Raw genomic sequence first — 60948 nt, forward strand, 5'->3', positions numbered from 1 at the left:
ATGATATCCGCAGGATAAGTATGAGGAGGGGAAAAAAAAACACTGTAGCAACTTTATATAGCTCAATGTGTTAAGACGATGTGTATAAAATCCTGAGGTTGAGGGTTTGAGTCCTGTTCTAGACTTTCCTTTGCAGGCGGACTACCAGAAGAACAACTTTAAAGGAGAACAGAAAGCTGGGTTAATCATATTGTTGACTTAGGACAGTGATCAATCACATGCTAGCCTACATAATACCATGTAGGTGTGTACTGGTTCAAATCCAGTCACCTCCACCTAGTTTGAACAAGAGTATAGACTGAAATTCGAATCGAAAGGAAAGCTATGATTTGGCAACCTGCTGATAGCTCAACATGTTGAGATGCTGAGTATAAGACCCAGAGGTTGAAGGTTTGAATCCCATTCTAAACTTTACTGTAAAGCCATCCTTTGCATGCTGAATAATACCAGAAGAACAACTTGTAATGAGAACAGAAGGCAAAGTCACAGTGAACTGTCCTGGTAAGATGGCACAATGGATACATCATGTGACATCCATAGAATTCCCTCACAGCCGGTGTGCTGGTTCAAATCCAGTCCTGAAATGGAATCAGAATTGGGTAGATAGAGACCTTTATTGATTGATAGATCAGATATATTTAAGCAAATAATTATTTTAAGATCATCCAAGACGAGATTAAATTAAGGAAAATAATCAGTTGTTGTCATTGGTGTAAAGCAAAGTAGATAATGATTTATTGTACTAATAAGTACAATTTTGATTAAATTAAGGACCAGTTGTTGATATCGGCGTAAAGCAAAGTAGATTTATTGTACTTGTCTAATAAGTAACATTTTGAGGTAATTGTACTTTACTTGAGTATTTCCATTACTCAAATATTGTACTTTTACTCCACTACAGTTATTTGTCAATTAACTTTAGTTACTGGTTACTTTGTATATTTTGATTATTAAGGCTAAGCATTCGGTTAATAATATGTCTTTTCTACAGCATTCCTCTCTGTCCACTGGGGGGCGCGCACACTCAGCGTACGGACGCCGTCCATACGACGTGGAAGTCAGACCTCTGCGTACAACCAGCAGGCACGGTCGTCCGACCAGGACGCCCATACGACGTCGCTACGACCTCGTCCCAAAAATAAGCATTTTTCGCTGCTTGGTCAGGCTCTCACCACACCAGCCTGCTGCCTTGCGACCACCGGACGAAAAATGATTTTTGGATGTCATGTCCACTTTAGATTAGAGTATTTTAAACATAGGCCTACTAAATTACGGCTAACTTATAAAAGAATGCTACGGCTAACTTATAAAAGAATGCTAACATTACTGAGAGGGGGGATAGTCTAGTGATGTGCTGTGGCCTACTGTTTCAAACTAATACATTTACTAATCAGCGATGTTGTCCGCAGACACGGAAATGTTTTGGGTATCTGATGGGTAACCGGTCTTCTCGCCAAAAATCCAACTCGCCAAATTGTCCACACTCATTGGGCAGGCTTGTCAATGCTCCTGGATTTGCCAGGATGATTGGCAATTACATCTACTATGTTAAATATTTTCTGGGGGAGGACCCCCAGATGAGAAGTCATTATTAAGGATGTCTTACTTTGCTTCAGTCATCAAATCTGTACACCTACATTTGGCAACATCATTTTTGATCGGTGCATGCATTGCTCCTAGTAGCATGCTATGTTTGTGTTAGTAGCATACACCTACCAGACGTCTCTTAGTAATGTTGAAGTGTTCTTTAATATGTTAGCTTTGAGTTGGTAAAGTTAAACACTCCAGCATTAAACCACAGGACAACCAGGATTTGAACATTTATGTAGACCAGTGGTTCCCAAACGTTTTTTTTTTCTCAGGGCACCCCTATAAATATATATTTCAATAGTCTGCACAGCATAAAGCTGCTAGGAGGAGCATCACAGTAGAGGTGAAACCACAAGCCACCCACTCACGCCGTCTAAAAGTGGTCTAATAGACGTATAGATTTGGAAATTTATTAGTGGTCTAAACTTAGACTAGACGACTAATAGACTTCTAATAGTCGTCTAAATGTAGACCGTCTACATTTAGACGACTATTAGAAGTCTATTAGTCGTCTAGTCTAAGTTTAGACCACTAATAAATTTCCAAATCTATACGTCTATTAGACCACTTTTAGACGGCGTGCTCAGTGGGCAGTAGGCTACGTTTAACCATTATGGCAATTGCAAAAAGTTGCTTTGGTGCGGTTGACCTTAGAACAGTTTTGTTGCAAGAAGTTGCATGGTGAATCGTTTGTATAAAATTCAATAAAACACAGGAAAAAATATATATCCACCTGTTTCCGCAGGAGTTTACTGGAGATTATTTGGACCTGTTTGGACCACACTTCCGGTTTAACAGCAGACATACAAGATAGATCACACTCGGCTGCGGTGCCGGATAGAGATGCAATGTATGGCTCTTTCAAGTGAGCCAGAGCCATGGATCTGGATCACTTAAAAGAGCCGTTCAAAAGACTGGCTCATTTAGCTCATTGTATATTTACATATTTTTAAGAATCATTTGTTGAAACATGAATCCACAAGGTGGCACCACATTCCTCTGCTGACAGTTGAGATCACAATTTTGTATTTACCCTTTTTATAAAACATGTGTGTGTAAATTAAGCTACCTTGACTTATGTTATTCATGCAACACCTCAAAAAACCAAGCAGGCAACAATGAAATCACTCCTCCCCTTGCTCTCTCTCTCTCTCTCTCTCTCTCTCTCTCTCTCACTGTACTAAGTCAGTGCTCAGTGGAGTAGCAAGGAGGAGCTTTTGTGTTAAACCCATAGGTTAAACCCCCCTACCCCCCCAAATGAACGGCTCCCTACTCCGCGAACCGGATCCCATCGTTCACTTCAAAGAGCCGTTCAAAAGATTCGATTCGTTTGCGAACGTTGCATCTCTGGTGCCGGAAGCTCGGTACAGCGTCTGTGCAATGCACTATGGGGCGTTGGAATGTCGTGTACTGTATATATGTGGTGGAGAGAGTCGCAGACCCAGCCTGAAGCCTCAAAATTCTATTATCTTCTCTCGTTCCATAGGGATATATATCCCTTTGGAGTAATGGTTAAGATATTGGACTTGTCTTTCACACGGGAGACCTGGGTTCGAAGCCGGGTGGGGAGGTTTGGATCACCTCCGTTACATTGGTGCCGTGACCTGGATCCGGGCTTCCCCACAGGAGGAGGTCAAAGGGTGGTGAGTGTGGCGGAGAGAGTTGCAGCCCCAGCCTGAAGCCTCAAAAGTCTAGTATCTGCCCTCATTCCATATGGATATCCCTTTGGAGTAATGGTTAAGATATTGGACTTTCACGCGGGAGACCCGGGTTCGGATCACCTCCGTTACATTGGTGCCGTGACCCGGATCCGGGCTTCCCCGCAGGAGGAGGTCAAAGGGGGGTGAGTGTGGCGGAGAGAGTGGCAGCCCCAGCCTGAAGCCTCAAAAGTCTAGTATCTGCTCTTGTTCCATAGGGATATCCCTTTGGAGTGATGGTTAAGATATTGGACTTTCACGTGGGAGACCCGGGTTCGAAGCCGGGTGGGGAGGTTCGGATCACCTCTGTTACATATACATATACATATATATGTCACCGGATATAAGAGAACCAGCACATTCGAGACGCGGAGCACTCGTGATGCGGCACGGGGCGGAGCAAGCGGTCGCCACAACAACGTATTCCAGGCGGTGCGCCGCTCTATTGTCCACGACACTGCGAGCGGCTACCGAAGCCCCCCTGTATCCACGAAGCCCAAACGAGTTACGAGGCCCCCCTGGGTCCACGAAGCCCCAAGCGGCGCGAAGGCCAGCGGACCTTGGTCCTGCTCTTCGCCCCCGAGCGCCGCAGGCGCGAGTGGCCGCGAAGAGCGGGCCAGGGCCGCGCGGCCGGCGGAGCGCCGCGCGAGTTACGAAGCCGTGGTGAATGCAATCGTTATATTTATGCCCAGGCCGTAAGGCCTGGGCAAGCGCACGTTAAACGCCCTGTCCAAGTGACTACAATGGAGCTAATGGCTAGGCTAGGCTAGGCTAGGCTAGGCTAGGCTAGGCTAGGCTAGTAAATAAAGAGTAAACACTTCCGGTCTGCGGCGAGTTCAAAGCGTGACGTAACTCTCTTATCCAGTGGCTGACGTCGCCATCTGGTGGTGATTAGTGTGTGGTGAACGTCAAAACGAGTGCTCCTTGACAACTTTTACTGGTTTCTTGAACATACTGTAACATATATATATATATATATATATATATATATATATATATTAGGATTAAGTTATTGGGGGGAGGACCCTCAGATCCCGTTTAGGGAATCTCCTCCCTAACCCCTTGAAAAAATATATATAGAAATTAGAAATAGAAATTGAAATCTTGTTGATTCTGACATTCCAATGTTGCCAACCCTGCATATGGTCTAGTGGACTGATGAGTGGTCTCTTAGTTCAGAGGTACCATGTTCAAATCTCAGTCCTGCCACACTTTTGTTTTACTTGGACCTTTTCAAGGTTCAAATACAAAATAATTACTCAAGAGCACTGAAAAGTTAGTGAGAGATGGAGTAGTGGTTTAATGATCAAACTCTCATTGCTGATGTTCCATGTACAAATCTCAGTTCTCCTACATTGCCATTTTACTTTTACATTTTCATGGGTAAAATACAAATTACTCAAAAGCACCTAATATTTTTAGGTTGGAGATGGTGTAGTGGTCAAAAGATCGGATTTTAGGTGCGGAGGTTCCGTGTTCAAATCCCACTCACCCTACTAATTGCTGCTCTATTACTTGGATCTTTTCAAGGTTAAAATACAACATAAGAACTCAAAAGCATCAGTACATACAGAGAGAGATGGCCTAATGGTCTAATGCTTGGACTCTCAGTTAAGTGGTGCCATGTTCAAATCCCACTCACCCTACAGTCTAACTCTGGAGTATGTTGACCTTTTTTTAGGCTAAAATTGTCTCAATTCTCTCAATTTCTTCCAGTGCTCTCAAGGCATGTAGGTCAAAAATGTTTACTGTAAAATTTCAGTTGGACAGAGTTCTTTCAGATATAACCCCCCACCTTTAGCTCTCAGGAAACAGGGGGAGGGACACCCCTCCACGATGGTCCTCCATGTACCTTGGGCATGGGACTTGAACCTGTCTGAAACCTGCCTGTAACAGGGACAACCGTCCAAGCGACCATACCATTGAGCCAAAGCACCTTTGGGCCCTCAGGAGGTATCTCCTGGTTCTTTTGAGTTTGCTCTTGTATTTTAGCCTTGAAAAGATCAAAGTTCACAAGCAATGAAGTGTAGGAGGACTGGGATTTGAACATGCGACTCCTGTATTGAGAGTCAGATCTTTAAACCACTACACCATCTCTAGGAGCAGGTATATTCTGGTGATTTTGACTACTTTTTTTGTATTTTAACCTTGAGAAGGTACATGTAACACAGCAATGATCTGCATGAGAACCAGGATTTGAACATAAACTCTGAACTTTAGACCACTTTAAACTCTGATCTTTAGACCACTAGACCATATCTCATTTAGAGCAAATGCTTTTGACTAATTCTTTAGTATTTTAACCTTGAAAGAAATGTTAAAGAAACACAGCAAAGTAGGAAAAGTGAGATTTGAACATGGAACCCCCACACCATGAGTCAAATCTTTAGTCCACTACACCATCACTCATTATAGATGTATTTTGGCGCTTTTGAGTAATGTATTCGTATTTTAGCCTTGGAAAGGTCCAAGTAATACAGCAACATGATTTGAACCTGGAACCTCAACACAGAGAGGCGCATCTTTATACCACTAGAGTTCAGTAGACCATCTCAGTCCTCCTATATTGCTGTATTACTTGTACCTTTCCAAGGCTAAAATACCATCATGGCGATGATTGCCGATGAATGACGAACAGGCGACGCCAAGAACAGCAGCTGCGTCTAGAAAAAAGTCTAGAACACACCACTGCCTATTATTTCATAATTATGTGAACCTGACACTGAAATCCCCTTTTAAAGGGATATCCCGTTTCCTGTCAGCCTACTGTACACCTATTAATAAAGGTGGAAAAAGCCCTCAAACACCTTGGTGTAGCCAGCGGGTTGCTCGTCTAACAGCGGTCAATAACACTTCTTCAATCCTCTGCTTGCTTTGCATAGGCCTATTATGGAGGGCATGGTGGCTCCCTGAGTTAAAACGCTATGTATGTGTACCAGAGGTTGTGTGGTCAAATCCAGCCAAGGACCTTTTCTCTGAAACATGTATAGAAGATTGCAAGAAAATCATTCAACAGTGTGATAACATGTGACAGGACTTCACTCTGTTGATATGGTCCAGTGATCCTGGTTTCTTTTGAAGACTAACGTAACGTGGTGGACATTAGTCTTCACAATTAGAATCTAGGACCTTATAGACCACACTTTTTTTTCTTCTTTTGATAATCTTGAAAATGTTATTGTCTCCACCAGCCGAAGGCTGAGGGAGAGTATGTTTTCCCCTCCGTCCGTGTGTCCGTCCGTCCGTGCGTGCGTGCGTCCGTGCGTCCTCGCAGTTTGTGAGCACCTAATCTCAGTCGCCGTTGGCCCGGACGCTGCCAAAGTGAGCACACACACTCCCTGGATGCCAATCTAGAACCTCTGCCCTAAATTTTTCAAATGGGCCTTTTCTAGCGCCACCTAGTGGCCGATGTTCGCAAAACACATTTTGGTGCACTAGTCTTACAGATTTTGGCCAAAAATCCTACAAATCGGTAGGCAGTATCTCCACAGTCATGTGATCGACACGGATCTGTCCGATTTTGCATATTCCATCCTGATTGGCTAAGATTGGCTTCCAAAGTTTGTAGGTTTGAGCCGTTTGGAACAAAATGCCTCAAATCCTAAACGCAAAGTGCAATCATCATGAAATCGCGCACACACGTTCCCACTAGGTCGAAGAAGAAATGCCACTTAAATTTTTTGAAATCAGCCTCATGGTGGCGCTATAACAGGCCGATTTGTGGTTTTACCTATAACTCCACCGATCAATTTCAAACTTTGCAAGCGCACTCCCTAGAAGCTAACGATAAACCTTTGCCCTGCATTTTTCACATAAGCCTTTTATAGCGCCACCTTTGGGCCGACTTATGTAAAACACATTTTTGGATATTACTCCTTGAGATTTTATCCAAAAATCACGCAAATCGGTACACAGTATCTCTATAGTCATGTGATCAAGTCCGATCCGTCTGATATTTCATATGCCATCCTGATTGGCTAATATTAGCTTCCAAAGTTTGCAGGATTGCACCACCAGGACGCACAGCCTGGTGGAGACCTGTGCTCGGAAGAGCACTGCTTCTAGTTTTACCTTTCTTATCGGTATTCCCTGGCACAAACTCTTTTCAGATGGGGGTCTGCAGCCAAATACATATTCATTTGTGGGTCCTTGACTCTCTTACACCTAGTATAAAGTAAATGTGAATCAGGCATAACTGTCAAAAATCTATACATTTCTGCGCTAGAAAGCCAGAGCGCAGTAACTACGAACAAAAACCTTTTTGTGTTTCAACTTGTCAGACAAATGACAGACTGTTTAGGCATATAAGTGATTTTACACACTGTACGTCTGGTTTTGAGGTAATTGTTTACCCCCCAATATCCTGAAGGCTAATCTGACCTTTGGGATACACAAATAAGTCAGTGTGTCCAAAAACAGTTACTGCACTCTGGCTTTGAAGGGCAGATTTGGCCCCGACAAGTAGGCTACACAGGTACTGCCAGTCCATTCCCCATAACATTTCAGCTAAACATACAACAGGACATAAGGTGAATAAGTCAGCAGGGCACCGCAGGGAGTTGAACCCTGTCAAGGTAAACCAGGAGTACCATACTACCAGAGCCTTATTGCTGTTTAACACCATGTCCTGAATGAGTGAATAAAGTTTTTACATCACAGAACATGCAAAAAAAAAGGTAAGGATAAATAACCTGTGTTGCAGCGGCTTGATAAAGTGTAAGTTCTCAAACAATTTTAAGGCCCGTTTTAAATTTGTATTTTTTTATGATAATACAAATAATACAGCATCAAAAGCCTAAACTCTGTCTGTATTACACAAGTTTGCAGCATAATATAAACACACAGTATCCCCAATCGTGTACACTAAAGAAGAATAAAGGCCTATAGGTTAAAGTTAGTTTCAAGGCCTGCCTTGCATCATTATTCTGAGGGGGACATTCAACAAAAATAGCAGATCTACAAGCGCGATGAATGAATTCCAAATATTAGCCAAATATTCAGCAGCACCCCGGGACTTGCATCACGGCACCCTAAGGTGCAATGGCATGCACCCACTTTGAGAAACCCTGAGCATATTGTGTCAGTCTAACCAGTGTGGTTGCCGCAACACAAGTCACACTTGCAGATGACATTATCTTAGAGTAGTGAGGTGCTGTAGTGTTGTTAGGTATATTTTACACTTATTGTATGAGATTCATATTTGACTGTTACATTTTATGAGCTGACCTACACTCTTCATGGCAAATCTTTATTTAATGTCAGAGTTTAACTATCTGAGAACTGGAGTCTAGTCTCTCTCCCTCCATCTTTGTAACAAGATGGCCTTGTTGCTCCAATCTCCTACAACAATACAAGAGTCACAGGGTGACATGGCGCTACTGAATGACATGTTTTGGATCTCTCTCTCTTAACATCAAGCACGTCAACAATCTTATCGAAGTCAAAGACAGACACCTCTCTGGATATGAACTATTTTGCCACTGATATATGGATTCACTTGTGAAGATATCAACATGCGAACATCCGTGACCTCACCTTGGCGGCTTGGTCATCTATTACTGGTCTTACGTTGTCAGATTTGTACAAACATCCTTGAGATAATACCCTTTAAAAGCTGTCTTCATTTCTGGGAATAGGAACTCAGAAGGCTTTCTTTAATGCATCTGTAGGCTAATCAACCTCTGTCCAGTTCCTAAGAATATAGTGGTCTCCATCAGAAACGGCCATCTATGTCTTATTGTCTCCACCAGCCGAAGGCTGAGGGAGAGTATGTTTTCCCCTCCGTCCGTCCGTGCGTCCGTCCGTCCGTCCGTGTGTCCTCGCAGTTTGTGTGCAGCTAATCTCAGTCGCCGTTGGCCAGATCGCTGCCAAACTGAGCACACACACTCCCTGGATGCCAATCTAGAACCTCTGCCCCACATTTTTCAAATCAGCCTCATGGTGGCGCTATAACAGGCCGATTTGTGTGGCCTGGTTGTTACCAGCTAATCTCCGGCGCCGTTGGCCCGATCGCTGCCAAACTGAGCACACACACTCCCTGGATGCTAATTCAGAACCTCTGCCCCACATTTTTTAAATCAGCCTCATGGTGGCGCTATAACAGGCCGATTTGTGTGGCCTGGTGGAGACCTGTGCTCGGAAGAGCACTGCTTCTAGTTTCTTATGGTTTCTGATCCATATTTTGTATCTATTATGTAGCCAAGGAACCAAACCTATGCCCATTTACTTGCCTCCAATGGACTGAGACTTCTTTCTTCAATTCTGTTCATCTTGAAAGTGGTATGTGTGTTGTATCCTGAAGGGTCAAAATTAACATGCAGCAATATAATTCTAGCAATAAAACAAAAGATAAATTGGTTTAGGAGAGAAAATGTCAGAGGAAATGCAAGGCACCAACCTCCTCATCGGAAGCAATTAGGGGTTCAGTGTCTTGCTCAAGGACACTTCGACACCAACTCTGGGGGAACCTGGGAACCTTTCAGTCCCTAAGCACCCTAAATGTGAAGCCCAATATTTTTACCATTGCTACAAAAATGATATGCAGTTATTTCGGGGGTTAACAAGAAGGGTAAAAGACAATTAATGTTGCGGTGTCAAGCAAGCTTGTCTTGGACATCCCTGTGTGCATGTGTGCGTGTAGGCATGCGGTTAGGATGTTGAATCCACCCAGGACAGGAAAGCTGCAGCTGTGAAAACAGAGTAGTAAGCTCTGTGCACATCTTCAGTCCCAGGTTTGGGAGACCGTTTCTGTTCATTTTCCCATAGAGGTCTATATTTGTTTGGCTCGTCCGCAGCAGATTTGCATGGGGTGTGTCCAGTTCATACCAACTTCTCTTAGGAATTCACAGAACATTTACGAAGGTATTGGTGAATGAGTCTGTCTCATAGGAGTTTCCCAGAGGAGTTGGGTTGGAACTAATTGAGGTGTTATTTGACACATTTATGAACACATTGGTGAAGAAAGCTATTGGTAAGCAACTAGTTTGCAGATGGCAAAGAAAGTTGGTACAATTGGTAGAAATGTGATTATATTGTTATGGCAGCACTTACAGTATTTGCACACCAGCATGCCACAAGTAGACTTTAAGAATAGTTTCATTATGATCCTTGAGCCTACAAATATAGGTCTAGACACCTTATTTGTTAAATAAGTGCTCTATTATTGGCTGAGATATAAAGTGAAAATACTTTAAAAAAATAATAATGCCAGCATCAATTTGCATAAGAAATGGTACATACCGTAGGACATTTTGACAACTTTTTGAGCGGTGGTTACACAGTCTCCTATTCGTGGCCGTGTGTGTATGCGTGTGTGTGTGCGTGTGTGTGTGTCTGTATGTAGCCTGCAGGCCTGCAGTACCTTTTATGACCACACATGTTAAGGGAGGGGCGCTGTTGTTCAGGCCAGGCCAGACCAGGCACACACACACGCACACACACACACACACACACACACACAGGGGGGAAGGGGGGGGGGGGGGGGGGTAAACCACCGCTCAGTTCACACGGGTGTGATTTTTTAATATAGCTTATCATTTTGTATATTTTTCTTTTTCCAATGTAGAAACACAGATTAGGAGTATATTTCCCACTCTACTACACATTTTACATGCTTAGAAAAGAAAGCATCCAGACTCACGCTATGCAACTTGGAACATTTGTGTTTTTAATTTAAAACAAATTTTAATCTTTACTTTTCTTTTTTTTATTGTACAATCAAACCATCAATTTAATCATACATAAAAATTCTTCGTAATGTACAACTATAATAACTACCCATAAATAAAAAAAGAAAAGAAAAAGAAAAGGAAAAACATCAATCAGTATGAAATACAATGTTAGGCAACACCAACGGTTAACAAAGGCGATGGCTCTCCTTTGTCAACACATAGGACAGTCACTGCATTAGAAAGAAAGAAAAACAATGAATAACGCCTCCCTCCATCGCTCTCACACGGACATTTCTGGAGTCTCGCTCACTCTGCAGGGTATAAGGTGCTACTTGTTTGTGTAACACTCAGGATTCGAACCCGGGTCTCGCACGTGGAAAGCCCAAAACATCCAAACAGCCAGCTAGACCGAAGAGTGTAGCAGGGTGGCTCACAACCTTAAAGGTTTGATGGGGAATTCCCTTTAGCCTAGGGGTTAATATATTTGTCTTTCCACACGGTAGACCTGGGTTTGAATCCCGGTCGTTACATTTGCCTCCGTTTTCCCAATCCTCCACCCCGTCCCTGAAGTCCTTTATTCCCTCTAATCCGCGCCATACGGATATACGTATGCGCTTTTGCGTCGATAGCAGATTCATGCATCATTATTATATTATATATGAATACAAACACAACAATGGCCAATACTGCGTTTCCGGGAAAATGGTGGAGAATTGTGATGCAGGGGACGTGACGTTATTGAGGGGGACAACGGAACGAGAAACGGTGGGCTGGGGGACCACTTTGACAAGTGCACAAGTAGAGTAGGCTTTGCTTCATCTCTGCTCCTGCATTGGAACGTACACAAATAACGACAGGCCCAGATGTGTTGTTAGGACACTTAGTGGACGTGGTGTGTGTAGATGGGTCTAATCAATAATAAGGTGAATGTAGGAGGAGAAAAAAATTGCGAAAAACCTCCCAAGATGGTGCCACCCGTCCACTGAACGGTTCCTCAAGCTATATACCCACTATGATTAGAAGCAATGCGATGACATGTTTATTTCACACCTTCCACTCATGAAAAGCAGAGGCAAGGGTTTGTGGACAGTACACCTACAGCAGGGGTCTTTATTTCAGGGATGCCAAGTTTGGTATGCAATAGGCCACAGACCTCCATAGCTTGTGTACAAATGGAACAAAATGGACCCTGAAAAAGGTCTGAGTTACAGATCCGTAAGGGTCCATTTGGTTCCGAACTGATCAATCATTTAGCTGGGGACCCCCTGGAATCCCATCAAGGACCCCCGGGTGTCCCCAAACCATGCCACTTTGCCACTTTGAGAACCGCTAACCTATGGTATAAATGAACCAAAGACATGGGTCAACTAGCATAAGCATACAATTGTTAGCATTTACTTTATTCTACCTCAGGTACCACAGGGCTGTGCCCGCCATCATAGGATGTGAGTGTCAGACAATACAGGGAATCCCAAATAAGCATTTCAAAATCAATTTGACTTTGCTTTCTATGTGAGTAACATCTTACTGTACCTTTGCAGTAAACCCCAAACACCCGTTACTCCAATGATGTTAAATCAAAGGGCAAGAAATATCCACAAAATACATTTTTAACCAGTCATGTGGCGGAGGAGGTGGCAGATTATTGCCTCATGTTTTGTCATATTTTAGTTTTTTCTAATGCCTTTGCCCAACCAATAAGGCAAGGCTCTTGGCTTCTGCCGGTTGTTTTTTAGCCAGAAACTTGAGTTCTCTTGAACGTTGCTTTCAGAGATTGCGACGACTCTTTGGCCGATATAGACTTCATCACGCAACCCTTTTGAGAAGCATTAGTAGAACATGTACTGTATATACTTACAGCACCAGGTCGTTCACTGAAAATAGCAGATCTACAACCTTGGAGATCTGCCATTTTCTGTGTGTGACAAACTGGTGCACAACCAGGTATAAATCTAGCTTTAGGGACTTTGCATTCATTTCTCAGGGACGCTGCCAAGGGGATGATGACATGGATATCCAATGAGAAAAAAAGTTTAAGTTACTGTTTGGAAATACAGAACATTACTTCTCAACACACCTTGATACAGCATCAGTGAGAAGAGGGGTGGAGGGAGTTTTTTTTTCTTTTTAACACGGCCACTGTGCTGCAGCATCATCATCATCATCCTCCTCACGAAATTACTGACTCCACTTTGAAAGAAAAAGTGCCAATTTCCAGTCTTGTATTTTTTTGTGTCAAGCTGTAAAAAGTTAGTTGATTATAGCAAGATCAATACTCTAAAAGTAGTAGCATAGTAATAGAAGAAAACAAAAGAAAAGTTGTTTTGTTTTGTGTGTATGCGTGTGTGGGATCCTGTAACAGAGTAACTTTACACAGAAGAACACAAACTAGTTTTTTCTTCTTCCCCCTCCCCCCTTTACAGTACGTACCCCGTCCACTTTCAATGGACAGAGCGGAGGTCGATGGGTGTCCGTCATCTAACGCACGCACGCACGCACGCACGCACACACACACACACACACACACATACATACATACAGTTCACCATGGCTCAGACATTAACTCATATTGACTTTTATGCACACTTATTCCTCCTAAAGGGGAACCTTTCTGTTCTTGAAATACAGCGTGCATCCACCTCTCTCTCTCTCTCACTCACACACACACACACACACTCACATTAAAAGCCACCTCAAATAGGCTGCCTTGCTCGTGTGGGGAGCGGGGCTGGAGTTACATCAGCAACCTGACCGGAATGTAGAGGTGCTTAGCGATACAACGCACGTTCACAAGCGCACACACACAAATAACAACACACATTTCACAGGTAAACAATGCTCTTTGAAGAAGGATGGACGGGTTTGCGCGCGTGTGTGTCTGTGTGTGTGTGTGTGTGTGTGTGTGTGTGTGTGTGTGTGTGTGTTTGAGGAGTTTAAATCTAAGGGACGGCGGCGGCCTGGCGTCATCTCAAGGTGTCCGACGGTCCCTCCTCGCCTCACCAGCGGATCATTCCGACCTCCGACCCCTGAAGCCAGGCCAGCACGCGACGCGGCGCGCCAGCAGCGTCCACTGCCAAGCCGACAGAAGCGGGACAAGCAGGCAGGGCGCGACGTGACGTGTTAGCGGCGTGCGTGCGTTTCTATATTAGGGGGCGAAGGGGATTCGTTGTGGTTGCGTCATGTTTGCACGTTCCCAGCTCTGTGTGTTTGTACTGTATGTGACTGCCAGGGGGCGTTTCAGCGGCACACCGGAAAGCATGCTTGGTTGGGGTGACATCTGTGCAAAAAGTGTGATAGCCGTGTGCATATAGCGGTCTGTAAAAGTGTGTTCCTGTGTGTGTGTGTGTGTGTGTGTATGTATGTATGTATGTATATATGTGTGTGTGTGTGTGTGTGTGTGTGTGTGTGTGTGTGTGTGTGTGTGTGTGTGTATGTGTGTGTGTATATATACTACCTATACCCCTCCTCAACCTGTGATTTCACACAGTCCTCAGCAGCCAAATGATAATAAATTGAGTCTCTTGTCTCATCGTCCTTTTTTTTATGTCCCTCTTATGGCCACCGGGGGGTGTTGGGGCGGGGCAGTCTCTCAGCAGGGGGGCCTGTGGACAGGGGTCACCTTAGTGTTTGGCGGTAGTGGATTCTATGGAGTCTGGGGGGAATCAAGGGGGCGGGGCCGTATGTCAGAGATTGGAGCCGTCCAGGAGGTGCACCACCTCCTCCTCCTCCTCGCTGTCCTCTCCTCCTCGCCCTCCTCCTATCGTCCCTCGGTCCATGAAGGAGGGGATCAGTTGAACATGATGGACTCTGGGTCTTTGTCGGCCATTTGGGCCATGTGACGCAGGATGTCTTTTTTTGTGATAATACCAAGGAGCCGCCTGCAGGGGGGGACAGAGTAGAGGCAGAGAGAGAGAGAGAGGTAGTGGTGGTGAGGGGGGGATAGAAGAGAGAGAGAGTCAGTAGGAGTAATGGCTATTTTATACTTGGTTGTGTGCACGGTGTCTTCATGGCAAATATAAAATATATAAATATAAATTGCAGATCCAAACATGTAGATAATATAGGCCGTTTTTGATTCACGACAGCTGCACACAACAAAGTATAACTCGGGCTTAAGATGGCAGCATCCCATGTCCATGTGTGGTGTTGGAAGACAGAATGACGTCATGTTTTTGTTGGCACAATGGCTCGGTTCAACAGGTGAATAAAGAGGTCTGACACATTTTTCCAGTTTTTCTTTTCTTCTTTTTTTTTTACAAAAAGGTGTTTTCTTTGCTTTTTATTTTTTAATAACATGGGAAGAGCTAAAAAAATGCTATTAGACGTGAGCAAAAAAGCAAAAACAAACAGCTTCTTTGCCACCACACTAAAACGCCAAAAGAAAACACGTTATCGGATCAAATATCATTCGCCGCATGGACCTCAAGGTAAAGAGAGACACTTTTTAATGTGTCAAACGCATCAACAGCAGCCGTGCCAACAAAAACACGAGTTCCTGAAGAACTACAGCCGGTGGAGAGAAGAGGAGGTGAGTAATACTGCAGGAGGAGTGAGTGAATGTGATGACGTTCAAAAATGGCACCCCGCCACCGACTGCATTCGTGAAGATTCGACACGCTTAAATATGTTGCGCACACTCGCATAATGCTAGTTTTTTATAAGCGCGCTCCACGCCACAGGGGGCAGCGGGGTGCCATTTGAGACGTCGCTGTCGGGAGAGCGGTTCCAGAAGCCTGGTGAGCAGCAGAGTGAACTGGATTCCTACAGGAAACAGGAAGTGGTGAACAGGAAGTAGTGTGAACACAAGAGAACCTATGGAGGAGTGGGAAAAGGAGGAGACATGATTGCTCTCGTGGCATTCAGGGTCTGAGAGGACAAGTGAGGAGACAATATTGTTAGGACCTGTTCCAACAATGCACTTTTTTCCTGTGTGCGACACCGTATCTGTTTATATTTTCCTGTCTTTGTCCCCGTTTCTGCTCACGTTCCCAGCCAGTCAGCAGGACACCCTGACTGCAAAGAGAAGGCTCAAGTGTATGGTCATCCAAATCCAAATCAAATAATTGTCTTATACATGCCAAATTTTCAGACACTCAATTTTAAAATAGACTCCTCCCTTGTCCTCTCCTTGTACAGAATACTTCTTCATTGCCAACCAAACAACAGACAATGGGTCTGACTTGGCTCAATATTCTTCTTAGCGCCTGGTCAGGCTGATTCAAGAGCAACTTACGAGTCGGCACCTTTTGATTTCTGGAATGAGGTGTCATGAAAATGGGACGCATTACATTTCATAATGTTTACAAATGACCGTAGTGAGCAGCAAGTACCAACGGTTTTAAAAAGGACCATACCGGCATCATCTAATCACAACGTTGACCACATGGCACATACCATACATAAAAACGAGAACAATTCTCCCTTCTTCTTTAGAGTGCATTATGATGTTATATTTGGTCCTTACTCGTCCCTAGTCACTGCTAATCGTGATGAAAAGCTGTGGAAAACATTCTGGATGTGCTAGGCATATGAATACAGCCTTGTGAAAACCCCTGGTTTCAGATGCGTCCTAGATTCAGCTCTCTGTTCCACACATCACTCTTGTACACTTAGGGCCCTATCTTGCGCACCGTCTTACCCCTTATCCCTAAACCTATTAGCCATATTTTACTATTTTGAAAAACATATAGTAGTAGTAGTTCAATGAGAATCGAAATCTACATCGAAATGTTGAGCTTGTAGATGAGCTATTTGAACAGTTTTTAAATGTGTTTCACTATCTATGAAATCTATTAAAAAGTTCTGAATCTATGAAATCTATTAAAAAGTTCTGAATCTGCAACATAATTGTATACAATAAGTAGTGGAGGTCCTGCTTCATCCCTCTCTCAGCTAAGAATTGGCCTGAAAAAAGTACCCTAGACGTACAATTATATATTATGGGCAAAGTTGTGAATAGTAAATGACAATGTGGTGACGCAGGTACGGTCCTTTAAGGATCAGGTGAAGAGAGACCTTGGAGAGAAACGTGTGTCTGGGCAGGAAGAGGTGGTAGTGGTCAGGAGAGGTGGTTGGCTAACCGGGAGAGAACAATGCAGACCTCGGCTCCAAATAGTTTCATCTAAACCAGGGTCACCACCAGGCAGCAGGACAGACTGGTCATTAGTACAGTGGTTTTCCACACATGTTGTCCAAGGCACACCAAAGAGCAAGTACAAATCTCAAGGCACAGCTGTATTCATATCCATGCAACACAAGACGTCACTCTTATTACTCTGTAAATGTTATTTTCGTTTTTTTATTTTTTTACTAATGTGAAATAAAGTTTAAAATCGATTTCTTATAGAATTTGCCTTTGTATTGGGTATGCACAAAGTACTGAATACTTTCTGTACAGTTCTACTGTAATTCAGTTGTGCTTAATTAATACTCATGAGGTAGAATTGATACTTGTCTGGTGCCCAGAGGAAGCCTATAACACCTTTCCACTCAACTGTATATTTGAACTATTTTTAAACAGATAAAATGCACATACAGTAAAATACAATATGAGCAGCAATTGAACCCAGGTGTGAGTTGAGACGGCCTCTGGGAGGCCATGACCTGTAGGAGTGGAGCTTTGATTTAGTACTACAGTATACAACTACAGAGCAGCAGGAGTAATGAAATACTGGCTAAGTGAAGCAAAGCAGAATCTCCCAAAGGCAAATTAGCCCTAGAGGGCCATATTTGTCTACGTATAAACTAATAAGTGACAGTAACAATAGCGCTAAAATGCATTTGGGACACCAGGCTAAGACTGGATGGAATCATAACAGAGAGGTTTGGGGGATGTTGAAGTGGGGTGAGGAGTTTAAGGGTGGGGTGACAACATGGAGGAAGTAGAGGGGATTGATTGGCTTGGTCAGAGTATTACGGCTCATTTATTCTGGGTTGCGCGGCGGTGTCGCTTACTGAAAACAGACGGTCTACAAGTTAGCAACGCAACGCGCCGTGTCGCTTGTAGAGCGGCCATTTCTGGAGTGCTGAAACCATGCGCGACCAAGAATAAACCCAGGCCTCGAACAGCTAGCTCACTAGAACCACTACTGCTACACCGTAAATCACACCACAGGTACATCATTGTACCACTACTAGTACACACCCTTCTAGTACCAGTGGAGGCTTGGAGGAAGAGGAAGAGGGGAGAGATACTGGGGGATCCAACATATCCCTCTAAACAGTGGTAGAAAGTAACTATGAACATGTACTCAAGTAGAGAACTTAAAGGAGTAGTTCACCCCCCAAAATTACTTTTTTGTCAATAGATACTTCTACTCTACACTACATTTCAGAGGCAAATATTGTACATTTTACTCCACTACAGTTATTTGAAGACTTTGGAGATTTAGGTTATTATTATAATAAAACGTACATTAACCACTTCATCCCTATTTAAACTTTGGCTATTCGAAAACAGAAGATCTACAAGCTTGTGGATCTGCTATTTTCAAAAGATGTTTTAATATTATACCTATGATAAATGGGACCTTCTGCATAATGAGTATTGTATACTTTTGTTACTTTAAGAAGTACATTTTGATACCAATAATTTTTTACGTAAATTCTGGACTTTTACTTGAAACAGAGTATTTCTACATTGCATTACTGATACTTTTACATAAGTAAAACGTGAGTACGTTTTTCCACCACTGGGGATACTTGGGGAAATGGAACATATCCCTCTAAATCTCTCCTCCCTCCCTCCTTCGTTGCCTTCCAGAAAATAATTAGGGCTGCAACTGTCCATTATTTTCTTGGTGATCGTTCAATCGCTCACTTTTTTTACTTTTTTGATCCAATAACCGATAATTGTGCTCCGTAAATATTTATTAGTTTTATCCGAACTACAAGCTCACAACGTATTGCGCCGCTACACGTTGTGATCTTGTAGATCGGCTATTTTCTCTATTTTTGAAAGATCTCCACCTAATATAATATCCTTATTTTGGACATGTCGTTCGATGACTTGCCCAAAATAGGATAATTGTTATGTTATATAATCGATTATATCGATTAGTTTCATTAAATGTTGCACCCCTAAAAATAATCGATGTCCCCCCCACATCCCTTAGAGATAAACAAACAAGGATCTGCTTCCCAAAGGCGGCTAGCTACTCGCCAAGTGGATGTTTGGGTCGCGGTGGCTACACGTCAGGGTCAGATGTCATCGATCTGTTCAGACCCGGGGGCGTGGAGCATTAGAAAGAATTTAAAAAAAGAAAGGAAAAAAAAAGTCGTTAACTGTGGTAGATAACTTTTCCCAAGAGATGGCTGTCTTATGGTGTGTGTGCGTGTGTGAGAGAGATGAGTAGGGGGGAATGGCTACTTGACTGTATGTAGTATATGATGCAATAATAATCTTTAAACATGATTCTTATAGATCACACACACAAACACACATACAAAAGATTAATTATGAAGATATTGCCTTCTAGGGGTGGGGGAATGACATGACAGCTAACTGCACATATAAAATGCTATTTCAAAGTCTTCTACAAATCCTGAAGGACCATACCAGCATCACTACATGTCAATATCCATTCATAACCTTTCCATAACTACCGGTATATGCTCAAAAACGCATGGCGATGCAAGAGCTTGTAGATGGGTTATCTTTGCTACTTTTGTGCCACTGTAGTATGACAAAGTATAGGGTATTAATTTATGAAAAGCATAGAAAGTTAAAATATGGAGCTAAGGTTTCTATGCCAGACAGCAACGATATAATTGGTCCTCATTCCTCACTAATGCTCATTAAAAGCTGGTACAATGTCCATCTGCTCACTCCGCATCTAATCTGGTGGGCTGTGGACAGTTTAGAAGCCTTACATAGATGGGGATTCCTAGGTAATTGAAACTATCGCATTTCTCTTCCTAGAAAGTTAGCATGCTGATATAGAAACCATTGATTTGCATTAAGAATAAAGAAAAAGATAATTGGTTTGAAAGCTTCTAAATTACCAGAGTCAGACCTTATCCGGACGTAACTGGTGAGCAGGTTTCTGAACTGTCTACATTCTCCTTCGGAGACAGACCGAGTGGACCGAAATGGTTCCATCTTATATTGAGCATGAGGACCAATTATACGAATATACACAATGGGTTAAGTGGTCCTTTGTCAAACAATATCTTAAACACCCCCAATCCAAATGTGATCCAGTCAGGGATTAAACCTCCATTAAAACTCATGGGCCCTGGCTATGTGAGACTAGGATTGACCATGGGACAGGTAAAAAAAATGTAAATGCTAAAACTTTAAATGTACATGTAAATCTTAAGTGCACCGTGATGTTTAGCCAACAGTGACTACATTATTCAGGTCAATTTGACAACGTTTTAATGACTAGAGAGACAAAATCTAATAAACTAAATAGGCCTTTTCTGTAAATCTATTTAGCAGAAAAGCACATGCTCAGCGTTTGACGTACGTCATATGGCCCAGGTTGTACTATAGACCAAAACATTTAGTGATGCCGCTATGGTCCTTTAACCACTTTAACCCTGGCGTCCCTCTTTTGGGCGTTATATTATCATAGCCAAAGATTAACAAAACTATAGCGAAAATACCAGAACTACAAGCTTGCAAACAGCTATTCTCCACACAATGAAGTGCTGTATATAGTAATCGTTCTCAAACTTTTAAATGTCAAGGTCTCCCCTTAACTTGTAACGGTCAATTTAGAACAGTGGTTCCCAAACCTTTTAGCTTGAGACCTAAAAGAGAATTAGACCCAAAACAGCAGATCTACAAGCTCAAAACGTGTCACTTCGTGTCATGTTGTGAGCTTGTAGATGTGTTCTAAATTATGGAATTTCTGTGATTTCTTCATGAAATTACTGAAAAAAATAATCACAGAATTTTGTTTTTAATTAATGAAATATTTCGCTTTTTTTTGTGAATGTTTTTTGAAAATGTTTCAAAAATAATAATAATTAAAAACAAAATGTAGGAAACAAAAAATAAAATGAAGGGACCCATACAAATATGTCCACAACCCACTAATAGGTCCCAACTCACTGTTTGGGAACCACTGATTTAGACCCTCCTCCACCACCAGCCCCGAAAAGGAACCCAGAGAGTTACACTTTGAGAACCAGTGGCATCTAGGGTTCTAGTGGTTAACAGGACATGCTTTGTGACACACAGCTCACACACTACAAAGCAGGAGTTACTGGAACTATAAGGTGAAGCTGAATGAGTGTGGACTGGCAAAGCTATATCATAGTCAGGGAAACTAGCAAAGTCTCTTTGTTTGTGACAGTTCCCATTAAAAAGGTCCTCCATTACAGGAATGTATAATACCAAGTTATAGGAAAAAGAACTAGCGAAGATGTATTCAAGCTAAACTGCAATGGAATAATAGCCGCTTAGTGATGACAATGGATGCCAGGAAATGATGCTCTACGCTTTTTGTTTTATTTTTTTTACAGTAGCTACGATGAACATCTACGTTAGAAGGCAGTCCACACCAAACCACCAAATCCACCAAAAGTTAAAGAGTGCTTACTAAAAGTTAAGTGACAAGAACGACGGGAGGAAGGAGAAGAAAAGAAGATGGTGGCTTCTTTATGGGAAGCACCGGGAACTGTCAGCACTACGGTATAAATATAAATATACAGCATAAACTCTCCACAGCACAAGTTTCATGCATCCCTTCCTAAGAGGCGGAGCCTAAGAGAACGGATGTGTGGGTGTGTGTGGGGGGGAGGAGGAGGGGTTTAAAAGAGGGAGGGGGCGTGGCTAGTCACCAGGGGCTCCGTGTGTTGCTTCAGTTCCTCCAGATGTGATAAAATATTCTTCTTTGTGATGATGCCCAACACAATCCTGCAACACACACCCGTTACTCGACCAACAACCCCGAACACAACAACAACAACAACAACAAGAGAGAGAGACAGAGAGGGAGAGAGAGAGAGACAAGACAGCAGCAGCACAAAAGCATACATAACAGGGATAACTTAAACACAAATGAATAACTTAAAACTTAACGCTACACAACATAAAAAAGGCAGTCAACATAATAGCAACGTAATAAAACGGTTAATAAAAAAGTGGAATTGTGAGGTACTGGAATTGGGACACTAGTGTTTGTACGAGTGGTCAGTGGAGTTGTTTCTGTGATAGAATTTAATGGAAATGAGGAATAGTTAATTGAATGTATTTGATTAGTCTTGACGTTTTTTTTTTCTCTCCTTCAGATATTGACTGAAGCGAATCGCTCACACTCATCATCACGGTATCAAAACTAAATAAAAATACAAAATAAAATAAAATTTGGGGTGATAAACAAGGATTCAAAACAAAGATTTAAAAACAAAATGAATAAAAACATGCTGCTGCTATACGAGACCTGAGACCCTGCACTACTCTTTCCTAATTCACTTCGTCACAACTGGGCATTAGATGGCTAATTAAAAGGCTGTAAACAATGTGTCCTGTAATTAATAAATCTCCCCAGCAGGTGGCTCCCTAGACAGGCTATGGTTCCTTCCCTGATTGAATCTCTGACAACCAGAGCACCTGATGGTGAAAGAACTTCAAGTGCTAACATTAACCATGAACAGTGTTATTGTTCTCCTTTATTAATCTTATGACAAATCACGCTCAATAACTTCTGAACTTTCTTCCCCAAGCCCAAATTCCCTTTCACTTCTTGTTTTTGGGAGCAGACGTACACTGGCTTCCTTAAGAAAGTTGCCTTGTGTGAGTTAATTTGCTGTAGTCGAGTCTCCACTACTGAACAAACCAGCTGGTGTTCATTCAGTAACAGGGTACAGGACAGGACAGTTAAGGATGATATATACTTTATACTTAGTTGCACGTCTGTGTCAAGCACCACACATAGCTGATCTGCAGTCTTGTTGATCTGCTATTGTTGGTGCACAAAATCGGCACGCAATCAAGTGTAACTCTGGCTAGGGTCACAGAACATGCAGGTTACAGGGACCATGCATTGCAACGGTGTGGGCGTGCGTGTGTGTGCGCGCACACGTGATTGTCTGTTCACTGTTGCCCCCTTTTAAAATGTTTTAAAAAGAGAGGAGAACTGGGGGAGGAAGAAGAATGTTGTCTGCCGTTTCCCTCAGTGCTATTTCTTCCCTGCTCCAAATCACGCAATCATCACATTGAGTTTTTGTACAAATGTGCAAGCACATATTGTACGATTTGTTTTTCTCCATTCCGTTCCAGTCTCTTATAGGGTTGGGAACCGGAACCGGAGTAACCGGATCGAACACTGAGGAACCGGAATCGGTTCCATCACATTTGGAAAACGTTTCCGGAACTGTTTTTCATCACACCGACTGAGCTGGTATGTGGTCTGCACATCTGCTGTACAAGTACATTACAATGTTTTATTTTAAGGCCCACCATAACTCTGAGAGAGTGTACAAATGGAAGCAAATGGACCTGTACGGGTCCATTCGGTTCCATTTGTACACTCTCAAGAGTTACAGTCCTGTGAGGTTTCATTTGGAACACGCTATAGGGATCGGAATCGTTAAGGAACCAGGATCTGTATTAAATCCTAAAAGGATCCCTAAGGAACCCTCGCTACTCTCTTACTCACCCGTTGTGAGTGACCAGACACTGGCGGAGGCCCATCTTCCTGAAGATGTCCACCACGATCTCCATGGGCGTGTGGTCGGTGACGGTGAAGGGGCTCATGTCCAGGATAGAGCGCAGCTTGAGGGGCCGGGGGCTGTCGGCCGGCAGGGTGGGGGCGTGCTGGGTGAAGTACACCCTGGAGGTCAGCACGATGCCCTCCTGCTTACGACGCGCGTTCTCTGTTGGGATTTACAATACAGGCATTTAGCAGACGCTCTTAATCCAGAGAAATTTACAATAGGCACGGACAAGCACAAGGTACATCCATCAATGCATCAACATCAACACTAAATACGTACGTCGTGGACAAAAGTATTGGCACCCTTGCATTTGTTTAAAAAGAAACACACAAAACACACAATCGCCTTGAGATTGTCCATGTTTGGCTGCAATCTGACCTCCTGACAATTCTCTCCTTTTTTGTTTGGTCCATGCTCAGTGTGTGACACAAAACAGCAGCATGAGGATTTACTGGGTGGATTAGTGGTTAGTATTTATGCAATTTTCTGTGTAGAATGAGTTGGATTCTGTATGTATTCCAGTTTTATGTTGTTCCTCTGCAAATGAAATAAATACATATGTTGATGCAAAATATTTTTTAATTTGCCAAGCTTCAGGAAGATTTATTTTTTTCTGTTTTACAAATGCAAGGGTGCCAATACTTTTGTCCACGACTGTAGGTAGACCTGTCTGTACATTGAAGCTATACACAGTATATATTTGATGTACGATAGGATGTAAAGTCGAAAATAGCCTGGCATCAGTCTATAAAAAAACCCTGTATGGTCATCGAGGGTAGGCCAGTGCTACAGTAAAGTGCTATGGTCCAAGGTGGAGTCTGAAGAGGGGAGTCTTCAGACCACGGCAGAAGCTAGGGAGTGAGTCTGCACTTCTAATTGCAATGGGGAGTTCATTCCCCAGTTTGGGGGCCAGGATGGATGGACGGAGTGGAGGGAGGGAGGGAGGGAGGGAAGAAAGAGAAACAGAAGGGGACAGTGCAGAGGAATTGTTCATTATACTGTATTGTTATTGTGGTTGCTTATATCTAAGCTTTATACCACTTACTTATAAAATACAGTATATTTGATAGCTTGTAAGAGCCTTGATGTCTCCACTAGGCCTGATAGCTATTGTTTTGGTACAGCCTATCTTTGTTATGGTTCCGCTTGTCCTTGAAGCAGCTACAGTATAACTAATTATGTTCTGAGCCCTGTGCTGTTGGCAGAACTATCGTACGGTACGATTCGTACCACTGACTTGAGTGTTACAGTACTTCTCCCCATGATGATATCATACATTAAAGCATAACCATCACCACCTAGAATACCGTCTCCACTCATATTGCCTCATCAAATGCTGATTGATCCAGAGATCGTGCACAATCCGTGCACCATTGTGCACGCGCCACACAATTTAAAAGGTAAGAAAATCATGGCCGATAACCCAGAGAGTCGATTTTTAATGAAAGCAATGAGTTAATGCTGAACAGAAGGGGACAGACAACGGGAAAGAGACAGAGAGATAAAAGTGAAAACGGAAAAGAAAAGAGGAAGAGAGAAATAGAGACAGAGGGAGGGCAGGAACATTAACTATTTGTTCAAGTTGCACTTTAATCCACTTAAGTCGTTTATGGGGACAAACTGAGGGCACATGCTGACACAGAGATCCCAGTCAGCAGAAAGGCTGCCATGCATAATATGGAGGAGGGGGGCAGACGTAACCTGGGATGGCCTTGGAAACAGAGCACATTCACACAATGGAGACAATAGAACTGGGGTAATATAATATAATATAGTGTTGCTGTCTCCATATTCTAACTTTGTCATAAATGAATGCCCTACTTCACACAAAAGTATCAAACGAAGCAGATCCCCGAGCTCGAAACACAGAAGAAGTAGAGACGAGTAATTTTGATAATTTTTCTAGTTTTGGACCTGGCAAAATATAGCTGAAATGTTGTCTTCCCATGGTCTCAAAGCCTTCATTACAGCAAAGTGATAATGTCCTGAACTTGTTGGACTTGACTAGACAAATGAAATAAACAGCTGCCTGTTTGGCCAGCATGTCACCATTACCAATGATCCATTCTCAGTGGGAGCGGAAAACATTTAGGTTAATGCTAATCTCACTCCTTTTAAACTGTGTTAGTAATACTATTTTCATGTTTGTGGGGGCGGGTAAGTGTAGGCTGGAATCCAGACTGATTGTGCTATGTTCAGCGTTTTCTTTTTCTCTCACTTCTCGCTTCTCAGTCTGGTAAGCCACAAAAGGAGGGGTCCAGTGTTTTGTAAAAAAAAAACTCAAGTCACTTCCTGACTTGCCTATGCAAATGATGACATTTGTAAATACGAGTCAAATACAGTAGGACCCTGAATAGCAAAGAGACAGAGAAAAAAAAGTGCTTTTAACCCATTTAGGCCTAGAATTATGGAATGCTTTAGCTATTGAAAAATAGCAGATCTACAAGCTCACAGTGTGGCACCGAGTGCTGCGCTGCAAGCTTGTAGATCTATTTTTTTTAAATCGTGAAAATGTGTGCACATTTTTCAATATATATTTTTCAAAGCAGAGTTTTGTAACTCAAATCTCTGCCTCTGGGGGGGTCCCTGGAACTAAATATTTTGAGATGGGGGTCCGTGGCCAAATACATATCATTTTGGGGGTCCTTCACATGAAAAGTTTTGAGAACCACTGACATAGTAGTCTCTCAATCACAGACTAACTGAGCTCCAGTTAAGTGAAAAGAATCTTCTCTTTGACGATGGCTGGCCAGATTGCTGACATAGAAACATAGGTTTTTCAAAAAGTCTTAGAAGGATTCAAAAGACACTTATAGAATCGGGTAAAAATTCTAATTTTCACGATTTTTCAAAAATAGCAGATCTACAAGCTCGCAGCGCGGCACTCGGTGCCGTGCTGTGAGCTTGTATATCTGCTATTTTTCAACAATTAAAGCATAAAATAACGATACACAATAATGTGTACCCGTTCTAAATGGGTTCATGTAAAAACCTCTTAGCAGCACTCACCTATAGCGATGGTGATGTCCCTGCGCAGCGCGAAGCCCACCAGCCTCTGGGACTCCTTGGACACGATGACGGGGAAGCCGTTGAAGCTGGTGTCGCTGATGATCGCCTGCAGCTCCTCCACCGTCAGGTCGTCCTGCGTCAGCACGGCAAGCGGCTGGTCGCCCCGCCGCGGCCGCATCACCTCCCGGGCCAGCGTGGTGTGCGTGAACTCCTCCTTGGCATCCAGGAAGGGGTAGCCGTTGAGGCGGATGTGCGCCTCGTAGATGCCCTCGCGGCCGAACGCGTCGCCCACCCACTTGCTGGTCATGACGGCCGCCATGAGCGGCACGATGTACTCCAGGCCGCCGGTCAGCTCGAACACGATGACCACCAGGGAGACGGTCATGCGGGTCACGCCGCCTGGGACGCACCGATGATGGGACGGGAAGGGGCAGAGGAACGATTAGAATCTTATTGACATTAAGTCAGCCACCCAAAACCACAGTTCACAGAGCCAACAACCAGTAACTACTAAGTACAGTACCTTTAAAATGTATCTGCACTTTTTCTGAGCATTTATAGATTTGGATTACTTACTTTCACTACACAATATTTCAAATACAAATATTGTACTTTTGACTTCACTTAAATGTCTATTATATGAAGGGAAAAGGTGAAATATAAAGGGATAGGTCACCCACCAAAACAAAATCTTTATTTATTTTCTATCCCACCCCATGGAGACTTGAAATCATGGATATCTTTGTTTTTTGTGCATGGGGTGAGTAATCGATAGAAGAGGTCATGTTGGGGGTGAACTATCCCTTTAAGATAGAGAAAATCTACAGTTTCCAGTCTTGCTTCCAGTATTTTTAGGAGACTGGAAGCAGGTTGGAGTCTATTAGTTGGAAGAGTGAACGTGACCAGAGCTTCTGAACGAGTCTTTAGTCCCATATGTTCACTGAACTAAATATTGGATCAGAGAGACAAATCAGGAGAAAATCCCAGTCCCAGTCCCAGCAACGTAAGTAAGTAAGTAAGTAAATTTTATTTATAAAGCACCTTTCAAAACAAAGTTACAAAGTGCTGTACAATGGACAAAGTATACACAAACAAGTTAAAATAAGGCACATAGTGGTAATAAAACAAGAATAAAAGAAACAAAAGAAACAAACAAAAGACTGCACAAGTCGGTCAGTAAAATAACTATAAGAATGAGAATAACACTTCATGAAACAAAATGCTGACGGAACAAGTGTGTTTTTAACAAGTTCTTAAAACCTTCAACTGACTCTGCATTTTTTATAGTCAGCGGTAGAGCATTCCAGAGTTTTGGGGCAACTGCCGCAAAGGCCCGGTCACCCTTAGTGACAAGATTAGTTGTAGGTACAATAAGAAGGCCTTTGTCGGAGGACCTGAGGGAGCGCGTGTTAGGCTTAGGTTGTAATAGGTCCTTGATATAAAGTGGGGCCAGCCCATTTAATGCTTTATAAGTAGTTAATAAAATTTTAAAATCAATACGGGACTTGATGGGAAGCCAATGAAGTGCGGCTAGGACCGGTGTGATATGTGCTCTACGGTGTGTGTTTGTAAGGATTCTGGCAGCGGCATTTTGAACTAACTGTAAACGGTGAATAGCGGAAAGGCTCAGGGTGGTATAGAGTCCATTACAATAATCTAACCGGGAAGAAACAAAAGCATGTATGATTTTTTCAAGATCTTGTGAGGTGATGATTGGTTTGATTTTGGCTATATTGCGCAGGTGGTAGAAGCAAGACTGGGTGACCTTCTTAACATGAAACTCAAAGTTCATGTGGTTGTCAAAGAAGACACCAAGGTTCTTTGCATTGTTAGTGACATTAGATGCCAGTGGACCAAGGGATTGACGAATCATGTTAGCGGTCCTCTCAGGGCCTATGATGAGGATTTCAGTTTTATCAGCATTAAGCTGTAGAAAGTTCTGTGCCATCCAATTCTTGATTCCCTTTAAACAGTCCTGCAACGCACCCTGTAAACATCGGACGTTCGAGAGTATCAGACGACCTACTTAGGACAAGATTTGTAGTATTTGTGTACCATTTCGCCTCTAGTGGCTCCAATTTGGATGGTGTACCTTTTAATAATTTATTGAACATCTTTGGTTGGACTCACCCAGACACGCGGCGGCCCCCACCATGGCGTAGAGGCCCGGGGTGATGCAGTCGGCGCCCACCTCGCACCACTCTTTGAACAGGAACCAGTCGTGGTGGTAGTACGCCAGCTGCTCCACCGCGATGCCCACGATGCGGCCCGCTATGGCCCCGATGGCCATGCTGGGGATGAACAGGCCCGCCGGAACCTGAGGAGAGGAACGCATTATTTTACACATTATTTTACACATTATTTTAACTATTAAAAAATAGCAGATATACAAGCTCACAGCGCTGCGAGCTTGTAGATCTTCTATTTTTTTTAAACCGTGAAAATTCTTTGAATATTTTTGACCCCATTCTATAAGTGTCTTCTAAATCCTTCTAAGGTTTTTTGAAAAACCAATGTTTTTATGTCAGTGATGCTCAAGGACCCCCAAAATGCTATGTATTTGGCCGCGGACCCCCATCTCAAAATATTTAGTTCCAGTGACCCCCCCAGAAGCAAATGTTGAGTTACAAATGTTCGCTTTTCAAAATACATGCTGTATATTCAAAGATTTGCACAAATCTTCATGACTTTTCAAAAATAGCAGATCTACAAGCTTGTATATCTGCTATTTTTCAATAGCTTAAAGGAGTAGTTCACCCCCAAAATGACTTTTTTTCTATTGATTAGTCACGCCATGGAGAGTAGAGTTCAATAATATTTTTTGTTTTTTGTCGCATTCCTAAGACAAAAATTTGATTTGAGTAAATTTACCCCCATTGATTCCGGATGGTGACCCGTTTCGAAACGGGTCACCATCCGGAATGAATGGGGGTAAATTTATTGTTATCACATTTTTGTCTTAGGAATGCGACAAAAACCAAAACATATTATTGAACTCTACTCTCCATGGCGTGACTAATCAATAGAAAAAAAGTCATTTTGGGGGTGAACTTCTCCTTTAACACATTGACCGCCATTTTAACATACCTCCGTACTCCCACCTGCCATTCGTCTCCATAGACTTCCATGTAATTGGGTGTGCACGGATCATGCACACCCATGCCTAGATAATGCACCACGTGTGTCCACATTGCTCACAGCTTTCAAACAAAAAAATCCGAATGGAAATCCGTTCAGGCATTCATGAGATAACAGCCACTATGTTTAACAAAGATGGCTGCCAAAATGGCTGCCATGCTTGAAAGATGGGGTTGCTATGGGGGTTAAACATGCAATTTCGCGATTGCTATCATGCCTACTCCATTTTTTGGGGTCCAAATTTTTTTTTGAAAAAAAATTTTTTTTGAAAAAAAAGTTTTTTTTTTTTTAAATTCTCGGGACTATCGGGCCTGGCGGGGAAAGACATTGGAATAATCTCGGGACTATCGGGCCTGGCAGGGAATGAGTTAAGTATCAAATAATTCCAGTCTTAAAGGATTAAAGATATGTTTTGGGCCTTTTATGCCTTTATTGACAGGACAGTAGGTAGACAGGAAATGGGGGGGAGAGACGGGGAGTGACACGCAGCAAAGGTCATCGGGATCGGGACTCGAACCAGCAACACGCCGTCAGGCTACCCTGAGCCTATGTGGGACCGGTAGGCCAGCGAGTGCCCCGGTACAGCAGGGTTTTGATGCCGTGGTGGTCGTCATTACACTCTCATCAAAAAGGTTTTAAAATCCAAAGCTTATTAGCCCATTAAATCTGGCTGACTTCAAAGTTTAGTTTACGGCAATTAAACATTGGATTTGAATCCCTGCATAAGGATTTAAGGATGCTATGCTTATATAACGCTTACGGGAAGAGTTTATATCTACAGTCTTTGTACTTTGTTGGAAGTGGTCTGATGGAAATAACTTTTAATGAGCTCCTGCTACGAGTGGAGAGGACGACAACAACAACGGCTATTATGCATTATGCTCATATATTATGTATGCTCATATATATTTTTATTGTGATGGTGTCCCCGCCGAATATAGACGATCTACACTACTTCCAATGTCTCCTGATGCTTGTGGATCGACTGATTTTGGCTAGCAACACCAGATGGATTCACTCGCGGGCATCACTCCCGGGTTCGTAAAGGCGTATTGAACTGTGTAGGGCGAATCATGCGGTTCGGAAAATTAAATCCCGGTCTCTTGAATTATTAATCAAATGTACTTAATAATATATAATAATAATAATAAATATCAACGCTTACCACAGTGGTGCAACCTTTACAGGCTATGACCTCCCAAAATAATCATGTTTTTTTCCAATACATTTTGTTTAACTCGGTTCCACAGATACAGTAAATATTGTGAAGGTATCAGATCTACAAGCTCACAACGCCTCACGTTGCAAGGTGTTGTGAACTTGTAGATGAGCCATTTTCTGGGGGTCCGGGGGGGATGTAGGAGTTGAGGCATTACATTTTGGACAGGGGGCTGTAAGAGTTGAGGCATTACATTTAGTTCAATCTGGGAACCCATCGTCAAAGAAGAAAGTGCGACACCTATCGGTCTGTAGCGTTCTCTGAGGCTGTCTCGAGAGATTACATTTAGTTTGACTCGGTTCCACATAACGCCTCGTGTTTTGCACGGCCTTGTGGAGCTTGTAGATTTGCTATTTTCTGGGGGTGACCTGACCCCACAGCTTGAGAACCACCGGCTTTATCACACATCCGTGCCCCTCCTGTCCTCCTCCTGTGTACCTTGAGGCCGAATGTGAATATGGTCATGATGATCTTGAAGATGAGCGCCAGACAGAGCTGCCACATGGCGGAGTAGACCCCGGGCCCGGCGGGCCGGTTGGGCATGTCTGTGAAGGCCTTGCTGCCGTTCATCTGGCTGCGGTACTGGCACAGCTGAGACGACTCCAGCGGGCCGCAGTCTGTGAAGAGCTCCTTGATCAGCTCGCTGGTGTTCTGCCGCGTGTAGGGGTTGGGGAAGGCCACCACCGCCGTGATGGTGGCCACCAGGATCACCTCCAGCACCGGCCACTTACCTGAGTGTGTGGGGGCAAAGGGAACCAGAAAGGTTAATGTCAAGATGCAGTGATGCAAGAAGTATTCACATACTCTGGATTCTAAAAAATGTCTTCTAAATTGTAACTATGCTATGATGACTACCATAAAGACAATTATATTGACAATTTTCAACACGCAACCAAGTGTAAAATCAGGCATTATGACGCCATCAAGGTCTGCCGAAATACAGATTAAAACTAGACTCGATTTTCACCAATGAATTTCTAAAACATTTCCAGAATATTTAACCCAATTTCCAGACCTATATAACAATCATTCAGCACAATAATGAGTGCAATCTGTTCTTGTTGCAACTTCCGGTACACATTAGGCTGCAATCACGCAGCCCATTTGGAGAAAATGACTTCTATGTAACATATTTTGTGTAATGTTATGTATGCTTTGGAAAATGTTTTTATAAACAAAAACAACAATGCATTTTTCCAGGACCCTTGATAAATTCTAGAATACATTTCTAAACCTTGGACTGGAAAAAGTTTTTTCTAATTTAAACAATATGATCGTGGGGACCCTGTAGTAAAAACTAAAACATTTCAGAAGACTAAACAAAATTATAATTCAAAAGACTATGACTAAATAAAAAAGTTGCTGTCAAAGTTAACACTAGCATCGGCCGGGGCTCTTAGCGAGAACTTCTCCTCACCAAAGCGGGTGGACTTGCGTCGCCTGCACCAGGCGATGTTGGCCTTGATGAAGAAGGCGCCCCACAGGCCCCCGAACACCCCCAGCAGGATGAAGGGGATGAGCTCAAACAGGTACCAGGGTGTGTGGTACTCCACATAGAACAGCACCAGGCGGCTGTTGCCGAACGGGTTGATGGAGCGCAGCACGAAGGCCGCCACCAGCGCCGCGAAGAAGGAGCGCCACAGCGTCTTCAGGGGGAAGTAGTAGCTCACCTGGACGGGAGAGACAATATTTATATGGTACCGTTTATGCAGTCAATGCATCTCAAACCTGTCATTGTTTCTCAAAGTTTCCTCAATTATAACAACAGAATACCTACAGGTTATGCAAGTTCTTGTGGGCAGCACTCAGTTGGGTTAAGCTTAAACTGAATTTCCCCCGTGGGATAATATAGATAATTATTATTATTAACAATATTAAATGCACAGAAGGTATGAACTTAAAACAATAACATAGAAAATAAGGCACCTCAGTCTCTTGTGCCAGTAAGAAACATCATCACTTAGCAGCAGACAAACCATGTATTAAATGTGTGGGAATGGAGTATATTCAGTCATGACTCATACTGTATACTGTACATAAAGTGCTAGTGTTCAAAACGTTATTTGGATACTACACTGCAAGGCATACAGTACCTCCTCCAGGCTGAAGAGCACTCCTCCTATGGGGGCTCCAAAAGCCACAGATACACCGGCTGCTGAGGCGGCCGAGAGGACCTGAGTGAGACAAAACAAACGCACCTCAGCAGAGATCAACACCAAAACACAGGTGAGGTAAAGGGGGCACGCACGCATACACATACACACACTCATGCACACACACATACACTTGGGCAGAAGTAGTTACTTGACAATTCTATTCTATTCCGATTCAGAGGGCTACGATTCGATTCTAAATCGATTACCGATGCATCGCGATGCATCTCGATTCCAATACATGATTTATTTCCCCTCCACTGTGTGACGAATAAACAAAGTGCTTTCAAACGAAAACTGATTCATTTATATTTTGATTGATAATACAAACATACTTCTCAATAATAACCATCTAAAATCTGGCTGCTGCTCTGAGCAATTAGCAATATGATAAAAAAAAAAACTGCCACCAAACAAAAACATTAAGCAACTTTCTTTTCAACATACAAAAAGATTTATGTCATTAAAAAAGTATCGATTTGTCCGATTTTTGACATTTGTGAATCGATTCATAATCGTCCATGTTCGCATCGAGATTACTCTATAAATCAATTATATGTTCCACCACTGACACACACACAGACACAACCTGGTTTTTATCTAACAATTGCTGGCTTTGCAACCAGGCTCTCACCTCTCGTTTCTTGGCCTCGTTCTTGCTGTACTTGGGGAAGAGGTAGGAGAAGATGTTTCCGCAGCAGCAGGCCACGTGCACCAGGGGGCCCTCCTTCCCCAGGCTGAGGCCCGACGCCACGGCCAGCACCAGGGTGATGGTCTTTATCATCAGGGTCCACTTCCCCAGGTAGCCCCGGATGATGAACCCGCTCAGGATGGTCTTGATCTGGGGAGGGAGGGAGGGAGGGAGGAGAAAGAGATAGAGATTTTGTAATTAAAGTTTTTATTTCTTTCAGTCTTGAGCACAAAGACATCACAAACACATATCACCTGGCACTTGATACTTACATAAACAACCAACCAACCATAAGTGAAGTCACACACAACAGAACATCTAGTCACAGAAATAACCCATAATCATCACTGTGTCCTGCTTATACTATAAGCTAAATAAAAAAAAAAGCAGTCCCATGCCCTTTTCCATTTCTCCTCTTCACTATTATTTACTCTTGCCAAGATCCATTCATAATGACACACAACCAAATCTTCAATCTACTTTTTGGGAATATTCTGTGCGGTTGTTACCATCCCTACCTTTATGACCGCAAAATCACATTTAGATACACCAGGTATTTGTGTTTGATCCCCCAAGAGACAGAGAGAGACAGAGAGAGAGAGAGAGAGAGAGAGAGAGAGAGAGAGAGAGCATGATTGAGGGTGGAAGAGGTGAAATTGGTAGAAGCACGGTTCCCACACATTTTTACCAATTAATTTCCAAAACATTTCCAGAATATTTAACCCAATTTCCAGGACTATATAACAATAATTCAGCTCAATAACGAGTCACTTACTCCTATGCACAGTGCCCAAAGACAGGTAGTGTATGGCAGTGGTTCTCAACCTTTTCAGGCCGTGACCCCCGAAATAATCATATTTGAATTGGGAGCCGATCTACATGCTCTGGGAGCCGATCTACATGCTCACAACGCCTCGCGTCGCGAGGCGTTGTGAGCACAGGATGGGAGAGGAACTGGCTGGTATCAAGCTTACCTCAGGGATCCCCGAACCGCAGGCGTACGGGGCGAACACCTTCACCAGGCAGACGGCCAGGAAGGCAAAGGACAGAGCCCAGTAGATGTACATGAAGTAGTTCATGATGTAGGAGCCTGGGCCCTATGAGGAAGAACAGGACATTGATTGAGTGATTGATTGATTGAAGACTTTATTAGAGGTTTGCATAGGAAAAGGTACAGTAACTAAAAGGATACACCCAAAAAAGCCTTTGGCTTGTTTCAATTGAGATCCTAAACTCATATAACATTGAATGACAGACAGATGCCAAAGATATCAGAAAAACTGTCGTATAACACAATTTAAGAAGACAAAGGTGTGAAAGGGTTAGCATGTGAGACAAGAAAGAAAGATGTGATTTATATTTTAACCTTTTAGTGTTTTTTCGTAAATTAACGCCATACTTGATCACACTACAGCGATCTGCAGAGATCTGCAAGCTCGAGGTGATGCATTTTGGGCTTGTAGATCTGCTACTTTTGAATTTGAACACACTCGATTTTGGACACACGTCTTCATATTATGAGGTTTCCACCTGACAGAGCCAATAATGAATGTGTGTGATAAAGTATGAATGAATATGCAAGAGAATGCAGGAAATTATATACAGAATATTTAAGCATACCACTGTTATCGGTATTAGTATAAACATGGATGCATTTCGTCACTGTTGTGTGAGAACCTTGTATGTCCATATACTGTTACTTTTCAGGGGGAAAAAAGAACCTGCGATCCAATGTATTAATGACTTACTTGTTAATGCTTTTCATTGGTTACATATGTATAGTCCACTGGTACACTTAACCACTTTGAACCTGGCTTCCTATTTTGGGCATGATGTCATTAAAGGCAGATTTAAAGACTAAATGTAAAAAAAGAAAATAACCTTAAAAACAGTAGCTCACAGTGCGCTTGCAGACCTGCTGATCTCTCTTTTGCATGACACCGTCATATGATGAGGTATGAGATAGGCCATTATGAAAAGAAAAAGAGGGTGTGTGTGTGTGTGTGTGTGTTTGTTTCTTCTATTTTCAGCTTTATGGCAAGGATTAAAAATGAAGGAAAAGAATCGTCGCATTCATAATATCACTGTCCTAAAATGTTTGTCTTCACCAGTATAGACATATTTTATTACAAACGTGTGTGTGTGTGTTTGTGTGTGTGTGTGTGTGTGTGTGTGCGTCCGTGCATGGTCCTATACCTCGGCCTGGCCCAGTATGAGCTCGGCCCAGCTCTTCCACTGGGGACACTTGTCCCTCTCCTCGAAGGTGGTCTCATTGGACGTCCAGCAGCACTGCTCGTGGTTGAACCACATGGCACTCAGACACACCCCTACCTTCAGGTCGCTCAGCCAATCGGCGGCGATGTCAATCAGGCCGGCCAAAGCACCTGATTTGGAAGGAGAAAAAAAGGGTTTGTGAAACACGCTACAAAGATTCACAGCAGATGAGGACAGGAGGAAAATGACCCACAGTTTTCAGTCATACTATAGTCTGTGTGTGTGTGTGTGTGTGTGTGTGTGTGTGTGTGTGTGTGTGTGTGTGTGTGTGTGTGTGTGTGTGTGTGTGTGTGTGTGTGTGTGTGTGTGTGTGTGTGTGTGTGTGTGTGTCAATGGGCTAAACATGACCGGCCGTTGGCATGGTTCTTTAAGATACAGAAGTGAGACAAACAAAAGATCTGTCTACAAAAGTAGGAAAAACAAATAAATGTTTGATGCAAACATATGATGCGAAGCCTTCGGAGTTAGTTTAGTCAGACAACTCAAAGGAGAGCCAATTACACATCAGCTGATGTGTAATCAGCTGATCAGTCACATGCTCACTCCATCTGATTGAGGTAGCTATTTAAACCTCCTTGCTCACAGTCACAGCTCATTCTTCTAGCTGCTGCTCTGCCATCTTGCTAGTTCTGCTACACTTCTGGGCTGCTTGTGCACAGCTCTATGACGTTTTTTGTGCTCCCACAGGTGAATCACCTGTGGGTTCTGGTTCTATGACACTTTTTTTTCAAGGTTTTCCCATTGGATGACGTAAGCGAGGACATACGGATACAACATAATCATGACGTAATGGATGACGCAAACACGTGTTTTTTCAAGGGTTTTCCCATTGGATGAAGTAAGCGAGGACACAAACAGGATACAAAATCACTGAACGCAGAACTTGCGCGTTGCACTGGCGCAAGTAAATGCCATACAACGTCGAATTCACTGAATCGCAACTGTGTATGCAAATCGGTGTTGTTAGGAATGATGTCAACGGTTTGTGTTTTGTGTGACCAGACCAGAGCTCTGGTCAGCCTGAATAAGATGTGAACCAGTTTTTAAACTGCATTTAGTCTGTGTATGACTGAACAGAGTGTACTGTGAGAGTGAGAGAGGCAGGGATAGAGACATAGACAACTAGAGGGGGAGAAGGAGATTGACAGAAAATATATTAAAACCAAATCTTTCCAGCCTGCAAGAAGAGACAAGGAACGCACAGTCCAAATAGCAGCAGCGGTGACCATGGGCCAATCTTCCAAGAAAGCAGACGTCTCCTGTTCTGACGACTTCACGTCTCAGGTCCTCCATGAAGACAAGAAGAGGTGCCACAACAACCTCTACTGTCAAATGATGACAGATGGACAGCTCCCCTCATCCACCTGTCGGACAATCTCCAGCTGTGTAACCAGCCAGAAACGAGGAGACACAGACCGACCGAGATCTTGCGAGGACTTCAACTCAGCCGGGAGAAGTAAAGACACATTTGATGACTTGCACAGGAAAGAAGAACTCATGTGTGATAAGAGTTTCAGTCGGTTGAACAAACTGACAACACGCCAGCGTATCCACACAGGAGAAACGCCCTTCCACTGTGAACAATGTAACAAGGGTTTCAGTCGGCTGGGTAACCTGATGACACACCAGCGTGTCCACACTGGAGAAAAACCCTTTGTGTGTAAACAGTGTGACAAGGGTTTCAGTGTGCTAAGTTCCCTGAAGACACACCAGCGTATCCACACGGGAGAGAAACCCTTTGTGTGTAAACAGTGTGACAAGGGTTTCAGTGACTCGAGTAACTTGAAGAAGCACCAGCATCTCCACACTGGAGAAAAAACATTTGTATGTAAAGAGTGTGAGAAGGGTTTCAGTGAGTTATGGACTCTGAAGATACACCAGCGTGTCCACAGTGGAGAAAAACCCTTTGTGTGTAAACAGTGCGAGAAGGGTTTCAGTCAGCAAGGTAACCTGATGGCACACCAGCGTATCCACAGTGGAGAAAAACCCTTCATCTGTATACAGTGTGAAAAGAGTTTCAGTGAGTTAAGTAACTTTAAGAGGCACCAGCTTGTCCACACTCCACAGTGGAGAAAAACCCTTCATCTGTAAACAGTGTGACAAGGGTTTCAGTGAGTTAGGTTCTCTGAAGAAGCACCAGCGTGTCCACAATGGAGAAAAAACATTTGTATGTAAAGAGTGTGAGAAGGGTTTCAGTGAGTTATGGACTCTGAAGATACACCAGCGTGTCCACAGTGGAGAAAAACCCTTTGTGTGTAAACAGTGTGAGAAGGGTTTCAGTCATTTGAGCAACCTGAAGAAGCACCAGCGCATCCACAGTGGAGAAAAACCCTTTGTGTGTAAACAGTAGTGGCGTTTCCATAAAGCCACTTTTTGCGCATTAACGGCTTATTCGCAAAATGTTTTTATGGAAACACTTCAAAATGCGAATAAACTTTCATTATCCGCAAAAAAAGTTATCCGCTTGGAGGAGGAGGATTTTGAGCCTTTATCGAATAAACTAAATGCGCTTAAGTGAATGGAAACGAGTCAGACAATAAATGCGAATAGATTATGACGTTCTAGGTCCATTTCCCCTGCCGCTTTGTCCATGGTATAGCGTTAGCCCACAAAACAAACCTGTTGTTTGTTACACACGGAGTGACACGGACCATGTGTAAATTCCTCCCGTTTTCACCTCAAGCCATCGGTGGCGAGCGAACCCTTCCTCATCCCACGGTGTTGTGTGCCTGAAGTGCCCAATCTACAAGCTCACAGGCACAGCAGCTCGCATCCACGTCTCCGCGCGCCGCGTTGTGAGCTTGCAGAGCGGCCACCTGACCTTCCAGAGGACGCTGAAACTTGCACTGTGCAGCGACGCGACCGCGGTTTTCCCGGTGAACCGGTAGCTTTATGTATTGAGAGGAACTCTTGCCAATTTCGTAAGAGACTCGTCGCCAATTGTAATATACTAGAGGTTCGCGGGCCTTCGGCCCGCTCACATCTAGTTAAAAAAAAAATAAAATAAAAAATAACAAAATAAAAATAAAATAAAATGGGGGGGAACTATTGTGGCGGAACTATTGTGCCGCAGCGCACGTTTCCGGTCGGACATATTTGACCGCCGGACGCACTTCCGGTGTTGTCCGCAAATCTTTCTTGTGTGGATCAGCTGCGTGGGCTGGGCGTGGCCAGCGTGGGCTGGGTGGAGCGTAACCGTGACAACAGCTGCTTGCAGGCTGGTGCAGGCTTGTTGTATGGGCTGGTGTAGGGTTACAGATCCATGGGCTGGGCGGACTTTAAGATCCCCTGGACTGGGGGACGTTATAGCCAATTGGAGTGCTGCATTTGGTCTGTTGGTGACAAATACCGCTGGCTGCAGTTTACAAATGTAATATAAGATTTAAAAGTTATTTGGGGCCATGATGATGACTGATAATCCCTTCTTCCCACTACTAGACAGCGACCGAGTCACAGCAGTCAGACGTGCAGACGGTGCAGTGGTCAGGTTTGGTCTGAAAAAAATCAGCCCGATCAACTCTTGCGAACGTCGCTAATTCGAATGACACCCGCAAATGGAAACATGCTAAATTCGCTTTGTCTTAATGCGTATTTCTGATAATTCGCTTCCCTAATTCGAATAAGTTTATGGAAACGCCACTAGTGTGACAAGGGTTTCAGTCATTTGAGCAACCTGAAGGATCACCAGCAGATAAAACCTTTCTGTTGAAAACAGATCAGTTCGACAGTCTGATGACAAACCATCGCGTCGCCCTGAGGCATCTTACTAGTAATCAATCAATCAATCAAAGTTCCACTCCCTATACTGTACAGGCACCTGACCAACTTGTACGTGTCGCTTATACAGCGACCAATCGTGTGGCCACGCGGCCAATTGTGTTCTGTGTAGCACCTTGCCAATCCGATGGGTTCACCGCAGAGGAACTGAACCCAATCCCTGAAACAAGAATATTCATATCGTCTCTGTCGGGCAGAAACCTCCCAACTCTCCCCCCCCCCCCCCCCCATAAATGAATGATCATACTACAGTGTCACACTAAAGTATCAAAAGTAGCAGATCTGCAAGCTTGAAATGTGGTGAGAGGGGCGCCCTCTGGCCTACTGGTCCGGGCGCATACCACTTAGGCATTGCCACATAGGCATGGATGCCTTGCGGCGTCACCGGTTCGATTCGCAATCCGGACGACTTTGCTGCATGTCACTCCCCGTCTCTCCCCCCATTTCCTATCAGTCTACTCTCTCTGTCAATAAAGCCCCCCAAAAAAATCTAAAAAAAAAAAAAAAAAAGGAAATGTGGTGCGAAGCAATGCGGTTTGAGCCTGTTATTATAACTAGAGATCTGCGCCCCTTCTGCCCGTCCCTGTTGACATTTTCCTCCGTGCTTCCTGAGACATGTCTGGGACATGCAGTTGACCCTTTTTCCCCAGAGGATTTCTTTGAAAATTCGGATTATGAGAGATCATTTGCTGATTTTCTTATTTTCGAAGCGGTGAAAACCGCTTCCAATGAGTGGCTTTGTGTGTCCCACGCCCATATATGGTCATTTCAGTCCAGAATGAACAGGCTTTTTCGAAAACAAAATGTCTGTCGCCTCATGTCCATATATGGTCATTTCAGTCCAGAATGAACAGGTTTTATCTGTCCCGTACGTCCAGAATATCAGTCCAGAATGAATAGGCCTTTTCAAAAAGCAAAATGTGTGTCCCATGTCCATATATGGCCATTTCAGTTCAGAATGAACAGGTTTGAACAGAATATATAAAGAATGTACAGATCACAGAGTTCATAACTCTAGAACACATAGAATAAAAGTTCACCGCTTCACTTCGAACCGAGGTTTGATTTTTTTAATATAATTCTAATACAAAATTAGGGTTGGTTTGCTGTTCTTATGTGGTAAGAAACGACAAATATAAACATAAACAGAACATGCATGTGTGATGTCAGGACGGTGCGCTGCGAGGTCCATTAGGATTAGACAGATAACAGTAGAGATAAACTGTCTACTGGCTGCATGTGTGTGTGTGTGTGTGTGTGTGTGTGTGTGTGTGTGTGTGTGTGTGTGTGTGTGTGTGTATCAGAGGAAGTGAGGCAATGTTTGTGTTACCTGAGGTCATGCCTGTGAAAATCACCGCCAGGAGAGATACGGGGTGTGTGTTTGTATGTGCAGGCACGTGCACACATAGACATCAAAGGGGGCGAAACAAACGCAAATGCCCACTTTCCATGCCATACCTGAAGGCAGCATTCAAGAGAATTGCCTTGTCTAAACTCTCCTGAACTTGAATGCAGCATCTTATGTTGAAACAATTGCCCTCTCTGTGTAGAAATCCATGCCGTTACGCCACATCTCCAGTATGGACTTGATTATGCTTCAATTCAGTGTGGCATCAAGCACCTAAAATAGCTGACCTCCAAGCTCACAACGCGCCGTGTTGTGAGCTTGGAGGTCTGCTATTTTTGATATTTCCACCAAAAGGCCCTTTTGGAAATTTCAGCCCCTGCCTCTCTAACATTCTCTGCACATCCCTGTGTGTGTGTGTGTGTGTGTGTGTGTGTGTGTGTGTGTGTGTGTGTGTGTGTGTGTGTGTGTGTGTGTGTGTGTGTGTGTGTGTGTGTGCGCGCATGCGTGTGCGTGTGTTTGCGTTACCTGAGGCCAACCCTGTGAGGGTCACGACCAGCCATCCAGACCAGGCGTCGTACAGGCTCTTGGTGAACTCCCATGCGGATTCCTTTTTCTTACTGTTGATCTACATGCACGCACACACAAACAAAAAGGAAAAACATTATAGAACAAGGGTCTTCAACAGGCGGTCCTCAGAGTTACTACAGGGGGTCCTCCAAATCTTTGTGTGGTAGAAACTTTGTTTCTTCTTTTTTTGTATTAACCACTTGAACCCTAGCGTCCTTATTCTGAGAACTTTAGCCAAAAAAATTGCTGATCTACAAGCTCACAACGCCTCGCGCTGCGAGCCGTTGTGAAGCTTGTAGATCGGCTACTTTTGGCAAAGAGCTTTGGTGCAGAGGGGAAAAAGAGCTGACTTATTACAGAGTGAAAGGTCAAGTTTATTACTTATTGACAGTTCAAGTGGATAAATATCTGAAAACAAATTGACATGGATCCAAAATACACTAGCGATTGTGCAGTCAAACAATGAAACTATATGGAATCGCTGAAAAGGTTGTGGGGGGTCCCTGCTTCCTCTCTCTCTCTCAACTAAGGGGTCCTTGAAAAATCTATAAAAAGGCTTGCAGCAGAAACTGTGTCAAACTACTTACACTTACGCTCTATTGAAAGTAGGTGAATAATATTTGTATATCCACATTGATAAGGAGGACCATAGCTCTACATATCCTAGTAGCAGTATATTCCACTCTGGCTGTTTTGTTTTGTCATTAGTTCATGAGTAATTACCGTATGTTATTGATTTGATAATAGTTGTATTTAACCTGGGTATTGCTGCTTGTGAGTTTGTGTGTTTGATTTGAATGCTGATCAGAGGGAAGATTTCACCCTGAGGGGACAGGAGGCATAACCCAGAGGATAGTGGCGTCATCAAAGAATGCCCCAGAAATTATTCCCTTTTTGGTACACAACAGGGTTTAGAGATTTGTATATTTTTGGTTCACAATTGTGAATCAGGACTCTCCGCTTGACTTGATAGTTTACCTGTATTTATTGTGAGATTAGGCTCTGTCATGCACTGGGGTCAATTAACCTTTTATTTGTCGAGCAGCATATCCGGTACCACTTAAAACCTCTCTAATTGATCAAACGGACCTGGAAATAACACTTTTTTCACTCTCTACCAAATCTCTTTGCCAAAAAATAGACGTACTACAAGCTCACAATGCGTTGCGTCGTGTTGTGAGCTTGTAGATCTGCAATTTTTGGGCAAATGTATGTAATGTATGTTGGGGATATTTTGATTATCGTGATATCATAAATCGCAATTCCTTTGGTCACAATAATCGTGACATGACATTTTCATATGGTCCCATCCCTAGTCACAAGCACGGGGGTCTGGCTCACCTTGCGGTGTCTCTCGCGGTCCTTGCATTTCTCCCGGACCCAGTCGATGGTGTGGAAGTCGTCGTAGGTTCCCACGCCCGGGATGGGCTCCTCCAGGAAGTCCAACAGGTGGGTGGAGCTGCTGGCCGCTCCGCCCCCGTTAGACATGACGTAGTTAGATGCTGATCAGGAGAGAGGGGGGAGATTGATAGGATTAACAAGAACATATGAATAAGGGATAAGTAGGTCGCGTAGAGATGTTTCGATGTGCAGTTGCTTCGAGCGGCCAGTAGTCCGAATCACGAGTGAAGCTGCCGTCACATGGGAATGCTGACCTGCCGACGCAGGTGAACGCTAACCTGCCGACGCAGGGGAATGCTAACCCAAAGCCTAAACCTTAACCCTATCCCTAACCGGAGTACTGGGAATTCAAAACAGCGGGACATTGAAATATCACGTTTTTGCCGGGTCAGAACACACACGCATACAATATATTGTTGCTTTTTGCGTTAAATAAATGCCCTACTTTTTTGTAGAGCCTTCGTCCTACTCCTCCCGCCCAACACAAACGAAAATAGCCTATCAACAAGCTCACAACATGATACTGTTTGGAGGAATGATGTACCAAATTTGGACCCTGACTTTTGTTGGGACACAGTATGGTCTAACATTAGGCTATCTTCTAGAAATCCAGACCATCAACAAATTCATTTAAATTTTGTTCATCGGACTTATTTAACTCCCCGCAGACTATGTGCTATGAGGATTTTGAATAATCCCAACTGCACTCTCTGCGCCTCAAATAGTATTGGTACCTTCCTTCACATGGTTTGGGAATGCCCAAATGTGTCGTCATTCTGGAATATGGTTGCCTCAAAACTTTCAACTATTTTTAGTATTAATATTATATCTTCTCCTTCTTTATTTTTATTAAATGACGTCTCACAGTTGCAACTAAACAATATACGCAAGCGCATCTTCTTTGCTGGATTAACGGCGGCGAAGAAGATGGTAGCTACGCGGTGGAAACCTCCTCATACGTTAACGTTTCGCCAGTGGGCCTTAACCTTTCTAGATATAGTATATTTAGAGCAGTCGATAGCAAGGTTACACGGAGCAAAAGAAGAAAACATTAATATGTGGTCGGACATTGCAGATAAGCTTAAGGCTATGATTCAAGAAATCACTATATAGTGGTAACAGCCTAGCACAGGCATGCACTATTGTACATTCCGTGTTGGTCCGGGGAAAAGTGGTGGGTGGGTTTTCTTTTCCTTTTCTTGTTTTGCTATTGTTTGTGTTGTTTGTCTGTTAATTGCATTTTTCTTTTGATTAATGTTTTACTTTTTCTTGTTCTGTTCATATGTATGTCTCTAATTTCATGTTATGGAAAATAAAAATAATTGATAACAAAAAAAAAACAAGCTCACAACATACGAGGCGTTGTGAGATTGTAGTTTGGCAATTTTCACAATATTTATCTGTGGAACCGAGGGCAAACTAAACGCAATGCCTACAAATCTGCTTGTCGGGATGGGGGGGGGGGGCGCACTGCACTATGATGGACGGTGTATTCATTCATTGCCTCAATGATCTAATATCTGGCACATCGGCAACACTGCAAGGCTCAAGGCTTTAGAGAACATCGCCTGGCATGAACACAGCTCTGTGACTCATACAGCTGTAAAATGCAACATCCAACTAGAGGTGAAGGTCATTGGCTGGATTAGCAGGATCATGCCTTGTCAAGGGCCATTAGACTGTTCAATGAAGCACTGGGGGAGAGGAGGTGGGAGGAAGTTGGCCAGCTAATTGTTAGTGCAGTTATAATTAGTGTGTGTGTGTGTGTGTGTGTGTGTGTGTGTGTGTGTGTGTGTGTGTGTGTGTGTGTGTTGTTCTTTTTTACTAAATAATCTTTACTTTTTACAAATTATAGTTTTCCACTGCATTCTATTTCTACAGATATATATTTTTGAATATATTCATCATGCTCCTTTTTACTGATAGAACTGTATGTATGGCAACTGGAGGTGTTTCCGTCTGGATTAATAAAGTATCTATCTATCTATCTATCTAAAGTATCTATCTATCTTGTCTGAGGTTCAAATGAGGCTCTACTGTATTCCACTCAGGCCTGGTTCTCTCTCGACTTGTGCGTGTAAGTCCAATGTGTCAAGCTGCTCTTAAGATTTGAGGCACGTCAAAATCAAACTTCAAAGTCAAGCGGTGAAAGGACTGGCCCTGCATACTCCCCACACAAGTACACAACATTACTCAGTTCTACAAAGTCAAGACAAGGTTCCCAAGGTTACGTGTTTTCGCTGATATCATAGCGGTCTTCTAGGTCCAAAACAGTTATTTTTTACTTCGTTTCAAAAATAGCATTATCTTATAAGCCAGTAGATCTACCATTACACGCCACTGGCATATGACAAATTATAAACACAAAGTATTTCCTAATTCCTACCGTATCGATACGGTATCTCTCCTTAGTCTTTGCGTCTAACTTTTATCTTATGTCAATTATTTTCTTTGTGGCAATGTATTGTACCTGTACCACTTAATTACACAAAAGGCATGGCAAGCAGCGGGTGGTGGTCGCATGCCATGGAAATAAACAGTACTTTCGACCCAAAACCTTGGCTGTCGTCTGTCCTACATTTGAGCCCGTTACAGTCAGGTTCTCAAGAAGTAGGCTAATCACAGCCTAACATGGATATTTTACTCACCAAAATAGTGTTTCTCGACAAAAACATACAATATGTGGGTTATATGGTCAAACTCAGTACTTGTATTATTTATTTTTATTTAAAGATTTATTTCTGGTAAAAAAGAATGACTTATTTCAGATATTAGAGTAATGTACAGAGACAGGAAACCAAGGACAGAGAGAGGAGACATGCTAGACAAGACAGGAGTCTGATTCAAATGTGTGGTCTTCAAACTTAAAAGGAGCTTATGGTCTGTGCACTAACTGGCAGAGCCACCAGGCACTGCAGAGAAGGCAAAATGTGACTTTCAAAGAACTGTCCCAATGTTTGCATTAAATGGAAACTGTGATTATAGGCAGTAATGACTCAGTGCTACATAAAACTAGTATTCTAGTTAGTACAGAACCATCCATGATCCACTATGCTTACAGCAATTACTAGAGTCGGGCTATTTCGATATTGTGATAGGAGACTATCACACGACTAGGTATCATCTGTGATTTTAGACATCGTAATATCTTGGTACGGCAAAAGTGTTCTTTTCCTTGTTTTAACTAAATAAATAACATCTAGACTAATTTTCCTAATTATATTGATCCCAAATGACTGTCCAATGTGTCCATGGGGTCTATTAAGAAGAAATGCCCCTGTCGTCCAGTTTCCCCAGCAGCCCCCTCATAGCATAGAGAGGAGCCCATATCGCTTTTACACCATTTGTTGCGGTCAAAAGTGATTTAATATATATAAATAGGAAAATGAACCTAGATATTATTTAGTCTGGAGTTGTCCTTTAAGCCTAGTTAAATTGACAAAAATACAGCCTATCTACAAGCATACAACACAATGCATTGCGAGCTTGTACATTGTAATTTTTTTCTTTCATTTTTTTTCTTTTCATCTTTCATCACAAGAACAACACATTTGGTCAAAAAAATAATGATGATGATGATGATTTATACTATTTTGTCAATATCACCCAGCCCCACCAACAAGTATTCCATAGCGTGTCACATACTGTAGACCACAGACAATAGCCTAAACATGAATACAGTACACTGGCTAGAGTATTAAAGACTATGACTATGGTTAGTGTGCGTACGCACACATGCACAGACACACAAGTAGTTGTAGCCTTGGGGCTTGGTCTTCTCTGGCCGTTATGTGGAAAACATCACAGGCCATAAGCTGCACTGCTGCAGCCATCTTGCTCAGCGATCTCTAAAAAGCCACGCTATCAGATTGCTTTTCTGCTGTCTCTAGACTCTCTACCAAATACTAAATGAACATGTAGCAGCCAGGGACTGGGAGTGTTGCATTTTGTAATTCAGTACATTCTTTATAGGCCTTCCTTCCCACAAGACTACAGTACCCATGGGTATAGTTTACTTTTCACCCTACCGCACAGCAGAGCAAGACAGGAGGCAGGGAGAGAGAGATGGGGAGTGACAAGCAGAAAAGGTCGTCGGGCTCGGAAATCGAATCCGCGCCTCGCCGTCAGGCTGCATTAGAGCCCATACGTGGTATGGGCCTTAACCACCAGGCCAGCGGATTGATTGTAACTCAGGAATTCATTCAGCAGTTTCCAAATGCACCCGACACAAGCAGTTATGTTATGTAATCTGGCATGAGCCATGTTTGTGTTTAGCCGACAAGCCACCCTCTGTCATTTGAAACGGCCAAAAGTGACGAGTGTAAACTTAGCACTCTGACACTACAAATATGTACGAGAGTTCATCGCAGAACAGAGACGGCTCTCGCACAAAGAGACTATTATCTCACAGCTGAGTGCTGACAATGAGACACAGAGAGCCAAGTTTATAGGTTCTGGGTGTCCCTGAACTACACAAGTGGCAAACAAACAGAAGAATGCACATAATCAGATCCACAGTCTGCTCGAATAATCCTTGGTGATGCACAGAGAACAGCTTGTTTCTCTTGTGCCCGAATACTTTTAGCTTCTTACCCTGGCCTTTTCAACAGTGTGAGAGAGGCAAATGCCTCTACCGTACATACATACTGTACATATAGAAAAACACACACCTAAGGAAGGAAGGATACTCTAGTGCTCCCACTGGTGTGACCAGTTTATTTAAGTGTCTGGTGAGCTGTCCCACAATAAAGGCATCTATTACATAAGTAAAACAACCGCAGGAACCTATATTTTAGAGATACCAACCAGATCAGTAATACAGCCACATTTTTTTTTAAACCAGTCAAAAAGACTGGTTTGCCTGTTTCTTCAAGTGAAAAGCATAAAAAGTTTTATAGTTGAACCATTGACACCTTTCTTATGTATTTAGAATTAGAATCAAGTTGAAGCCACAGTGACATCGTTAAGGTCTATTCCTGTTTTCTCTGGCCTTGTGACCAGTCATTGATTCACTGCCACTGTGCCACATAAAGTGTAATCACTCAAACGCAGCTGGCATGTGGCTGCTGAACTTCCCAACAACCTGTGACATTATGCTGTTGGACCACAATGAGACGTTGCAGAGGGCACATCATTAGGGCAGGAAGCAACCTTGTGCCCGCCGGCTGGGCACAGTCCCAACTGGACTACCAAGACTTTCCAGCCAAACACATACAGTATAAATGGTAAATGGAGCATTTATATATTGTTTAAAAAAATCCAAAGAGCTTTACAAACAGATTGTGCATTACATTCACACAACACATTCATACACCGATGGTGGAGGAAACCATGCAAGGCACCAACCTGCACATTGGGAGCAACTAGGGGTTCACTTCAACACCAACACTGGGGGGGATCGAACTGGGTACCTCACGGTTCCCATCCGGCCGCTCTACCGGCCACTCTACCCCCGAGACTATCTGGTTTTATCTCTGCCATATTGGCTAATAGGGCAGTAAGTGCACACACACATTTAGACAACTGTATGACTACAGTTTAGCTGGGGCACCGTGGCAGGTTCTCATCTCCCCTGCACATCATCATCATCAGGATAACATAATGCAATCATTTGGCACCTGAGTGTTCTAAGTGGAGGGACAATTTGAAGGTTAAGGGGGGGAGAGAGAGAGAGAGACAGACAGACAGAGACAGGGGGGAGGGGGAGAGAGACAGACAGAGACAGGGGGGAGGGGGAGAGAGAGAGAGAGAGCACACTCAGGCTCTTTTCAGAAGAACCAGTAAGACTCCCTAAATCGGGAGATAAGCGACTATCGCAACAAACCAAAAAATACCTTTTGTCAGCCTTAAAACTCCTAAGCCCAGGATTATAACAACATAATATATACATACAAAATAACATTTATCACACTGGAAAACAGAAAACCTAAGACTTGCCAAGAGTAGCTTAGGGTACGAGGAGTCCTCAGGACTTCTATTCAGTGCGAATCATCTTCTCAGATGCTTAATTTGTATTTAGGTGAATGAAAACTAAAGCATATTATCAGAATTGAGCAAGGGATAATTGACACCCAGCCAGTCACTGTTGGGAAAAAACGGATATTAATCTATAATCACCCTCAATTAATCTGTTTATTACACGGCTATAAATTGATTCATAAATTGACCCAAAAGTAACAACTTCAGACATGGTACAGTATGAGAAATATAGCCTCTTAATAAGTCGTTATTTCTGACTTCTACGATCGTCCATATCAGCTATTTAAGCTAAATAAATCCATCAACTCATATCACATGTGATGTGTTGTGTAATAAGTAGCTAAAAGAACTGTACAAAAGGAGTACAAAATGTCTTTGGAAAGTGTATGTGAGAGAGCAGCATGCACAGTTATGCTAGCTAGGAGGAATGTGTACTGTAGTGTGTACTATATATATACTGCTGTTGTTGTTTTGTTGTCGTTGTTGTGGTGGTGGTGGCGTTTCAGCAGCGCTCTCAATGTCAGCCCCCCACCTGGGGCCAGGCCTTGCAGGGAGATTGATATCAGCACCTTCCATTTTGGGACTGACAGATACAATCTGGTCTGTCCAAGGAGAGGAGAGAGAGATAGACAGTGTCTGCATGCATGCGTGCTAGGGATGGTACGATATGAAAATTTCATGTCGCGATTATTGTGACCAAAGAAATTGTGATTTATGTTATTATTGCGATAATCAAAATATCCCCAACATCCATTATCCTGGGGCGGAACATTTGCCAAAAAAATTGCCGATATGCAAGCTCACAAAGCGTTGCGCTACTTTGTGAGCTTGTAGATCGGCTATTTTTTTGGCATAGAGATTTGGTAGAGAGTGAAAAAAAGTTTGTTATTTCCAGGTCTGTTTTACCAATTATAGAGGGTTTAAATGGTAGCGGATAATTATGCAGCTCAGCAAATAAAAGGTGAATTGATCCCAGTGCATGACGGAGGACAATTTCACAATACATTTAAATCTCCATGATACGATTATTGTGTTTATCACGATAATAACAATTATGGTCCCATCCCTAGTGCGTGCGACAGAGAGAGAAAGAGACATACAGAGAGAAGGACGATGAGTCAGTTATTCTGACTCGACAAAAACAGCTCCATTGGGTCTGCATTATAGTGCATACAGTACCATACCTGGCTGTAATCTGCCTAGCAACACAAGAGTACCCAACAGATCCTGGAGGCAAAATTAAACACTTGGGCCCGGGAGGCTAGTGTAGCACCTAGGCTGCTAATCCAGCCCGACAGTGTGTCGTGGGTTCAAGTTCATCTCCCCGATCCCGATGACTTTTGCTGCATGTCACTCCCCATCTCACTCTCCCCATTTCCTGTCAGTCTACTGTTCACTTATCAGTTAAAGGCGGAAAGATACTTGCCAATAACTAGGGCTGTCCTCGACGCAGGATTTATCAAGTCGATTCGAGTCGCGGGGGTTAATCCGACGCGTCGACGAATCGTTTATGTAAAAAAAAAAGAAAAAAAAGTGGTGCTTTAAGCTTTTAAACCACGTCAACGTAATACAATAAAACAGGAATATGTTTTAAGCCTTTAAAGTGAATTAGATCCATGAACTACCGTGCATATTGAGACATGATAGCGGTGGACACTGGACATTAATGACGATAAGATTGCGTCCAGCCGTGCGTAATTTGCCGTGCGTAATTGTGAATTGTGGAGCAGAGTAGAACAACGGAGGAGAGAATAATGCATCTCTTTGACAGCATGTCGTGTATTATTTCCACAAGTTGTATTTTCTCAGAGCACCGCTGCTGTATCAAAAGAGCTATGTTGCCGATCTGGTGCGAGATAATAAAAAGAAAACAGTTCGCCCGTCGCTATTCCTCAGCCTGAGTCCAACCACCACACACCCACGGCAGTGAAAGTGAAAGCGCATCGCGCTGGCTCTGCTGCTTCTTTGGCCAGCTCTCAAGTAGAATAACAACTTGTCGACGCATTTCCTTTCCAAGCGGTTAACTTCAAAATAAGAGCTCCCTGTTATATGATCAAGGCAACTTTCAAGTCACGTGAAATGATTTTATTTTTAAGTCTAGTAGTAGGAAGTATGGACTCAATAAGAATTACATGACAGTCACAGTCCAGCGCTCTCATACCGCACCACAGTATACTGGTGTGATAAAAAAATTATATATTTTTGATGGCTCGACTCAAACAATTGGCGTCGATTCCGGGGGCTTAAAACGACGCGTCGATTCGTCGATTTTTAGAGGACAGGCCTACCAATAACACTGATGTTATACTGTAGGGCAGGCTCTCTACACGTTCTGCATAACTTCAATCCCAGGTTGTCCAGAAGGTGGCATACCGGTTTCCTGTTCTTGTTCGGTTTCCCATAGCTTAATTTGATTGGCACGGCAGCAGATTTTTTCCCGGAAACATATTTGTATATGACACCTTCGTTATTGTGTTTTGCAGCCAGTGAAACAAAGCTATGGGAAACTGAACCAGAAGGCTATGCCATCTTCCCGGAAACCTGGGACAACGGTTATGCACAGAGCCTATTGTTCATACGACCCCTAAATCAAATAATCATCACCACAATGCTCAGTAAGCAGGAAGTCTTTTTTATTGCCCATAAAAGATCAGCAAGGCAGAAAAAAGACTGCAGCATTTTATGCAGGACAACATTTCAAAGGGCTGTAGTTTAACTTTGCATGCATTTTAGGGAACATTTTGTCCCTGAATTAATTTAACCCATTTATTTAGACCTGAGGCCGATTCTAAACACTCCTTGTAAAATTCAAATTGGTAAATAATTTAATGTAAAATAAATGATGTTGCTATACGTATAGAAAATACTAATGACACACAGAGGTGGCTCCCGGTTTGAAAGGTATAACAACGCATAGGAGGTACAACAGGTCTAAATGGGTTAATAATGTCGGCAGCATTGGCGGATGTGAAACTTTTTTTATTCTCATTTACACATCATGGAACGCTCGTACTATTAATGCCCCAAAATGTCTCCAGAAGTCCCCAACTTATTTGTCAGTAGTACCAGAGGAAGACTGTTTATTTTTCAGCCGACAGTAAAATTAGTTTGGCCTATAGCATGAGTCTATCAGGCAGTATGGAAAGGGGCTTGAAACTGTGCGTCACATATGCTCAAGTACTTTTTATCTGGGCAACCTTGAAGTAAAATGTGTGTTTCCGATTCCATCCTCTTTACTTGACTGCATCTTCGTTTTGGGAGGGTGGGGGGTGCATTCATTGTACACTCCAATTCCATCGGGCAGACAGAGCTTTTGGTTACCACAGGGCACATCTACCCTACTGTATATGCCCTGGCTGTGTGAGATTGCCTGGCAGTGATAGTGATGGGTGACATGACATCTTTAGTATTGGAAGGGGTACACTACTGTCCACTCCAATTACCCTAGACTGGCTGATGACAATGCAGCTCAAAGTAATGTTGCAATGTTACAATACAAGCGCAAATATTAGTTCTGGTGCAACGCTTTTATTATCATCTTTACCTTACCATAATTGTAAAATAATAATCATAAAGACGCGTGGCTAATGCAAAGATAAACTATCTGAAGCAGGTTAGGATATTGAATAAAGAACCAGTGGCCACCTACCATTAATTTTTAAGGTTACTTTCACTGTTTTATGTGTTACCATTGCATTCTTCTTTTAATATAATAAAAAGTAAAACACACATTGTTGGAGCTCCATACATGTTGGAGGATGCTCCTAATCACTTCAAGTTGGGAGCACAAACAGTTCATTTCCAGCCCTCTGTGGTGCCAAGAGATTATTTATGATGCTATGGAAACCTCAATCATCAGGGACCGCATTCAAGCACAACACCAGCATCATGGTTCAATAGGCACGTGTGGACGTGCACGAGAACACACGCACGCACGCACGCACGCACGTTTCCATTTCTCCCACATGATTCAGCAAGATGTTGCCATTCTGTTCAGCTTGTGTCAGGGCTGAGAACAGGTTTTCACAAACAGGGTTGCTGTTGCTGACAGTCAATACACATGCACTTGCACTGCTCTCTTGTTGAACAGCCGGACATGGCTTTACTCCTGACCTGTGTGCATCAATGAGTAGGAGTGGAGAATTTCCACAAGTGGACTGTCTGTCTGCTACCAAACTATAATGTAACAATGGCTGGTGGTGGTAGCCTGTTAGTTAAGCATACACTTGCTGCCATGTCAGACAACATTTCCAGGGATTGGTCTCTGACATCTATACTATAATTTTGCGAATGTCTGAGTGAGTGTCTGAGTGAGTGTCTGTCACAGCGTTTCTCCTCAGTGGCTGGAGCAATTGATCTGAAATCGCATCACCATAAGCATATGAACACACCTGACATAACTGTGAAGCCCGTTTGTCACTTTCACAAATCGTATGCTGTATATTAGCATTTTTATGGTGTATCTACTATCTATTCTGCATCTAGCATGAGGCACATCTATTCTGCATCTAGCTTGAGGCAAAATGTTTAACCAGCTCTGTGTGTGTGTGTGTGTGTGTGTGTGTGTGTGTGTGTGTGTGTGTGTGTGTGTGTGTGTGTGTGTGTGTGTGTGTGTGCAGGCAGGCGGGTGTGTGTGCAGGCGGGTAGGCGGGTGGGCGGGCGGGCTGGGGAACAGTATCTCTGTAGCCATTAAACGAAACGGGTTTCTTACATTGATGCTCCTACATCATGCAAGCACCAGTTAAAGTTACTTTCCATCCCTCATATACTGTGTGCACAGTGCACATCCCATAACCCACACACTGCACATCATTTTGGAGCTCATATCTTTGAACGGGTAAGGGCTAGTTATTTATAAGCAATAAAGAAAACAGTAAAAAGATCAGGACATACTGTAAGAACAGACACAAAGAACAAAGGAAAGGTTTTTTAAGGCATCATCAAATATCAACAGCGTTCACAGATCTTAGCATAGGGACAGCCAGAAGACCAAGTTACCCAACAGCGTCTTAAAGGAGTAGTTCACCCCCAAAATGACTTTTTTTCTATTGATTACTCATGCCATGGAGAGTAGAGTTCAATAATATTTTTAGTCTTTTGTCGCATTCATAAGACAAAAATTCTATTCGAGTAAATTTACCCCCATTGATTCCGTTTACCCCCATTGACCCGTTTCGAAACGGGTCCCCATCCGGAACGAATGGGGGTAAATTTATTGTTATCACATTTTTGTCTTATGAATGCGACAAAAAACTAAAAATATTATTTAACTCTACTCTCCATGGCATGAGTAATCAATAGAAAAAAAGTCATTTTGGGGGTGAACTACTCCTTTAAGGACAGAGTATATCACTAACGATATACTCTGTGAGTAGAAGAACCCGGAAATCTATCCTAAATTTGATTAGCCTCGTGTAGCCAGGCTTTACTCATCTGCGAAGAGAAAAGCCTGGTGACAATATAAGGCAGAAAGCGTTCAACTTCCGCCGTGTGAGCTTCCCCGGAAGTGAGCTTCCCCGGGTTTCCCCTGACGTAACTTCCGTTAAACGCAGCACTTCCGCTAGAAATCTTGGAACCAACCGGAAGGCATATTGTCCACAGGGTGAGATTTGATGGGACGCCAACGCAAAGGAGGTCAACATGAGTGTGATGTGGGACATACAGTAGCCTACTGATAGGTGAGAAGCCTAGCAGCCTCATTCTGGACCTGTATGCAGTCCAGGAATTGCTGAGGCAAGTAAAAATAAAAATGGTAAACGGTGCATTTATATAGCGCCTTTATCCCAGGTGCTTTGCATGGATTGTGCATTACATTCACCCATTCACACACACATTCATACACCGATGGCGGAGGAATGCAAGGCACCAACCTGCTCATCGGAAGCAATTACTATAGGGGTTCAGCATCTTGCTCAAGGACACTTCGACACCAACTTTGGGGGAGCACGGGATCAAACTGGGAACCTTCCACTTGCCAAGTGGCCACTCTACCCCTGAGCCACTGCCACCCATCGAAGTAACAAGCATGAATACCTTAGACCTGAGGCAGATCCTACAAATGCCTTCCAAATCCTGACTTGTGTTTTCTGAAAAATTACAAAAAGATTATGTTGTTACAGTATATACTGTACATATAGCAACAACCCCAAAAGGGGTCCTCGTCCTCAAATGGATTAAGCCCACAGCACAGTGGTGTGGCAGTTGCAAAACAACGTAGATTTTCATGCCTAACAATGCCAATTTGCATGCCTAACAATGCTGATTTACCCAGGTGCCGTTATAGATTGTCCATGAGTGACTGTCCTTAAGTGTACATTGTTGTATTTTAGCCATGACTTGCTTACTAGTCGGTGCAGAGGGAAACAGAGAGTTGCAGTATTCCAGGTGATAGCACATGATCATTTTCAACGTGTGAATAAGTTGATAAAAGACCTTATAAAAGAGGAAAGGGACCTTATTAAAGAGGAAAGGGACTCAATATATTGACTAACTTTAGGAACCATACAGTCAGGAGCAATAATGAAGTAGTTGCAAATTATTAGTCATCTGTTCCTTGAACAAAAAGAAAACCAATTTGTCAAATGAATCAGGCTGATGTATAAGTCTATCTGCATAGCAGTGGTAAAATACAATGAAAGCTTCTAATAATCTGTCCTAACGAAGGTCTATAGCTCCAATTAGAACAGCTCCTGGTAAAGGCCTATAATGTCAGCTTGCCTAGATAGTGGAAGTAGATCACCAGGACAGAGGGTCAGGACAACATAAGGTCAGACAGGTGTAGGGTTAGTCTGCTCAGGAGACATGTGACCAACATTACAGACAACTACAGTACAGTAAATTACCTAATTTAAGCCTACAGTACAGTAGTGGTCTTCTCTTGTGTACCACAGGGAGGTGCAGTGATACAGAGCTACTGTATGTGTGCAAACTCTAACCCTAACTCTAATTAGCTTTCATTGACATGATAGTGTATATATGACTCAATGTATCCTGTTTTATATATGTCTTATAGCCTTTTTATTGAGTTTTATGTATACAATTTAATTTGATAATAGTATATTTTGCTTAAAAGTACAATATGGGGCTTAGTTTAATGATGTTTTCTTTTCTTTTCACAAATCCAGTGATGTTACTAGGTTTTCAATGTAATGGGTCCCGGGACCCACAGGTGGTCATTCAAATGGGTCCCAGAAAAGTTTTATGAGTCCTCAATACAATGTTTTCGAGCGCTGTGAGCTTGTAGATCGGCTATTTTCAAAATGTTTGCCTATTTCTTATATTTATTTTACAATTTGGCTAATGTTTGAACTTAACTTAGAACTACTAAAACTACTAAAACATGTGCCCCTAATTCGGGCGCGCAAAATGGCATCGGACGTCGGTGGAATCAAAACATTGACGTTTCTATCGCCTGTTTAAGACATTCTACTTGGATTTTATTTGTGTTAACGTAGGGTAAAGTAGGATGCTTTCACCCATGAACAATGGTGGTGTCTGTGGAATTTTAAAATGTTTTTCTTTTACCGCGACCCGGTAAATTATTTTAACATGGACTCCAATGGAGGCGCATCCCCGGGACCCCAGGACCATGACATGAATGAGTCCCTGGGCGACTTGAATGAGTTTTTGATGCGGGATGCGCACGTAATGACATCACTGCAAATCTGTATGGTGAGTATGTTCCTACCTAACCATATCTCTATATATTGAACTGTCCGTACTCTTATCATTGAAAGATTTCGACCCTAGTCACGATGAGCACCTAGGGCCTTATCATAAAATGACACTTTTCCACCAAATAATTAATTATTACAATAATTAGATAATAATTACAATATGCAGCATAATATTTGGGATGATCATTTTAGTAGTAATTGTGCTGCCCTGCCTGGATGTGTGTGTCTTTGAAGTACTCTGCTGGATCCACAGGTTCACACGAAAAACTAATCACACAAAAACACTGACGTCCTTGGTTTGATTTCCAGCTCTGGCCTGACCTTATGCTGCTTATATCATCCCTCCTCTCTCAACCCCTGGCCCAACATCCCATCTCTCTCTTCACCGTCATCTCTTAATAATCCGTCCAAAAACAACGTTCTAGGGGGATAAGGATATAAAAGAGGATCTGGGATTGTTTTGCTAGGGACATTTTGTCTCTGTTCGCTCAACCGTGAAAATCTAAAAAGGCCTGGAGGACTGACATGCATGCACACACGGATATGCACACGCCACTGACGATGCATACACTCGTCTTGCACACACATGAAACGTTCAACGAGCACTACAGTAGATACACACACTGTTGCACAAGAAACATACGGGAAGTAACTATGTCACAGAAACAAGGGGCGATTTGGCACCGACTTTACAAATGTCTCGCGTGTCACCTCCTCCATTTCAGGCATACACACACAACCCTCTTGTGTGTAGTGAGGAGAGACAGACCTAGGGCTGTCAATTATTACATAATCGTCTAATCGTGATTATTTTACATAATCGTGAATATTTTTCATAATCGTCATAATCGTGAATGTTGAAAATGTTTCATATATATTTTTTTAAAGTAAAAAAATAGTGGAAATAGCAGATCTACAAGCTCACGATGCGACGCGTTGTGAGCTTGTAGATCGGCTATTTCCACTATCAATGTTATTTTTTAAGTATAAAGTTGTCAAATGTGTCAGTAATTTGTTTGTATATTTAGGTTATGTGTCATGATTGCCATGTGCAACTTCAAAGCCTAAAAGCCAAACAGAAATGTAATTATCAACGACAAAAACACAATTAAATTGTTAATCGCCAATTATTTGAGTGACAATTAATCGTCATGTAAAATGTCATATCGTGACAGCCCTAGAGACCACATCCCACATCTTAGCCCAAAGAGTTCTCACACAGCTGGAAGTGGAACCCTGTTGTTGCTTGAAAAACACAACGTAAGTAGAATGCCCATGCACAGCAACAGCTGCCTGGTCTCCCAAGTACAGTATGTACGATTTACAATCTAGGCATTTAGCAGACATTTAACGACTTAAACCTCAACATCCATATTGTGGGGAAGTCTTTCACAGAAAATCACAGAATTTTCTGCAAAAGCTTTCCCCACAATATCAGAAAACGTTTATCATGTCATGTGTTGACTACAGTTCATGCCATTTACTCTGATTTCCCACTTATACGTCACTCTGGATATAGCGCCTGCTAAATTAATTGATTGATTGAAAACATTATTAGAAGTTTGCATAGGAATAGGTAGTTTCGTGACAGTACAGTTCACTGGTACAAGGTCAACTAAAAGGATCGACATCTCAACTTGTATAACATTGAATGACAGACAGACAAACAAAACTATGCAGAAAATAAGGAAAAACAGTCATAATGGCTATATTGTAATGCCTAAATTGTAATTAAGTGTGAAATCAGAACAAATGGCATATATGTCTGCCACTGCATCAATAAGACTCACATGTTCCTTCAAAGGGAATTAAAATGGAGGCCTACAAGACAAGTATGCTGTGTTACGCCTGAGAGTCTAATGGTGGATATTGCTTACTGTAGACCTAAGTTTAAGCCTTTTTACTGTAAGAACACACCCAGCAAATTCACACACTCTCACTGACCCTCTCTCTCTCTCACACACACACACTCCCTTTGTTTCACAATATCATGTTCTCCCACTCTCTCTCTCTCTCTCTCTCTCTCTAACGCTCACACACATTCTCCATAGCTTTCTTATTGACATATTTCCTTTTAGCTGTTATCAATACAAGAAAGTGACACAATTGTATAAAAGCTATACAGAGAAGACCCCAGGATTCCTGCAGGATTGTACTCTCCCCCCCCCCCCCCCCCCCCCTCACACACACACACACACACACACACACACACACACACACACACACCCCTACACACCCCTCTTCCTGGACATATTGACAGCCTTTACACAACGAACTGACAGCATTGATACAACAATAAATTGTCATGCATAATCCTACAGGATTAGCATCAAACACACTGTACAGTACACCCCCACCACACACACACACACACACACACACACACACACACACACACACACACACACACACACACACACACACACACACACACACACACACAAATTAATCATTGACACGACGAACAGGTGAACGGTCACGCTGGGCCAAGACAGCCACTGCTGCTCCACAGAACAAACAGCAGTAGACTGTCATCATTACATCAGCCACACGGCCATTACATTATTACACCACAAGCTAAACCCTAGTAAACAACCCCCACTGCCACAGCACCACACTCGACCCCTGCGTTAATATGTCTCTTATAGTCTTATTACAACAATGCAAATGTGTGATGGAATGCGGGCACAACTGATCATTCTTTAGGCTGGCTATACTCCACAGTCCACACAAAATACTAAGTCGAGGAGACGAGACGACAAGAATATACCTACTACAACAAGCTTATAATAACAGCTTCGCAGACTCGCAGTTATAGCCTTGGGATCAAGACTATCATAGATGTATTTTATCTATTATGACGTTGATCAAACACATATAGTCGTGATCCAAGGCGGCTATGCGTCGCAGTGTATCTGTACTGTGTCACCAGTAGCAGGTGTCACTGGGAAGGGAGAGAGGGGGATTACCTCCTCTTTTAGGCTGGATCTCCTGCAGAGGGATGGCGTCCCCTCCTCCGCCGTCGTAAGGCAGATAGGGGTCCGCGGACACGTCGTCCGGCTCCATGTTGACGACGACGACACGACTAGACTAGTACTCTGTCATTCACGACCCCGGACTGGAGGACACTCACACAAACATACACAGCGAGGAGGCTAACGGCTAATAACGACGGCTAACGCCAGGCTCTAAGCATCAGCCACCGTCCCGCTGCCATGTTTACTCCCCTGGCTGGGAGAGAGAGGACTGACAGCCCGGCCGGAGGGAGGGAGGGAGGGAGGGAGGGCTGTTTCTTTGACTGAGGAGCGTGCGCGCGTCTGTGTAGTGCGTATGCCAATGGCAGCGTGTGCGCGCGCGCGTGCGCAGTTGTTCCCACACTCTCTCGCATAAACTCGTATCTCCATGTCAAATGGAAATAAATGAATTCCTTACTTCAATCAGTGACTGAGTGTCACACAAAAGTACCGAAAGAAGCCGATCTACAAGCCCACAATGCTATTTTTGCTAACCTTTGAAAAATCATATCAAAATCATATTCTGCGTTGCTCCGTTTTGCTTTACCCAGTATATAACGATGCAATGTGACATAATTCTGTTTACGCAATGCTGTAACTCCAACTGTATACTTTCCCCATTTTCAACGGTTTCTGTTTATATATTTTGCTTTGGTATTATGTAGTTCTCTCATGCGAATAAAGCTCCTTTGAATTGAATTGAATTGAATTGAATGTTTAAGTTGAGTGTTATAAACATAATTGAACCAATGAAAAGTATAAAAAAAGACCTGGTGACTAAATAATAACATTGGATATTTATTGTATTAGTATTACTATGAATTGCCTGAAAAGTAACAGTTTTGGACATACAAGGTTTCCACCCGACAGCAAGACTGCTCTCTGCAGCAGCTGACTTGACTGACTGCTGCTAGTATAAAGGCAAGGGGGGCTGGAGAGAGAAGAGACGTCATCGCTAGCCAAACGATCACGGCGTGGCGGCATTTAAAAGCATGCAGCTCGAGGAAGGCCAGCCAGCCTCTGTGTGCCTGATGTGGGAGAGACCATAGTGTGTTCTGTCAGTCACACTCACACAG

At 43.0% G+C, this 60948-nt stretch overlaps 1 protein-coding gene across 3 annotated transcripts; it reads right to left on the bottom strand.

The window, feature by feature from the left end:
* Nucleotides 1–10932: 10932 nt before the first annotated feature.
* clcn3 (chloride channel 3) lies at nucleotides 10933–60088 on the bottom strand. 3 transcript variants are annotated; one of them, XM_080742367.1, is made up of 14 exons: nucleotides 59828–60088; nucleotides 43144–43304; nucleotides 41761–41860; nucleotides 36033–36220; nucleotides 34811–34933; nucleotides 33780–33986; nucleotides 33086–33166; nucleotides 32410–32662; nucleotides 31431–31723; nucleotides 28766–28952; nucleotides 26636–27034; nucleotides 23569–23785; nucleotides 21749–21824; nucleotides 10933–14835 (listed from the first exon to the last, which is right to left on the bottom strand). In XM_080742367.1, exons 1-14 carry the CDS (start codon nucleotides 59922–59924, stop codon nucleotides 14641–14643), a joined length of 2577 nt encoding a protein of 858 aa, XP_080598493.1. In that variant the 5' UTR covers nucleotides 59925–60088; the 3' UTR covers nucleotides 10933–14640. The 3 variants fall into 3 exon arrangements, with proteins under 3 accessions (XP_080598493.1, XP_080598494.1, XP_080598495.1); XM_080742369.1 differs by lacking the exon at nucleotides 10933–14835 and adding an exon at nucleotides 14852–19171; XM_080742368.1 differs by lacking the exon at nucleotides 21749–21824.
* Nucleotides 60089–60948: the final 860 nt, after the last annotated feature.

The sequence above is a fragment of the Nannobrachium achirus genome, assembly GCF_963921795.1.
Source record: "Nannobrachium achirus genome assembly, chromosome: 14".
NCBI lineage: Eukaryota > Metazoa > Chordata > Actinopteri > Myctophiformes > Myctophidae > Nannobrachium > Nannobrachium achirus.

Bases quoted from the DNA above. Each gene is read 5' to 3' on its own strand.
- clcn3 (XM_080742367.1), bottom strand. From the start codon at position 59,924: ATGGAGCCGGACGACGTGTCCGCGGACCCCTATCTGCCTTACGACGGC. The intron at 34,934-36,032 runs GTATAGGACCAT...TCTTCCTCATAG, and splicing joins TCATACTGGGCCAGGCCGAG to GGCCCAGGCTCCTACATCAT. The intron at 31,724-32,409 runs GTGAGGAGAAGT...CCACACACTCAG, and splicing joins ACGCAAGTCCACCCGCTTTG to GTAAGTGGCCGGTGCTGGAG.